The 71,261-nt window shown below is 35.9% G+C and overlaps 7 protein-coding genes, 2 long non-coding RNA genes and 2 pseudogenes across 25 annotated transcripts in view; 6 read left to right on the top strand and 5 right to left on the bottom strand.

Annotated features, from left to right (window-relative positions):
- LOC147481268 (neurofilament protein-like protein) overlaps positions 1 to 2,394 on the top strand; it is a 4,213-nt gene extending 1,819 nt beyond the window's left edge. Inside the window, exon 2 of the mRNA XM_086581204.1 lies at positions 19 to 2,394. Coding sequence (XP_086437330.1) covers positions 19 to 1,911 — 1,893 coding nt within the window. The 3' untranslated portion in view covers positions 1,912 to 2,394. The remainder of the gene's footprint in view (positions 1 to 18) is intronic.
- LOC147481267 (uncharacterized) lies at positions 1,501 to 12,096 on the bottom strand. Of its 15 annotated transcripts, none has more exons than XM_086581206.1 (6): positions 8,137 to 12,096; positions 6,815 to 6,936; positions 6,185 to 6,325; positions 5,422 to 5,592; positions 5,005 to 5,125; positions 1,501 to 4,487 (listed from the first exon to the last, which is right to left on the bottom strand). In XM_086581206.1, the coding sequence occupies exons 4-6, from the start codon at positions 5,491 to 5,493 to the stop codon at positions 4,159 to 4,161; spliced, it is 522 nt and encodes a 173-aa protein (XP_086437332.1). In that variant the 5' UTR covers positions 5,494 to 5,592; positions 6,185 to 6,325; positions 6,815 to 6,936; positions 8,137 to 12,096; the 3' UTR covers positions 1,501 to 4,158. The 15 variants fall into 15 exon arrangements, 4 of the variants coding, with proteins under 4 accessions (XP_086437332.1, XP_086437331.1, XP_086437333.1 ...); XM_086581205.1 differs by having other exon boundaries at positions 6,815 to 6,929; XM_086581207.1 differs by having other exon boundaries at positions 6,185 to 6,315; positions 6,815 to 6,929.
- Positions 12,097 to 14,458: 2,362 nt separating this feature from the next.
- On the top strand, positions 14,459 to 15,430 carry LOC147481266 (protein FAR1-RELATED SEQUENCE 5 pseudogene; annotated as a pseudogene).
- A 3,901-nt stretch (positions 15,431 to 19,331) lies between these two features.
- On the bottom strand, positions 19,332 to 21,184 carry LOC147481265 (inorganic pyrophosphatase 1-like). The gene is made up of 2 exons (XM_086578885.1): positions 21,002 to 21,184; positions 19,332 to 19,709 (listed from the first exon to the last, which is right to left on the bottom strand). Exons 1-2 carry the CDS (start codon positions 21,182 to 21,184, stop codon positions 19,332 to 19,334), a joined length of 561 nt encoding a protein of 186 aa, XP_086435011.1.
- Positions 21,185 to 24,105: 2,921 nt separating this feature from the next.
- Positions 24,106 to 26,460, top strand: LOC147481264 (putative H/ACA ribonucleoprotein complex subunit 1-like protein 1; annotated as a pseudogene). Its single transcript, XR_015205458.1, has 5 exons — positions 24,106 to 24,153; positions 24,768 to 24,822; positions 25,089 to 25,237; positions 25,325 to 25,440; positions 26,166 to 26,460. The product of XR_015205458.1 is annotated as a putative H/ACA ribonucleoprotein complex subunit 1-like protein 1 (transcript).
- A 12,582-nt stretch (positions 26,461 to 39,042) lies between these two features.
- LOC147481263 (uncharacterized) lies at positions 39,043 to 40,047 on the top strand. Its single transcript, XM_086578884.1, has one exon. The coding sequence runs from the start codon at positions 39,043 to 39,045 to the stop codon at positions 40,045 to 40,047; it is 1,005 nt and encodes a 334-aa protein (XP_086435010.1).
- Positions 40,048 to 40,112: 65 nt separating this feature from the next.
- On the top strand, positions 40,113 to 40,804 carry LOC147481262 (uncharacterized). Its single transcript, XM_086578883.1, has 3 exons — positions 40,113 to 40,223; positions 40,322 to 40,376; positions 40,494 to 40,804. The coding sequence occupies exons 1-3, from the start codon at positions 40,113 to 40,115 to the stop codon at positions 40,802 to 40,804; spliced, it is 477 nt and encodes a 158-aa protein (XP_086435009.1).
- A 4,642-nt stretch (positions 40,805 to 45,446) lies between these two features.
- Positions 45,447 to 48,533, top strand: LOC147481261 (uncharacterized). 2 transcript variants are annotated; one of them, XR_015205888.1, is made up of 7 exons: positions 45,447 to 45,670; positions 46,309 to 46,427; positions 46,552 to 46,633; positions 47,232 to 47,507; positions 47,594 to 47,949; positions 48,035 to 48,151; positions 48,259 to 48,533. It is a non-coding gene; the product is annotated as an uncharacterized LOC147481261 (long non-coding RNA). The 2 variants fall into 2 exon arrangements; XR_015205887.1 differs by having other exon boundaries at positions 47,232 to 47,949.
- Positions 48,534 to 62,370: 13,837 nt separating this feature from the next.
- LOC147481260 (uncharacterized) lies at positions 62,371 to 63,037 on the bottom strand. Its single transcript, XR_015203850.1, has 2 exons — positions 62,916 to 63,037; positions 62,371 to 62,750 (listed from the first exon to the last, which is right to left on the bottom strand). It is a non-coding gene; the product is annotated as an uncharacterized LOC147481260 (long non-coding RNA).
- Positions 63,038 to 69,013: 5,976 nt separating this feature from the next.
- LOC147481259 (protein FAR1-RELATED SEQUENCE 6-like) lies at positions 69,014 to 70,247 on the bottom strand. Its single transcript, XM_086578882.1, has 2 exons — positions 69,770 to 70,247; positions 69,014 to 69,537 (listed from the first exon to the last, which is right to left on the bottom strand). Exons 1-2 carry the CDS (start codon positions 70,245 to 70,247, stop codon positions 69,014 to 69,016), a joined length of 1,002 nt encoding a protein of 333 aa, XP_086435008.1.
- The window catches only part of LOC147481258 (uncharacterized), a 1,858-nt gene continuing 400 nt past the window's right edge, over positions 69,804 to 71,261 (bottom strand). Inside the window, exons 1-2 of the mRNA XM_086578881.1 lie at positions 71,181 to 71,261; positions 69,804 to 71,101 (exon numbers count right to left, since the gene is read on the bottom strand). The exon at positions 71,181 to 71,261 is cut by the window's right edge and continues 400 nt beyond it. Coding sequence (XP_086435007.1) covers positions 70,794 to 71,101; positions 71,181 to 71,261 — 389 coding nt within the window. The 3' untranslated portion in view covers positions 69,804 to 70,793. The remainder of the gene's footprint in view (positions 71,102 to 71,180) is intronic.

The following is a 71,261-nucleotide window of genomic DNA, read 5'->3' as shown; positions in this document are numbered from 1 at the left end:
AGGCTCTAATTTTTGCAGCATGTAGAGGCAAAAGAAAATAAAGAATTAGATCCTATTAAACAGGACATTGTTTCTCCATCCAATCCTGAGGAAGTGGCAAGTCCTGGACCTGGAGCTCTCGTAACTGAATCAGAGGATAAGATTCATCAACCTGCAGTTTTGGAGGTTCAGAAGGTCGATGATCCCCCTGCAGTGGATGTTCCAGCTGAAGATGGTGCAGAACTTAAAAAAGATACTGATCAAGAACCAATTGTTTCTGCTGTTTCTGAACCAGCAGTTAAAGACGTTGAAAAAGAAACAGAAGTACAAGCTGAGGTATCTGATGAACCTGTTGTTAAAGATGCTGAAGAAGAAACAGAAGAACAAGCTAAGATATCTGATGCTCCTGAATCAGCAGTTGAATCAGTTGAAAAGCCGTCAAATCCAGTTCCTACTCAAGAACCTGCTCCTGAAATTGAACCCAAACCTGAAGAAGTTTCAGAGCAAGAATCTAAACTAGTAGAGAAACCAGAACCAGTCGCTGAAGAACCTGAAGTTGGAAAAGAACCAGAGGTCTTACAATCAGATTTTGAAAAAGTTGAAAACTCAATTGTGAAAGAACCTGTAAAATTCACGGAACCAGAGGTTAAAGTAGTGGAAAAATCCGAATCAGTTGTGGACGTGGCGGACAGAGCAGTAAACGAACTTGAAACTGTTGAAGATGTTGATAAAAAATCTGAGGATATTGAGCCTAAGGAAAGTGCTGAGAGTGAAGTTGTGAAAGATGGAGTATATGTCAATAAAGCAGCGGAGGTTACTGAGTCCTCAACTGATACGTTTGCATTCAAAACTCCATTAGTTCTCGAAGACAAAGAAGTAGTTGCTATTCCTGATGTTTTGGATAAGGCTAATGTGGACAGTGCACAGAAAGGTGAAACTCCGCTTGATGTGGTTGAGAATTCTTCAGAAGAGTTGGCGCTTGAAGTCGGAAAAGCTGAAGAAGAGAAGTTAGAAAAAATTAAAGATGGGGAATCAGCTGAACCTAAGACTACAAAGCAAGAAGTTGGGGTTGATGCCAATCCCGCTACAGAAGTTATCAAAGAGTCTTTTGAAGAACCGGTACTATCCAGGGAGGCGGAAGTGATCCCTGAAGAAAAGAAAGAAGAAATTGTTAGGGATGGTATAGTGCCTTCAGTTGACACTGCCAATGGTACAGAGCCCGTGACTATCAAAAATGAAGAGGGGGCTGATTCCAGTTCTGCTATACTTGCTGGGAAATCTTTTGAAGGGGAAAAAACCTCTGAGCCTGTTCAAGTGATTGAAGAGAAAATACAGGAAGATATTAAAAGCGAATTTGCATCTGTTGAGATTAAAAAAGATACAGAGCCCCACTCTACTGATACTGAAGATGGAAATGACTCAAATTCTGCTGCAGAAGTTGCTGAGAAGTCTTTTGATGGAGAAAAAGCATTTAAAGATGTTGATGTGGTCCCTGATGAGAAGAAAGAGGAAAATGTTAAAGATGACACATTTTCTTTAATCGAGATCGCAAAAGATACAATCCTGGAAGGGCAAGTTAATGTTCCCTCTATTGTTGATACTCCAAATGAGTCAGTTGAAGAACAGGTAAACTCAGAGTCTATTGTGGAGAAGAATGTAGATGAGTTGGCTAAGGCAGCTGAAGTATCTGAGGACACTCCTAAACCTGAAGCTTCAAAAGTTGAGGAGTTATCGAAATCTGTTGATGTCTTGAAAACAAATGAAGATCCACCTAAAGACAAAGTTCTGACCAAGCCAGTTCATAAGCAATCAAATAACATTTTATCGAAGGTGAAACATACAATTGTTAAGGTAAAGAAAGCAATCACTGGGAAATCTCCCAGCTCAAAAACAATCACTTCAGATGCCAAGGGTGATATACAAGTTAAATGAGGCACTAGTTGGAGAACGTTGGTTTAGGTTACATTTGCCAAATGTAACTTGTCACAGTGACAGTTGTGTTATATATGCTGCTCATTTTGGGTCCTCAGCTGTTTTCTGGAGTCTAGTGTGGATTGATTTTGGAATAGCAAATGGTGGGTGTACATAGAAAGTTTGGATCATACAAAGTCTTCTATATCTGCGTGGATTTAGAAGGTATCTTACATCTATTCGTTTTAGTTGTAAGTATTGTTTGTTAGTTGGTGCTTTCTTCTAGTCGGTTGTCATCAATTTGTGAGGTTTATTGCTTCATTTTCTTGGTCGTGTCGTTTTTTGTATTACAGTTGTGAGGTTATACCCTTTTAAGTGGAAATGACTTGTGATATCCACATTGGATCTTGTGTAGGATTTTTTCCGAAAAGGTACTTATAGCAGTTTGATTGCAGTTTAGCTGTAACATTTTATATTGTGAAATGTGAATATATGCTCCAGTAATATATGTTCTTGCATTCTGCGTGTGGGATTTGCAGATATCCTACACAAAGAATGTTTCTAATATCCGCATTAGAGTGAGTGATTGCCAATTTCTGTTTCTCATTTTATTTTTATGAAAATGATTTCTGGTAGCAAAAGACCACACATTAACCTCATTAAACATACCAAATTTGAGGTTATTAACTTAATCTCTCTTTATGGCTGTCTGATTGCCTCTTAAAGACATGTCGTTGTCTTGTTCTGCATTTTGCTAATACTTATAACCTTCTAGTTATCTGGAAATGCGGAGTAAAGAATTTGTATGAATCAAAATAAATAGTGATGTGTTACAAAGATTGAAGATATGGTACATCATGTATCATGTAAGAATGTGTATCATGGTGTCGTGACGAGCTTCCACTGCACTAAATGAATCTTCTATTGGTTTAGTGCAAAAGGTTGCCTGTCTTTAAATATGAAAATATGTAAAATGAGTTTCTGACAATTGACATCAGGTGGTAAACGTGGTTTGTAGTGGTGATCCAAATTCTTACTGTCAAAGTGGTTAGTTTGGCCACTGTGTTTCCATGGCTCGCATTTGCAGATTTGCTGTTTTTTTTGCCGGAGTCAGATTTGCTGGTCAGTTTGATGATAACATTGCAGCACTGGGTAAACTCCCATATAGATCATTTAGTACATTGTGCTCGGCTGTTCTCTCTGGCAAGTTTACCAGATTGGGTGTGTAAGTTATCTTCATCTCCTGTTTATTCGATGCTCGGTGGCATTATTGACTTTGCCTTGGACTACGGTTAAATTGGTGATGCAAACTAATATACAAAAATCCAGATGACAGAGCAATCTGTGAGTTCAAATTTCCACTTGAAACGCATGATGTGATAGTTGGAGAATGGCTGTTGAGGATACAGGTGTCGAAAACATGAAGGGATGTTTGGAGATGAATAGAAAGGGGTACTCTACATGTTACTAATTGCTATGACCTCGGCATTGCTTACGGGTGGAGTATAAGGCACAGTTGTGTGGATGCAGGGAAAGAACATGCGTACTCTTGTGATGTTATTACTTGTACACAGAATTAGATGCTTCGATCTCAAACTGAATCAGAGAGAATGCACTAGCAATAATCAGAGAATTCCCAGTCCTTTGCAATCGTCAGAGAATGGTCCAGTCATATACTGTGGATGTTGTACACTTGCGCCATGAAGAACTTCCCTTCGTAGTCTAATAAATCTTTTCCAACTTCCATGCAAGGTTACTTCTTGACGTGTTGCATATATTGTTCATCAACTTTCCGAGGTTATAATCACACTGCTGAAAGCCCAGGTGAAGTATATGAAGAAAACGCAGGCTTCATTTGCAATTTGGTTGCAAATCAGAACTGTTAACTGCTCATTTCATATGGACATTTCCTTGATAAACACTCGTGTTTCTAGTCCAGAAATATGCATTACACGTCAAATATTCACAGCAAGCATAGGGACGTCCTCGAGCCTGTCTCCGTGATTTGTTTGCCTCATTCTCTCTGCTTTCTTCGCTCGTTTCAGCAAGTAATAAGTCTAGAATCTCTCATTCTTGACAACAACTCCATCTTTAGGCTAACATCACAACACACTAATCGTCTAATCCTTTAAAAGTAAAATACTACGAAAAAGAAAAATGTAAAAAAATAATAATATTAGCAATATCAATTTGTTAGTTACAGATGATTACAGAGACATTTGTGTTTATATCATGAAACAGGAAACCCAGCTATGACGGTTGTTGGGCTCAAGCAGCCTCAAGCTTGAGACTAGACAATTTATTGGTCAGTGAATCGACAGAATTTCCAGTATCTAGCTTCCAAGACGCACTATCTGCCATCTTCATATTTGATAGAATCTTGTCTGCTGAACTAGCAGATACCATCTTCATATTTGATAGAATCTTGTCTGCTGAACTAGCAGATACCAAACTTCCTTGTACAACTGCTGAACTATCTGCAACAGTTTCAAAGATTTGTTTTATTAAGATTTCATCTCCTAGTTCCATCTCAAGTTTCTTGAACTCTTCTTCAACATCTTCATCTTCAATACCCGTATATGCAAGTGCACCTGATCCTGTAAGAGATGCAAATTCATATCGTGGTTGAAGGGACATTATTCATACAGAATGTGCAGCAACCTCATTAACTCTTGAAGCCTCTGTTGTTGTACCCTCAGCACACCGGGCAGGTGTCAGACTATACATCGTGTTACCACTTAGCAGACTCCTGTGTTTTTAATAAACATTTCCGCCTACTTCTTTCATTTCATACGTGGAGCCTTCACTTTATCCCTCGCCAAAGGGCAAAAAAGAACTCGAATTACTAAGTTCACAATAATGTACTAATTGGAGACATCAAACAATACGTTGATACAGCAACTTATTCAAATCGTGTGATATCCATAAAAGTTTCAACTTTCCCTGCAGTGAGAAGAAGTCACGGTCGATGGGAATGTGAAAGGACAGAAGAGAAGGAGTTTCTCTTGTTTGGGACAGACAATTTCTGACAGTAATTTGTTTTTCAACCCCCCTAATCCCAAAGAGTACTGATCGAGAAGTAATAGACTTCTTGGATTCAAATAAAATAATTACCTAAAGCATCCTCGACTTCTTTTTCTGAAGATACTCTCATCATGCTCTGGACTTCTTCCGCATGAGAAAAATCACGATCAATATTTACAAGGAAAAATGATAAGGAAACACATGACTTCACCTGGTAAAACCAAAAATTAGGTCCAGCATAACTGGGATTAGCACAAGCGTACAGCACCTCAATAATATCCCTTTTAACAGCTTATGTCAACTCTACAAGATTTAGCACAAGCGTACAGCACCTCAATAATATCCCTTTTAACAGCTTATGTCAACTCTACAAGATTCTAACTAGGCACGGTCTAAACTTCTTCGTGGATTCAGCATACAACAGCTCAACCAAGTAATATAACTATAAAGTCTCCAGTTTAAGAGCCTCTATTAGTTCTACAAGATTCTAAATAAGCGCAGTCTGACCTTTTTCGTGGATTTAGCATATTCAATGTCACTGAGAACTTCCTCATCTCGGTTCAACAGAGACACGTGCATCTTTCTCTGCTTTCAGAACTCAATTTTAATTGTCTCACATGCTGGAGTGCAACTTGTTTGTTTCCAGACTTTACGGAAGCTAAACCTGAACGTCTTGACCTGATAGAAAATAAAACAAGGATTCAATGAGTAGGTGGTGAAAAAGAGAGTAGGAAAATGGAAAACTATTCAGCTCATAATCCTCTCTATGAAATCAGATTAACAGAACCTACAAATGTAGAGGCCTTATTGATGACAAAGAGTGGTGAAGTGCATTCCATTAGATCATTTAGATGTATCGTACTATATTGTTTCTCGTAAGGCTCCTTGGGAATGTATGTCACTGGGGTCCCAGGGACTTGTATCTATCCTAACCTTAAAGCAGGATGAATGTCTTACAGACTTGGTTGCATTTTGGGATTAGAGATTCAAAACATCAAAAGGAAAGAAAGAAGAAACACGACAAGGAAAAGTACGTAACAGGTGAGAATGTAAGGGATACCGAACACTTAATTATAATCAATAGGGAAGAAATATACAAGGGAACAGAGGAATTTGAAGTCTCCGAACCAATTACTGCATATATCTCCACACATACTGACCTACTTATCTAGGACAGAGCGACAGGAGAGAAGAACTACTGTTTGCATTCCAGGTCACCTCAAAATATAGATTTCGATAAGGAACAGTAACTAAAGGGTGAAAAAAATACATCTCATATTGCCGATCAATCACATCAAGTTGTTGCTGAAGCATTTCTGAGGTCTAAATCAGATGCAAAATATTGCAATAAAAAATTGAGGCAGTAGTGGCAGCTGCCAGGACAAGTGAAACTTTCACACCCTGCAAATCACTGGTCAATGTACATATCATGGTTACTGCAACAAAACATAAGATAAAAAAGCATTATTCCTATAGAGATCCTACGGGATTGAATCTGAATTCTGATGAGACGTTACTCTTTTAGCTGGCACCAAGCAGGATATCTAAAATGTCAATCGCGCAATTGTAATTAAAAGGTGAAAAAAGTAAATAATAACAAACAAATTATGTAGCGCTAGTTTCCAATGAGAAACCTAGTCTACTGAATGAAGGACCAACTAAGTTATGCAACATTAAGGACGTTAAGCTATTTTGAAGTGCTTTTCTCGACAACTTTTATGAGCAAAGCATTTGATTTACTGAACCCAAAAGAGTATTTCATTGACTTGAAATCATTACTCTCAATACAACAACTCTACTTCACCAACCTTGGAATGTCTAATATATCAGTTAATTAGATAGACTACGGAAATTTTGAATAAGATGGAAAATTTAGGGGAGGGGGAGCCACATGCAGTACCTCAATTAAATCCCTTTTACTGATTGACAACTACCGAGCCTTTCCATTAGCTGACAAGTAACTCAGGATTGCAGAACCTTCATTGGACCCATTGCATATGCTCTTGAACACTTTCCTGTGAACTAGAACACAAAATGTTGAAGGTACAAACCCTAAATGTGTGTGAAGACAATGAAAAGCTGAAAATAGAAAAATAAAGATCTGGTCATTTCTCCTTTTAGCTATATGCATATAGTACAAAGCTAAGTAACATGGACACTTCATATTCTTATAAAAAATCCGTGTCGGACACACGGACACTTTGTGCATAGGTTTTAAAACTAGGGTTTCTTCTATACCCTAAACAACTAAGAACATAATCTGTTAAGATAGTTACAACTCCATGATATGCCATTTTCGCAGATATTTATTTTGTAACAAGGCACTTTGTAAATTCTTGAGCCCAGGAATTAGTTGTGTAACTAAAGAATAGTAATAATTATCTTCTCACTTAGATGTGTCCCCATGTCCTTCATAAAGGTCACTTCTCGGACATCCACTCCGTATCCATGTCGGACACCATCACGCGAACCCGTGTCAATGTGACTTAGGTACAAAGGAAAAAAATGAAGTATTACTTTTTTCTTGAAAGTACCTATGTCTAAGCAGACACAGACTAACACTAGCCATGACTACATCACTCATCGTATGATTTTTTCACTTGAACATTTCCGATGGTGGAATATATTACCATTTTCTCTAGAATTAATATGAAAAGCTAGTTAGCATATCTCAATAGATAATTGGAATTAGACAATTAATGCAATCTTTCGCTTTATATCAATATATTGTCTTTAACCGATTAAAAAAAAGAGTTTTTGGAGAGAGTAAAAGTTGCAACACCAAAGTTTATATTTATTGTTGTTAATTTTCATGCTTAATATCATTAACATATAAATTAGGATATATGTTGTGTAACAACTTTTTATGCTCCACTACATGATATACGTTTAGCAAGTGCCCGCCCTCAACCCTTTTGGGCTTTGGCTTCGCCACTAGCAAGCCTTTGGCCAGTCTGGTAACAGGCTTCATGCAGACAAAAAAATAAAGTTTTCTCTAGACTTGTGCATAATAGTTGAGACATATTTATGTTTCTTTCTTTTGGTCCTTTTGCTTCCTTCATACTTCATATTCTTTGTATCTACACACCAACATGTTGTGGGAGGTGAACTCCAACCACAACACTTCTGACACACAAATTCATTAAGTTCATTACTAAGAAAGTGAAATCTTATTAGGCTAGGAAATGAGGAAGAATGATAATGAAGTTCATACAATCATACCGCCAGTGGAGTTCTCAAGATGAAACGATCTTCAGAAAATTTTGGAGCTGATGACATGGAAATTCCCATCAAATGTACTACTCGCTTAGACAACTGGGATAAGTGCCCAGAATTTGGATCCACAAGATCTTCGTTCCGTAAAGCTTCACCAGTATTATACATTTCCAGCTGAAAAGGATTTTGAAATATGAGACCTAAACTAAAACTGAACCTCATCAGAACGCGATCAATTGACAAAGGTGTGAGACCTCCTCGATTGAACCAATCGTTTACTCTTTGATTAGCAAGCAAATTTAGAAATTTGATAATCAGTTGCAACTCTCCTTCAAATAAATTTCTTCTGAACTTAAAATCCCATGACGGGACCCCATTCTCCCAGACAGCATGTTGCTCAGCATTCCCATGCTTGCTACCTGAGATGACATACAACTCTTTAAAGCAGACTTTTAATGGGATTTTAGAACACCACCTGTCCTCCCAAACAAGAATTGTCTCCCTTTCCTAGCTTGAAACATACTTCACCCTCCACAAAATCTTTATATTCCATGATCCCTTTCCACGGACTGCACCCATATGTACTACTAAGTACTAACCCATACGGTCCCTTCTTAGTGAACCAGCCCATTCCGTCTAACCCATACTTGTCTCTAATCACATCCTTCCACTGACCAAATCCACTTGGATAACAAAGAAGAATTGACATCTCTAATGCCCCGGAATCCAAAACCACCATACTCTTTCCCAGGCTATCAAATGATATCGCTGGGCATCATTATAAGAAGTCTCTCATCATTTTCTCAAGAACCTCTGCCACTGAAATTGGTATTATCAGCAAGGAGAGGAAGTAAATACGCATACTTGCAAGGGTGGACTTGATGAGGGTAACCTACCACCTTTTGATAGATACTTGCTCTTCCATATGGCTAGTTGTTTTGTACATCTCTCAATAACAAGATTCCACACTGTTGACCTTAAAACCAGAAGCTAGTGGTAAACCGAGATAAGAAGATGGAAGAGAACCAGTTCGACAGCCCAAAGTCATAGCCAATGAGACTAAGTTAGGGATATCATTCACAGAAAACAATTGAGTTAAACCTGAAATCGCTTCAAACCACGTAAGAATCACCTTCAAATTGATCACTTGATCTACCTTAGCATCAATGAAAAACATGGTATTATGTAAAATGGGGATAGTTGAACTTGTAGCTGCTGCACTGAAACCAGAAATCAACTCATTATCTTGAGCTTTGAATATTATTCTCGTGAAGGACTCGAATAGGAATGGGGATAATGGTCTCCCTGACACAAGCCTTTCGTACTAGTAAAGAAAACTTCTGGACACCCATTAACCATGGCCGAGAAATGTGCCGTAGATAACCATGATTTTATCCAACGCCTCCACTTGAACCCAAACCAGAATCTTCCCAACAGATAATCAATGGACCAACTAACACTGTCAAATGCCTTGGCAAAATCAATCTTACAAGGGAGCACCATTTCTTTTTCGAGTAACAATAAGTTCATAAAGAGGATGACTTCCTCTTATACTACAAATTACAAAATGCGAATATGTATCGCTTACTTTTCATCAGCCAAAGGCTCTTCAATTAACTTGTGAGGTATCAACCGAAGGCTCTTCAGCTGGAGGCTCATTTACTGGAAGTTTAATTCAACATTGAAATTCCAATAGCCATTTCACCCATCTTTTCTATAAAATATCAATAAGCCTGAACAATATTCTCTGCATCGTAAGTCACTTGAGAAGCAACCTTGATACAATGAACCACTCTCAAAGGTTCATGGTTTTCATGGCCAGCCACTAATCCAATATCAAACTCCGCTCTATACGTGTTTGCCTTTTGCATCTACCGCTTCAACAGAAAATGCCTTAGAATCTCTTCGATGTCGTAACGTTGAAAAAGCTTTAACATGTGACTACAAAGTAACTCCATAAACTGAAAATACTTATATTCACAGTCTCCCTCTAAGGTTCTTCTATTGAAAATCACTTTCCAAACGAACTTTTTCTGCGGGTCTCTGAATTTCACCATGTAGCTTCCAGTTCCATAGTTATCAATCTCTTCCTCATCAATTTTGTACTTCATCTTTGCCTTCTCGAATTGCTCCTTAAATTTATTAAATGCATTAATTGTATAGACCTTCGCAGTATGCATAAGGAGGAAAATATTTTTAGTCACAATTCGTGAACTATACTCAGTGCGGTAATCAGAATCTCTTTCATTCTTAGCAATCAAAACCAAAGACTTCTCATTACCATGTACAAACTCCATCAGTCTAGTTGTCGAATTTACGAATTGGTCATAATGAGAATTCATTGATTCACTTCTCCCAATTATATGCATACCAGCAAAAAATGTGTCACTGAGATAACAAAGGAACCCATTTCTCCCGCATATTATATATTTCTGTCAACTAAGGATTTTCAGACAATTCATTGTTCTCTATTATTGTACACCATCTTCTTTCAAAATCAGCAATCCTATACGAAAAAGAAATAGTATTCTTTAGGTCAGTTACCGATGTCTTAATTTTAGTAAAGGACAACTTTTCTTGAAATTTTGCATAACATGCCAAAGACAGTATCGATGACGAGTATCAGGGAACACTTTTGCAATGGCTGCAATTATTGCTCTATCCTGTCAGTGATGATTGCAGTTGGCGCATGACCACCCATGGTTGCAAGCCAGACCTTAAACAAACATATGAATGTATCTTCTGTCTCATCAAGTAATAGCGCACAACCAAACTGAATCGACTGCATATGATGATTGACTCCAGTAAAAGGGGCAAAAGGCATAGAGTATGCATTGGTACGATATGTAGTATCGAAAGAGACAACATCCCCGAAATACTCATACTGCACTCGAGACCTCCCATTAATCCAGAAAAAGTTTATTGCAGTCCCATTTTGATCTAGATCAATGGCGTAGTAGAACTGGGGATTCTCGACACTCTTCTGCATAAAATAGTTAAACATGGCAGTTGCATCACCTTCTTTAGGCATCTTTCTGGTTAAATCGTAATGACGGTTCCAGCAATCTCTCTTTGCAAACCCAAGTTCTTCTCTACTAAAAACAACTGCAACTTTACCGATAGGTAAACCATTTTCACCAAAAATTTTAGTCAACTTTGTTGCTGCATCAGGCATATTTTTGTTCAATCTCATGCAATTTCTCTTTGCTGAACTAACCAAACAGTGGCTATGGTCATTTTCAACGCAGCTTACATAGTATACATCTTCATATTTTCTTTTCGTAACATGCATTCTAGCATGGCAACTACACCTGACAGTGCTAGTATTTCTAGAAACACCCACTTCTCTCTTGTTATGGACCTCTTCACGTGCGCAAACCATTAAACAACCCGTAGCCAAATCCACACCGTTTTTTTCCTATCCGTTGACCAAACACGAGTCTCAAATCCCTCTTGTAGACCATACTCTTTGTAGTAAGCATTTGCGTCGTCAACACTACTAAAAACTATTCCGCTGATAAGAGACCAAGGATATCAGCGGGCAGATGCGCCCAGGTTAGCATAAGGTACATAGCTGCGGTGCACAAGATCGGAGTAAGGACAGGGGGTCGTGGTACGGAAACCCTACACGTGGAAAGAAGACAGCCGCAAGATGAAGGGACAGATGGAAGGCTAGGATGGAGAGAGGGGACTGATATAAAGGAAAAAAGGGAGAGAGAAGGGGGCTAGGATTCATTAACCCAGAGAGGGAGGACCTAAAGAGAAGGAGAGCCGACCAAAAGAGAAAAAGGGGGAGAGATTAGGGCGGGAAGTTGGAATAGTGCTTAGGGAGGAGTGAACAGTGTTTGTAAAAGAGCAAACGGAGCAACTAGTTTATGCATTTCTCTATCCGGAGATTTATTGGAAAAACACCCAACAACTACATCTTCTTCCATACTAATTGCTACATTTTCTGCCGTTGACTCCATTTCTACATTTAAAAAAAAATCTAAATTAAACATGTTGCAAGGCAAAAAAAAAAAAAAAAAAAAAAAAAAAATAGGGGTTTTGGGTTCTACAAATCGAATTTTAAGATGGGTTCTTCAAATTTGGGTGCTAAAAATCGAAAATAGGGGTTTTGGGTTCTTTTGATTTCAAATTTTTGTATGTGAAATAGAATAGTTGGTTGGAGGAGAGGCATTTGCTTTGGGAGGGAAAAAATAGTTGGTTGCCTTGCTTTGGAGGAGGCGAATTGGAGAGGGAGAAAAACCTGACGTTTATTTTGGGAGACTGCAAATTACGTTAATGCCCCCTCTCTCTATCTAGTTAAGTGGAGATTTGTGCCTTTGAGTAAAGATCTCGATTTGGTGATCCAACGGTCTCAAGTGGGTGTACGATGGCTGTTTTGATTTTGGCTGTCAATGGAACCAACTATCTTGACCATACCCAGCTAACCCTCAGATCTTGTAAAATTTGACGTCCAGATATGTTTCTAACATATCAAACAAATAAAGAGGGGGAAAAAACGGCAATTTCTTTTCACAAAAAAAAACATTTTTTAGTTTTCACCGCTGCTTTTTTGGTTTCTTCCTAAAAAAAACCCCCACCCATCTACATCTATGTTCCTTTGCTTTTTGCCTAAGAAAGAACTATGTCATTTATATATATATATATATATATATATATATACGGTTAGGCTATAGTGCCATCCTTATAGTGCCACTCTTATCTCACATCTCTCCTAGTCCCTCAGATCTCTTCTCAAGATCATCAGATCTAATTCACTCAAAAATCGCAAAATTTTAAAATTTTAAAATATTTCAAAAACAAAAAAACGAAAAAAAGGAAAAAACGCAAAATTGGGTTCTTCTTCTCCCAAAATTCATAACCCAAAATCAACAACAATAGCTATAATTCATAACCCAAAATTTCGAAACCCACGAATTGATTTTGAGTTTGCTTCACATTTTGATTTCGAGTTTGATTCAAAAACTGATAAAGTGACTGCGCACACCAAGGAGTTCATCAGGAAACAAGCTGAAAAGGAACTGTAAGTACATAATTTCGTGATGGTTTTTAACTGGTTTGGTAAAAATTGGTTTTTCAGTTGTCCACAGATCATTGATAATATACAAAAGTAGAAGCTATAAATATTGGCAAAATCAATTTGTTTAAAAACATAAGCTTGTTTTGAGTAATCAGTTTTTCTACATGAACAAACGCTTTTGAACAAACTCTCTTTAACAAACTGACGTGGCAAGCATCACGTGCCACTTCTCAAACCAGCACTCCTCTTATTCCAAAGCAACCAAAAAAAAAAAAAACACTGTTCGTCTTCTTTGTTGGCGCGTACACTCCAATTTTCATCTCTCTCACGCTAAAACTTCAATCTCTTCATTCACTAAAAACTCCATCTTGAAAATGGTTTTGATTCTTAGATAAATAACACTTTCTTTTCGTGATTGTCAATCTCTGTCTTAAACTACACTACTATATTGATTTCAATATTAAATAAGGGATGGACGTTGAAGTTTCTATTGAATCTCCAAGCATTGATCTGAATAAATACCATGAAGACTATGAGGGAATTGAGATAGAAGGTAGTGAGGAAATTGAAGAAGTTGTAAAGGAAAAGGAAAACTTGAATGAACCTAAGGTGGGAATGAAGTTTGATAGTTTTGATGACATGCGGTACTACCGAAAATACGGCAATGAAAAAGGTTTTCCGGTGAAGATTAGGATTTCAAGAAAAGGGGATGATGGTGATATGAGATGGGTTACTCTTGCGTGCTGTCGAGAGGGAAAATCAAGGAGTACAGGTAAGAATTTGTTCATAAAACAACCAATCTGTAATACGAAGTGTAATGCAAAGATTAGTGGTGTTTTATGTGTGGATAGAAAGTGGAAGCTTAACTCTGTTTATCTTAGCCACAACCACGACGTGAGTCCAAGTAAAGCACGGTATTTTAAGAATAACCGAAAAATACCTCCAGCGGCTAAAAGAACACTTCTACAACATGCTAAATCCGGTATAAAAGCAAATAAGTCTTATAATACTTTTGTGATTAAAGCCGGTGGGAATGAGAATGTGCCATTTTTTATGAAAGATAGTTATAATTTTTTGAATACTGAAAGACGCATGAGACTTGGGAATGGAGATGCTTTAGCAGTTCAAAATTATTTCGTTAAAATGCATGCTAATAATGCTAATTTCTTCTCTTTGATGGATTTTGATGATGATGGTAGGTTGAGAAATTTATTTTGGGCAGATGCGAGGTGTAGGGCGGCGTATGAAGAGTTTGGTGATGCTATCACATTTGACACAACATACTTGACGAACAAGTACGCCATGCCTTTTGCTCCTTTTGTTGGGGTGAATCACCATGGCCAATCAACATTGCTCGGATGTAGGTTGATATCAAATGAGGATACACAAACATTTGCTTGGCTTTTTTCCACTTGGTTTACATGCATGAAAAACCGAGCTCCTAGTGCTATTATAACTGATCAAGATGGGGCCATGAAAAATGCTATTGAAATTGTCTTTCCAAATGCAAGACATAGGTGGTGCTTGTGGCACATTATGAAAAAAATACCTGAGAAGTTGAAGGGGTATACCGAATATGAGTCAATGAAGAGTTCTATAAAATATGCCGTCTATGATTCTTTAACTATGGCTGATTTTGAAGCAAGTTGGAAAGGATTAATTAAGGAGTTTAACCTTGAAGAAAATGAATGGTTGAATAGCCTATACAAGGAGCGACATCGTTGGGTTCCTACTTTTGTGAAAGATACATTTTGGGCAGGGATGTCAACTACTCAAAGAAGTGAGAGCATGAATGCTTTTTTTGATGGATATGTTAATTCAAAGACCACTTTGAAGCAGTTTGTTGAGCAGTATGAGAATGTTTTGCGAACGAAAGCAGAGAAGGAGAAGAAAGCAGATTCGGATACCTTTAGAGCTTCAATTCCTTGTATAACCAAGTACAAATTTGAGCAACAATTCCATGAATGTTACACCAATGAGAAATTTTTGGAGGTTCAAAATGAGCTGAAAGGTTTGCTTTATTGTGGTCTATCACGCACCGGAGGTAATAGCAACATTGAGAAGTATGAAGTTCAAGAAGTTTTGGTTGGACTAAAACAGCAAGACGTCACTTTTATGGTATTGTTTAACCCTGTTGATTGTGATGTTAGGTGTATTTGTCGCTTATTTGAGTTCCGAGGGATATTATGCAGACATTGCCTTACAGTTTTGATTCACAAAAAGTTTGAAAATGTACCTGAAAAGTATATTTTTGGCGATGGAGAAAAGATATGAAGAGGTGTCACACGAAGATTAAAATCCTTTATTCCGATTGGGCTATGAATCCTGAGAATGAGCGTCGTGATAAGTTATGTAATGCATTTTATGAGGGGGTAGAATTGGTCGTAGAAAGTGAAGAGAAGACTAAAATGGCAATGGGTTGGATTGAACGTTTCATTAATGATTTTAAGAATGGTGCATGCATCAATGAAACTACTCAACGAACTCCAACTGTTGATCAACCAAGTGGAAGTAGTACCATTCTTGACCCGTTGGTTGCTCGACGAAAAGGTCGACCAACTATTAAGAGGAAACAAGGAAAGATAGAGATATTTATTCAAAAGGCCAAACAGAAAAAGAAAAAAGTAAGTTTGTACTATTTATCTTCTTTAGTAGAACTACTTAATTATTTTCTGATAATGACATTCATTTCATTACACATATATAGGAGAAAGAAGGTGCATCTAACATCCCACATGATACCCAAGGAAAGACGAAGAAACTTGTTCAAAAGAACAAACGGAAAAAGGAAATTGTGAGTTTGTCATATTATTTATTTTCTTAATTATATTACTATTACTTTTCTGGTTCTTTTATTCCTTTCATTAATCATATAGGAAAAAAAAGGGCACAAGAAAAGAAGGAGAAACTTGTTCCAAAGAACAAATGGAAAAAGAAAAAGGCAAGTTTTTAATTTCTATTTTTTTGTACTACAAATTCATTTTCAATAATGTTATTTTTTATTAAACACATAGGAATTAGAAGGTGCATCTGACATCCCATATGAGACACTAGGTATATGTACCAACTTCAATGCTTCCAAGGTATGGTGATTTTACACAATGTAGTTCTCTGTATTTTTTTTTTGCCTAATGATTTTTTTTGTTTAGTTTCTTTATGTTTTATTAAATTGTAGGAGAAACAATGTGCATCTCACATTCCGCATGGTTCACAAGACATATCTAGTCAATTAAATGTTAATGATGGATTATCCTTCCAATTCGATGCTTCCCAAGCGATATCTAGCCAGTTGAATATTCCAAAATATAATCTTCCCATGGCAAATGTTAATCAGAAATATGCTCAGGTATCATTTACTAGTGATATACTGATATATTTGTAATTAACTTATTTATTAGCTTGGTACTAATTAAGAAATTTTTTATATGGACTATATGGATATATAGCCAATGGATCTCATGTTCCTTGTTTTCAAGACTCTCATTCTGATCAACTTCATAGAACAAACAACTATCCTCCAATGTAGGTATAGCTTTAATTTTACTTTTGGTATACTTCAACTAACTGATGAACTTATTATCTTTACAATATATATATATTTTTTACAATGTTGTAGGCTTATGATGATGATACATTTTGGAAGACATTCTTAGATGAGATGGACAATGGGAAGAATGGAGGACCAAACAATTCAAAGAAATAAGCAAGTGAGGATAAGAAACGATGGCCGGTAGAATAGTTTAGCAAAGTAGTTGTTGGATTTAGTTGGAAATTCAGCAGTGTTTTTGTAGCTTAAATTTGAACAACCTCTGTTACTCTGTTAGAATGAAAATTCTAGTTAATGGCTTACAAGTAATATTTTGTTTTATGGAGTAGTATTTGTTATACTAGCTGCAGGTTGGAGTGAGAAAGAGAGAGTTACGCGCCACAAAAAAATGGATCCAATCTTTTTTTTTTTTTGGGAACTGTTTTGCAACTTGAGGAGTGTTGTATTGTAACATGAGGAGTGTTATACTAAGTAAGGCACGTGATACTTGCCACCTCAGTTTGTTCAAGAGAGTTTGTTCATATAGAATTTTTCTTGAGTAATTACCTTGAATATGATATGCTCAAATATTGTTTAAACATTACTTAATATTATTTGAATATATGACATACACAAATATTGTCTATAATATTTTTTTAACTAGCATTTTCGGTGAACTCTGTCATAGTTTTGAACTCTGTCAGAGTTTTAACTAACATTTTCGGTGAACTTAGTCAGAATTAGTTGGGATTTTCTTATGTTTAACTTTTGTTTGTTCATTTGTTTTTTAATGTTATTGTTTTAAGGTTCCATAGTTATTACATATTCAGGTGATTTTACATTTGCATATTTTGATATTTTTTTCCTTATATAGTGAAATTCTATCTATAAATGAGGTGCCCTATATGTGGAAGTTCAGTATTTAATAGTCTCAAGAACCAAAATGAATCCTGGACGAGCTTTCTGTGTTTGCGAAAAAAATTGTGAACGATGATAAGAAATGTAGGTATTTTAAGTGGGCGGATGAAAAAAATAATTGTGAAAGCTCGTCGTCATTGAATATAACTGATGAATTGAAATATAAAAATTCTTTTGTTCTAGCTCCAACATTTTCCCCAACTGAGAGTCGAGCTTCTATTTGCACAAGGAGGATAACGACTAATTCAGAAACTCACTCAATCGGAATGTTAATATTTAAGTTGTTGTTGGTCTGTCTTCTCTTAGCGGTTTTGTGTATTATCAAGTGGCTGGTTAAGGTGTTATTGTCTTAGACTGGACATTGGATTTGAAGGTGTCAGATGTGTTATTACTTGATCGTAGATGGAATGAAACTATGTAATGATTATGGTGTATTGGGTGTGAAAGGGAGGAGATTTTCACTATGTCGTGTGGCATTGTCAATGATAATTTATCCTAAGTTGAGGTTTTTGGTGGAAATTGTGGAGGAGTGCTTCGACTTCAGTTGCTTTGGATGTAGCTTCTGCTTTGAATGATATTGCTATGGAGGTAACCATCAATTAGACTCGGGGATTTGGAACTGTATCTTCGGGAAATTCAGGTGTCTTTGGTTAGTAGTTTGAATTTAGTATGTGTAAATCTTGGAAGAAGTATTATTTTGAGTAAAAGTTAGTATAATCTCTATTTTATTTGGTATTTCATTTGTGTTATGTTCTATGATTATTTATGTTTATTTTTACTTGTATGTGTTTGTTGCGTTTCGTCGCACTTTTGAATGGACATAGCTTTTTAGAGCTACGTGAGCTTCTTTCACAGGTTTCTGCACTCAGTTAAATCCAGTTTAGTAATTGGTTTGATTTAATGGCTGCCGCAAAGAATTTTGCTTCAGTAGAGAGGATGGCATCACTGGTTCAACAACTTATTGCCCATTAAATCCTGTCCATTACTTCTACAGAGTTCCAAGAATTCAAATGTAGCAGACATATTGGAGTCACTAAAAACAAGAGTAGAGTAGACAAAAGAATGGTTGTAGATCTTGAGAAGATGGGCAACTTGTCAAATTTTGGCAACAACATATAACAAGAAGCAAAAAACTAGAGATCCATTGATCTTCCTGGTAGAAAAATTGCTCAAAGTAAGACTGACAACATATATATTCTATTGCTTATTCGCATGCCAAAAAGCAAATGACATGAGTTGTTTACTCTATCCTTTTTTCAAAAAAATGAAAATATTTTATTGCCTTGCCTTTAGGCAGAGTCTAAGATATGAAATCCAGGTGGGCAGGGGAATTCAAAGGTTCATAGCCATAAAGAAACCTATAAAAAAAAAAACAAACAAACGATGGGAGTACATTTCTCTGTATTGTTGCTAGCCTGTTTCATAGTTTCAAAACTCTAACAAGCAAAACGCAAAGCAAAGGCTCTTTCATGTGTCAAAGCAAAGGCAAACGCAAAGCAAAGCAAAGCCTATACAACTATTTAAATACTTGATTATTAGAGTATGCAATCCATGTGTCAGATGTCATGAGCTAACTTCAGAAATAACCATTATAGACCACATCGCCCAATATATCAAGCAAAATAAAATACAATACCCTAGCAACTTCCGCACGGCAGAGACATCAGCAAAATAAAAAACATATTTGAGTACATGTATTAAACTGAATCGACAATACTGAGTCATTGAATACTAATGAGGAACTTCTATGACTACATGAAACGGTTCCTGTGCAGATAATGCAACAGCATGAGAATTGAAATCAACTGAAGTCAGTGGAGAAAAATTCCCAATATTAGTGTTGTGGTCTTCAGATTTAACTGTAGCAATGAGGTGAAGAAGTATCCTTTCTAGCTCCTCTCCATCACTCCATTCATGAACACCTGCCTTGATAAGTGATGAATTAGTGCGTATCAGATCCCCTAATGGGTAATCCTTTATTGGCATAATATGGTCATCTTCTTTCAGCTTCAAACATGAATAGTAGTCTCCCTTTCCATCACCAATGTAGGTAATTCGATTATTTCCTTTTGTGAAAGCAGAAGCTCTTATCCTCTCTATTACCAGACCCTAAAGAAAACCAAAATAACTCAGAAGAGTGATTTGATAGAAATTAATGATACAAGAATTCTCTGGAAGAAAATTACACATCAATCATATAACTAAGGGCCTCACCTAATGTCCCATGCTAATTTTGCAGGTATAATCTCCAACCCCTACAAATCCAAGAAAAGACTGGAATCAATATACCATGTCTGACATAAGTTAATCAAGACAGCACTAAACGAAAGTATTCAACAATCACAGAGGGAAAATCAAGGGACACAGAATAACACTTGACCGAGCATGAACACCTTTAACATGGGACATCTTTATAGTTATAACTAGTATACAAACTCAATATTGCATTGTTCACAAATATGTTACTTTCTCCACTCAAGTTTCTTAAATTGTAACCATGTACAACTTTTCCAAATTTAAGAGCTCTTAAGTTAGAACAAGCTGATAAAACTGTAACAAGTGTTACCAAACTAGGCCTAACATCCATAGACATGAAAGTTACCAAGGCTGCCATATCTAAACCACTTTTAACAAGTCCAGACATCAATGAAGTCTATGACATAACATTTGGGACCAATATATAATCAAATATTCAACGCGTAGATAAAATATCATTAGAACTAGTGAACAAATGAATCAAAGAGTTTTGAATAAAGCTATACTTACATTTCACAGATTACGTATTATTTTTCTCTGGACAATTTCTCGAGTCATGATTAGCAATCTGTCCACATCTGTGACACTTTCTTCCTGAATTGTTTAGGGCTATCCCTATGGAGGATTTCCATCTATCCGCTTTCTTCTTCCCCCTCCTTTTTGTTTGAGAAATGTTGGGATTCAAAATCAATAGCTGAAATAAAGATTTGAAAGTCAAAATAAACCGCAAATTAAAATAAATATTTATATCAAATTAAACACCGAATTAAACACTAAATTCATATCAAATTAAACAATTCAAATAAAAAAAAAAATGTGATGTATTAACCGAAGGTATCGAAGGCTCTGCAACTGGAGGCTCTTCATCATCTGCGTCTCCTTCATAGGAAGTTTCATTAAACTTTGAAATTCCAATAGCCATTTCACCAATCTTTTCAATAAAATATGAATAACCCTAAAAAGTATGCGACGTATTGTAAGCCACTTGAGAAACAATCTTGATACAATGAGCCACTCTCAAAGGTTCATTTGAGACATTCCCGACACAAATCCAGTATCAAACTCCGCTCTATAAGTGTTAGCATTTTCCACCGCGTCAATCTAAAATGGCTTGGAATCTCTTCAATGTCGTAACGAATAAAAACCTTCAAGATGTGACTACAAAGTATCCCCATAAACTGAAAATACTTGCATTTGCAGTCTGCCTCTAAGGTTCCGCTATCAAAATTCACTTTCCAAACGGACTTCTTCTGCGGGTCTTTGAACTTCAGCATGTAGCTTCCGGTTCCATTGGTGTCCATATGTTGCCCATTAATTTTGTACTCCATCTTTGCCTTTTCTAGTTGATCCTTAAATTTATTGAATATTGAGATCGTATAGACCTTCACGGCATGCATAAGGAGGAAAGCATCGTTAGGCACAATCCGTGAACTATGCTCGGTGTGGTAATCAGAATCTCTTTCTTTCCTAGCAAGCAAAGCCAAAGACTTCTCATTACCATGTACAAACTGCATAAGCGTAGTCATCGGATTGACAAATTGGTCATAATGAGCATTCATTGATTCACTTCGACCAGTCGTGTGCATACCAGCAAAAAAAGTGTCACCGAGATAACAAGGAACCCATTTCTCTCGTATTGAATATATCTCTGTCAACCAAGGATTTTCAGACAACTCATACTTCTCAATGATTGTACACCATCTTCTCTCAAAATCAACAATCCTAAATGAAAAAGAAATATTGTTCTTCAACTCAGTTACCAATGTCTCAAATTTGGTAAATGACATCTTCTCTTGGAATTTCTGCATAATATGCCAAAGATAGTAACGATGACGAGTATTAGGGAACACTTTGGCAATGGCTGCAGTTATCACTCTATCCTGGTCAGTGATGATTGCAGTTGGTGCACGACCACCCACGGCTGCAAGCCAGGCCTTAAATAGCCATATGAATGTATCTTCTGTCTCATCAAGCAACAATACGCAACCAAACTGAATCGACTGATAATGATGGTTGACTCCAGTAAAAAGGGCAAAAGACATGGAATATACATTGGTATGATATGTGGTATCAAAAGACACAACATCCCTGAAATAGTCATACTGGCATCGAGACCTCCCATCAACTCCAGAAAAAGTTCACCGCAGTCCCATTTTAATCTAAATTAATAGCGTAGTAGAACTGGGGATCCTTGGCACTCTTCTGCATAAAATATTTTAGCACGGCAGTTGCATCACCTTCTTTAGGCATCCTTCTGGTCAAACCATAATGATGGTTCCAACAATCCTTCTGTGTAAACCCAACTTCCTCTCTATGGAAAACATATGTCACTTTCCCAACAGGTAAACTGTTGTCACTAAACATCTCGGTCAAGCACTTCGCTGCTTCAGGCATATGTTTGTTAGTTTTCATACAAATTCTCTTCGATGGGGTCACCAGACTGTGACTATGGTCATTCTGAGCAACGCTGACCTCGTATATATCTTCATGTATTCTTTTCCTAATATGAATTCTAGCTTGGCAACCACACCGAATAGTTTATATATTTCTTAATCGGACTTGATCTCTCTTGTTAGAAACCCCTTCACGTGAGCAAACCAGTAAACAACCACTAACCAAATCCACATGATTTTGTTTCTTAATCGTTGTCCAAACACGAGTCTCAAATCCCTCTTGTTGACCATACTCTTTGTAGTAAGTCTTTGCTTCGTCAACACTTGTAAAAGTCATTCCTATATAAGGAGCGTGCCTTGAATAGGGGATTTAGTAGACGAAGATCCAACTACGTCTTCTTCGATATTGATTGATGTCTCTGTCTCCATTTCTATAAATTGAAAAAATTAAAAATATAAATAACTTAAACAGACAAAAATCCCAATGTACATAAACAATGTAAATAACTTAAACAAAAAAACTCTGACAGAGTTCACCGAATATGCTAGTTCAAAATTCTGACAGAGTTCACCGAAAATGCTAGTTAAAACTCTGACAGAGTTCACCGAAAATGCTAGTTAAAACAATGTTATAGACAATATTTGTGTATGTTATATATTTAAACAATATTAAGTAATGTTTAAGCAATATTTGAGCATATCATATTCAAGGTAATTACTCAAAACAAGCTTATGTTTTTAAACAAATTGATTTTGCCAATATTTATGGCTTTTGCTTTTGTATATTATCAATGATCTGTGGACAACTGAAAAACCAATTTTTGCCAAATCAGTTAAAAACCATCGCAAAATTATGTACTTATAGTTCCTTTTCCAGTTGTTTCCTGATGAACTCCTTGGTGTGCGTAGTCACTTTATCAGTTTTTAAATCAAACTCGAAATCAAAATGTGAATCAAACTCAAAATCAATTCGTGGGTTTCGAAATTTTGGGTTATGAATTATAGCTATTGTTGTTGATTTTGGGTTATGAATTTTGGGATAAGAAGAACTCAATTTCGCGTTTTTTCCTTTTTTTGTTTTTGAAATACTTTGAAATTTTGAAATTTCGCGATTTTTGAGTGAATTAGATCTAATGATCTTGAGAAGAGATCTAATGGACCAGGAGGGTGGCACTATAGCCTAACCGATATATATATATACCCCCCATGGATGTACCCCCTTTTGTGATAACCCCCCATTTTGTGAGTACCGTCTGTTTTGTGAGTACTATCAATTGATATTTTCCATATTGGCCATTTTACCCCTATTATAAAGCGGGAATATTTTGGGTTAATTTTGAGAAAGAGAGAGAAAAAGCCCACAATACAAACTTTAATTTTGAGAGGTAGCCTCAAATTGTAAAATGTCAACAACACCATCACCCGCACCAGCTCCAACAACACCACCATCACCACCAGCCCCATCTCCCAATGCAACCTCCTCACCACCAGCTACAACACCACCCTCCGCCTCTCCATCGCCACCTATGGAAGCACCACCGCCCACACCTCCTGCCACCTCCCCACCACCTCCTACAATGCCTGCAGGCTCTCCGCCGCCTTCGGCGACACCGACCACGCCTTTGCAATCTCTACATACCGCCACCTCCTAGAAATACAAGCATTCCACCATTACCTCCCACGCCGGTTTCTAGAAGACCACCACCCTTTCTGCCATCGCCATTGTCGGGGCTATCACCACCATCTCCGTCTTCAAATGGGATATCGATTGGAACGGTGGTTGGGATTGCTATTGGTGGAGTAGTAGTGCTTGTTGTATTGAGTTTGTTGTTTGTTTGTTGTAAAAAGAAGAGATAATGGACCATTGGATTATTATGGTGGTGCTCCTCCTCCTCGACCTAAATGTTGGATATTTTTTTTTTTGATAGTTTGGGTCTTGATTACTTTTGATTTTACTTCTTTTGATTTTACTTCTTTTGATATGTTAAGTTAATAGTGAATTCACAAACTTTAACATAAATTTGTGTTTCAAGTTTCATTAACTTCTGATTTTTTTCCTAATTTTCTGATTTTTTGAGTAGGGGCAAAATTGTCAATTTGAAAAATACCAACGTATGTTACATACAAAACAAACATAGTCAATCAGTAATGATTCTCAAAATGGGGGGTTATTGCAAAAGGGGTACATCTATGGGGGGTTAAGTAAAAAAACCCCATATATAGCTATATAGTGCCACCCTTATGTCACACCCCTCCTGGTCCGTCAGATCTGTTATGATATCATCAGATCTAATTCATTTAAAAATTGTGAAATTTTAAAATTTTGAACTATTTCAAAAACTAAAAAACGAAAAAACGCGAAATTGGTTTGGAAAGCTCATCTCGGTCTTCTTCTTCTCCACTCCAGAAACTCTCAATTTTGTCAAACGCGGAATTAAGGTATGCTCATTTTGATTATCAAGCAATAATGAAGCATCCTGCTGATCCAGAGGTTGATCAAACCATCCTGTTGATCTAGAGAGGTCGTGGTGGTGGTGGGTTTCATGACGAAGGCCCTCCTTCTAAAGTAGTTGGTACAATTTTTTCCCAACTCTCTCTATTTACTTCTCTATTTGATTGCTTGCTTCACTGTGAAAACCATATAAAACTCTAAAAAAATGTATCTTTTAAGTGGTAAAGCAATCTGAATATAAGATAGGTCTGTTTACTTGTTGGTTAACAATCATGAGAAAGAAATGGGTTGTTTCTATACTTTAATGAGCTCAATGCGAACCCTTTGTTGTTTATTTAGCTGGACTGGAATTTGTATGCTTATATGAAGTTTGATTGTAAAATGCAGAGGTTGCTTCGTTCCTTCATGCTTGCGAAGGAGATGCTGTAATTAAACTCACACATGAAAAGATACCCTATTTCAATGCTCCAATCTATCTACAGAACAAGACACATATTGGAAAGGTGGACGAAATTTTTGGTCCTATTAATGAATCTGTAAGTAGTCCCTTTTGTTGATGTATGGTAGTTTTACTAATGGTTGGAATTTATGTTATTGATACATGCATTTTTTTTTGGATGCAGTTGTTTTCAGTTAAAATGATGGAAGGAATTGTTGCAACTTCTTATGCGTCTGGGGATAAATTTTACATTGACCCGGTGAAGCTTTTGCCTTTGGCAAGATTTCTCCCACAGCCAAAGTATGCCTAATCCCACCAGCTCCTAGTTCCTATTATGATTGAGTGACTATTCGACTTTATATTGGATGTTTTTCCTTTTTTCATATCTATATTGTGATCAAAGTTCCAGTGCCTGCCATTGTCAAAGTCCAAGCATGGACAGACATGTATTTTGTCAAGGGTGGTCAACCTAAATCTATGCTACATTGACAGACATGTGTGTCCGTATCCAACACGGATACAATGTCTGACTTGGCGAAATATAAAAATTGAGGTATAGCACATACTATGTGTCCGTGTTCGTGTGACATAAACCTAAATGGGCCCGAAATCCTATTTTGAATGCTTTTTTTGTTTAATCACTTGACTATTTCTCCTTCTCATTTTCTTTTTCTACTGGTTCTGGACACTTTTCATGAACCAGACTAAAAATGCTTGTGTATGTTCATGTAGTCCTTTTTCCTTTTATGGCATTCTATGAGTTTCCTTCACCATTTACCGCCCGTCTTGGGTTTTCTCAACTTTTAGTAAACTCTGTTGACTTCGCCTGACCTTAGCATCTAGAACAAGGATACAAGTTGCATTTTCTTCTTTTCATTCCTCTTTTCTCAATATTTAAATGGTTCTAATGTGCTCGAAGCCTCTAACAAATTATATGCCTATCCTTGGCAGTTGTGAAGCTTGAATTGCTTTTCTTTTTTCTTTTATATTAATTATAGTCTTTCTTTTTTCAATTTTTTTTGCAGGGGGCAATCACAAAGTGGAGGTAAAGGAGGTGGTTGTGGAGGAAGCATAGGGTTCAGTAGTGGAGGAAGTAGAGGGTTCATTCGTGGAGGAAGGGGTCCCCCGCGTGGTGGCAGAGGTCCTCCTAGAGGGGCCGCAGTGGTGCTACTGGGTTCAGGGGTAGGGGAGACATTGGAATGGTTTTTGCCCTTTTTCCCAACATGACATTGTTTGAGCACAGATATTTGTTTTGTATGAGTTCTGTTGCGTTTTGAACACATTATTACTATTGGAATGTCAAGTTGAACCACCTCAACATGGCAACTTCTTTATCTTTGTCAAATGGGGTTTTTTTACTTAACCCCCTACGGATGTACCCCCCTTTTGTGATAACCCTTCATTTTGAAAATCATTATTGATTACCCCCCACTCCATCTGTTTTGTGAGTATCGTTAGTTGATATTTTCCATATTGACAATTTTACCCTTACTTCAAATTTGTAAAAACCCCCCCATTTTTAGCATACGTCTTTGACCATTAACCAACCTTCTCAAAAAATCAGAAAATTAGGAAAAAAATCAAAAGTTAATGAAGCTTGAAACACAAATTTATGTTAAAGTTTGTGAATTCATTATTAACTTAACATATCAAAAGGAGTAAAATCAAAAGCAATCAAGACCCAAACTATCAAAAAAAAAATCCAACATTTAGGTCGAGGAGGAGGAGCACCACCATAATAATCCAATGGTCCATTATCTCTTCTTCTTATAACAAACAAACAACAAACTAAATACAACAAGCACTACTACTCCACCAATAGCAATCCCAACCACCGTTCCAATTGATATCCCATTCGAAGACGGAGATGGTGGTGATAGCCCCGACAATGGCGATGGCGGCGAGGGTGGTGGTCTTCCAGAAACCGGCGTGGGAAGTGATGGTGGACTGCTTGTATTTCTAGGAGGTGGCGGTATATGAATTTAGTTATCATTTGACAGTTATTAATTATGTTAAATCCAGGTACAAGGGATTGTACGTTGAATTGAAACCAACATTTTGAGAATGTGACACATGAAGACTACATCACACTAAGATCGAAACAAGTAGATAAAGGTAGGCAAGAAAGCACCCTCACTCTTCATCAGATACAATTGAGTTGCATATTTGGGTCAGAAGTTTGGAAACTAATGGCTTATATCCTTAGATTGTCTAATGAACGTAGCCGGATTGACAAGATATTATATTTTCATCATTGCATTGTGAAAGGTTGGCTATGGCTTTGTGATTAAGATTTAGTTGCAAGAAGTGGCTACAAAAGTTCAGATTTCATTGTCAATTGGGCTCACTTCTTAATAGCTAGCTACTAAACTTCCCCATGTTGTCTTGAGCATTGGTTGTGGGTTGTCTTTAGCTTCTTATGTAGTAGTATTAGTTGCATGTATGCTGGATTTAGCAATGATCCATTTTGTTTTACTTATTAATGGATCTATGACTTTCACTATTATTATATTTATGCAGGAACTATCCAACGAAGGAAATAAAGACGACAATATTTAGGCAACTGACTGATTCCATACCCCGCCCATTGAAGTTTGCAAATTGGGTATTAGAGGCATTAAGAGCAAATATTGGAAGTTCATTTGAGTAGCAAACCTATTCCCAGTGGTATCTTTGAGTGGCAGATCGAACTATTCCCAAGTACAGTAGTAACTTTGAGTAGCAGACTTATAAATTTGTGTACAAGAGCCATGTTTTAATTGGGCTTATTTGAAGCTCCATGGGCTCTATATTGGTGATTTGAAATATCTTTGTTTGTTCAATGTAATGGCATAATTTGTAGTGCATCTTACATATGATCTCTTATGCATTTTTGTAGTAATTGTGTAATGGACGTGATTAATTAGATGCATTGAATTCATTTAGTTGTTGTCTTCGAACTTTTGATGTTGGCAAAATCAAGAAAACTTTAGAACTTTTTGTTACTTCAGCAGTTCATATTAGTTATTGATTTTGTTGTTGGGTGTTGACACTTCGTTTGGCAGTCCATTGGATTGTAGACTTGTAGACATGTCCTTTAGCAGGAAACATTTAATATTTATTTGGGATCTTAGTTGTTTGATCCAAGCATGTTCTGCCGCAAGACTATCTGCGGAACTATTGATGGTAATAATTATGTGCTCATGAATAAGCTAATCTCGCTATGTATTTAACAAGATTAAAAGTAAGTAAGCCAAAAGACCCATAAAATTTCTCTCAAGAAGATTGTCATTGGCGAAAATTGCATTTGCTTGCTTTCACTAAGAGCCTAATAGTGCTCCAACAGTGTTTGTATAACCCTTGAGCTTTAGGTTCTTATTGATAGCAATATATACCTTGGATTGTAGGAGTTTGCTATTGACTTTTTATTTATTTTCTAATTCTTATAAAGGGACTTAACAACTATTCAGGTTTTGTTGGCGTAAGACATATTTACTCATGGGATTTGAAGCACTTGTGGGTGCATCACTTTTATGGGCATATTGCCGTGTGAAATTGAGTATGTATGACGCACAAAAGTTCAATTTAAATGTAAAAAAATAGTGGAAATGCTCTTGATTTTTTCCAATAAAATTAGGGTTAAAATAAAAAATTAACACGATTTTATTTTGCTAAATTCACCCATAATGACTCGAGCTACGGGTTAAGTTTTGGTGAGATCTAACGGTGATGAAATGCTTTTCCAAATATGCATGCATGAGCAGAATCTTCAATTTCTATCCTTTAAGAGTTTTGTTTCTTGTAAACTATATATTATACTAGAAAAAAGAAGAGAAGGGTAAGAAACGTAAAAGGGTTTTCTCAGGTTTATGTTCTCAAAAACTAGATTCCATCTCAGCTCTCTCGTCATGAATCACGACTCCATAGTTCTCTTTTTAAGAACATACATGGAACTTCATCAAATAAAGAAGGTATGCATATTCTCTCTCTTTTAAATGGTCTCCAAAACACTAATATAAATATATGTTTGTACTACTTTTTGTCTTGCACGAATTTCTCTCTTTAACCTCTAAAAGCCATACATAGAACTCCATCAAATAAAGAAGGTATGCAAATATCCCAATATCATGTTTGAGTATCATAATTAAAAAAGGGTGTATGAAGTTCAACTGGGGGAATACATAAGAGTATGTAGTTTTACCTTTGGGTCAACATGTTATTCAACTAGATATTCACTAATGCAACAAGTGTGTTATTCAAGGGAATCGTGGTAATGGGCATTGCTTTGCTTTGTATAATTGCATTACTTACTTAAATTATTCACATTAAGAAGTTCATTTCACATGGTTTTTTAGATGGCAAGGACCCAATCTAAATCATTAGTGCCCAAGCTAAATCATTAGTCGGGTAAGTATGGGCTAAGTATGCGGCAGAACAGCAGAATTATGTTGCGTGTTCATTATACCAAGAGGGGCATCGGTAGGGGTGGCTAATGATGTTGGTTTTGTTCCTTGAATTTCTAAACATGGTCATGGTCCAAAATATTAATAAAGTTATCCAGGAATACTATACATTAACAATTTTGGTGTGATCCTACAGTGGTGAGGTGGGTAATAGTTATTAATTTATTACTTAGTAACTTATTTAGAAAATACTTTCTTAGAAATCTTTATTACGAGAGTACCTATTCCTTAGAAGCATTCCTTTTTCATGTAAGAATTGGAATAGTTTTCTTCCCACGTGATGAACCCTCAAATAGGTGGAAGAATCATGACCAACAAAATTTTGCAATCATCTCTTTGGTTTCTTTTTAAGGTGAGAATGTGAAATAGATAGTAAGCTTTTTGGTTTAGCAATACCTTTAAATTAACAATCAATGGTTGTTGATTAATAGGGATTATAGAGGTATAGATTTTGTGTTTACGACCTGATGTTGAGTTTGATAGGGAATGACTGCACTCTTTCTTGGGACAAGAGTTGCCTACGTATCAAGTTTCTTGGGTAAACTTGAATCAAGTCTTACGTAGTTCATCTATCTCTACTTATAGATGTTTGAGATAACTTTCCTTATTTGCTCCAGGCTGTTGTCAAGTGTAGATCCATATTTTGTGCTATCTTGATGATTCATCATTACTTCTTATGTTACAAAGTAAATGTCTCCTTGATTGGTGCGTTGACTGAGCTCCAAGATCGCGGTAGATCATTTGCTTCCATATATGGTTGTATCTGATATTTGGGATGATCTGAGTCTAGGTCGTTGTTACGTCCTGATGGCTTGGTATGAGCTGGTGATGTACGAGTTGTGCAGATACGACCTGGAGTGTGGACACGTATGCTGTAGTGATATGTTTGAGAACAGAGGGTACTTACACAACCCCTTTTATTTTATTTACTTTTTGGACAGCTGTGGTGTGAAAAGAAAAATAAAATAAAGCATTCAACACGTATCACACAGCTAGTTTTGTTTGAACAAGTTTGGAAAATGTGCGAGAACTGTTGGATCTGATCCATGGGCCCAAAATCGTGGCGGTTTATGGGAGAGGTTAATTATGATTGTGTTTTCTAGGAAAGGCAAAACGTTTTGGCTTTCTCGAGGTTTGTGCAACTGAAGGGTTTTTGCGTGTGAAGGTTTTTCATTTCTTCATTCTATCAACAAAGGAAAAAAAAGCAGAGCGAAAGTAAAAAACAAAAACCTTTCCAACCTTTCGTCTTCAGGTGCGTCTCTTTTGAACTTCAAAATTTTGATCTTTTGTTTCTTTTGCTTTCGTAATGTATCCATCTGGAAAAGAAAAAAATACTAAACCAAGAGTGAGGGGGGTTGGGGTGGGGAGTGTGTAGCCGGACAAGCAACCAAAACCATTATCTATAACTCTGTCTCATAGGGCTGATGAGGTGGTAGACAAAATCCTCAGCAATCCCAGAGCGAAAACCAAAACCAAAGAAGGGAACTTCCAAACAAGCTGTGAGAAAAGTTGTGCGAGAGAGAAAACCAAGCAACTAAACTTGTAGTCTTATCACAATTCGAAATTTGAAAAAGAAATTGAAGGGAAAGAGGGGGGAGAGTTCTGCTTTCAGCCGTAGGAGAGCTTAATTTCATCCCAAAACTAAAAGTGATTTGTTTATTGGTAACTAAAAGCGATTTGAATGAAAAAGAGAGATTGGCCTGATGAAATATTCTTATTCTTATTTTCTAATTTTGTGGGTATTATTAGTAAGTGTTATAATTACCCTTAGAATTTAGATAACTTTAGATAAATTTAGATAAGTTAGATAAGTTATTTAGATAAGTTTCATAAATTTTAAATAAGTTAGTAGTAATTTCTCTGAGTACGATTTCATAAAGATTGTTTCCTAATTGGAATCAACTTACTCTTTAATCGTGTCGGTGTACCGTCAGATGTACTGACTGGATTAACTGTTAGCAATCCGATGTGGGTATTACCTACATACCATAAAGATCATCTCCACAAAATTTGAACTCATTTGGAAACCTCTAACCTAGCTAAAAATTGTTGTCATCTTGGAAAAGAAATCTAACGGTCTAGAAAATAGTATTTTTGCAATCATCTTTTGCCTAAGTTAGAGATTTCCAAATGAGTTGAAATTTTGTAGAGATGATTTTTATAGTGAGTAGATGATATCCACAAAAAATTAGGTTTGAATCCATTTTCTAGGTGAAATTTTACTTACATACTTATTTTACTTACGTACTTAAAATAAGTATGTACTTTTAAGATCCACACACACACACACACACACACACATATATATATATATACTTATTTTACGTTTAGTGGAAGAATATTTTTGGTTCCACTAAACTATTTGTTGTGCTATAAAATATTTTGATCCAAGAACTGGTAAGTGATCTTCACGAGCATAGTTTTTGAGTGCATGTACTCTCAATTACATCAGCAACAAGTTCATTCTCATTCCCAAAGAACCTAATAGGTCCAGTGCTGCCTAGAACATTAACCGTGATCAAGTATCGACTGCTTTCGCACGCTATTGATTTTTCTTGTGCCTTTTTAGCCACATTATTCAGGGATTATTAGCTTAAGAGACTAATTTATATGAAAACACATGTCAGAAAAGAATGGGAAAAGAGTAAGTATAGCAAAATGGTTCAAAATATATCACCATAATCACATACAAGAACAAGTATTAATTTGATTATATTGGAAAGATTGAAATTGGTGATTCCATCAGTGGAGAAATGAGCATTTGTTTAGCCAATTTTGGTTGCATTATAAATGTTGAGTTTTTTATGTTAATAACTTAATACGTAACCAAAAATGAATGGTATGAAAAAGTGAGATGCATATATATGAGTGCCTAAACATTAGCTTAAGAAAAAGTGAGACACATTGTTGAAAAGAGATGTATCGGTATGAAGTGGTAAGTTCTTTTGTTTATGAAGTTTAATATAAGTGGTTGAATTGAGATAATGTAGTTTATTTAATTCAAGTTTGTCTTCTACTCGTATTATTCAATTTTGTGTGTTTAAATCAAAGTTTCGATTCTATATCTGCACTTCTACAATTATGACATGTGAATATAATAAATAATTTTTTGCAAATATAATCAATAAAATTTTCCATACAACAAGTAGTAATTAATCCACAATATATCATTTATTCATGTTTTTATTACAAACCAACCAAAATACTAAAATAATTCTCTATAATTCTAACATATAATTGTTCAAATCACAAAGGAAATGCATGCCCATTTTTCTTCTCATATATTTTATATATCATTAATAATAATAATGTAGTGCTAATAAATTTCATGCCAATTAAATTAATAACAATATTGATATGTGCTACATCTCATAATTTATTATACGTACACCAAACATTAACATTAACTTCCCTTTCTCTTAAACACGACACGGTTCCGGTTGGGTAGCTAATTAAACACGTGTAATTACTCCCACAACTAGCCCATGGAGAGTGTACTTGTGAGCCTAAAGAGACTGATAACGGGAACAAAAACAAGGAGATTCGATTCAAGATCAGTGCAATTGCTTCAATTTTATGGTGTTATAGGAGTATGTATGCCAATACTATCAAAAAAATATTATGATTTTAAATCTAGAAGCAATTTCTTTTTCATGATGAAGGCATTTGTTGCTGGTGTAATTTTAGTGATCGGGTTCATTCACGTTTTGCCAGACACATTTGATAAGTTAACATCCCTGTGTCTAAAAGAGAATCCATGGGGTAACTTCCCTTTTACTTGATTTATTGCCATGATGGCTACCATATCAATTCTCATGTCGGAGAATGTAGCAACAAGTTACTTTCAAAGGTTAAGTTCAAATAAGTCTAAATTAGTGAATGTAGATGAAGAAAATAATGGAGAACTTGGTAGCCATGTTCATGTTCATACCAATACCCCATGGACATGTTAGTGAATCAAATGAATCTGGTGGAGCTAATCACTACTACTATAAAGAACCTGGCACCTTAAAAGTAATCAGCCTTTTCAGTACCACGTGATGCCCTTCCCAAGTGTTGAGAAAAAAATAGATGAGTGGGCAAACAAATGGACAACATAGTAATTTTATTTTTTCCTTTCCATTTATAGCATGTAGTTTAATAAGAGTAAAGTGCATATACAGAGGTCTTTTATGTATTTTTGAAAATGTTATTAAATGTACGCCCCTTTTCTTTCTGGCGCCTCCGTACAGTGTTTAACGCATCTACACAGTCCAAATTAAACATGATAATGCATCCTACCTACTTTACCTTTTTAGTCGGCGCACAGTGTTTAACGTATCTGCACAGTTCAAATTAAGCATGATTATGCATCCTACCTACTTGACCTTTTTAGTCTATTTTTTTGTTCCCATAAGTTGCTGATAACTTTTCGAAAGAGTTGTGTGGGACCCTGTTAGAACGCATCGGTGTTACCAACACTTCTGTAGAGGAAAGAGAGAGTTTTACTACCAGCCATATTTTCTCATCACATTGTTTGGCCCTTTCTATACATATAGAGCCAGCATATTGCCCATTACCTCCCCAAATTTGACGCCCGTGAGTCATTATAATGTGTTCAACCCCACCATAACAAATTTTTTTAAATATCCCCAACATTATTTTTTTCCTCTTCAAATACTTGACTCAGGCTCACTTCAACACAGCATGCATAGCCAGAGTTTAATTGGAAAGGCGTTAAACTGCTTTATGCAGAGAAAAAAAAAGGAATGATGCTATACAATGTTTATTTGTCATCGTCAGACACTCCAGGTATCCACTAATTTGCATTTATTTTTTTTCCCTCTTTTGTTACTTAAATTCTAATGAATTCATTTCTACAGGTTTGTTCCCTTTTTCCCTCCATTTTGATATAGTTGGACATCTTTTTGAACTATCCAAATTTAAGTCAGCAACTTTGAAGCCCATTTAGATAGGTAAACTAAAATGGAGAATTACTTAGCTCAATCCATTGCATTTGTTGTTTTAAAATTTTTTAAACTGTTTTTTTTAACTGACTACTAACTATTGTTGTATGAAGGTTATTTTAGGTTCCTTTGATGGAATTGAGTCAACGGAATTTTCGTACCGAGCAATACAAAGGTGCCATAAAAAACGTTATAGTATATTGTAAAAAAAAAAAAAAAAAAAAAAAATAGTAGGATATGATCATAGTGCATTAGTCAGTTAAAATAAAATGTTTAGTATGTTACAATGGACTATGTAACATGTTATAGAACCATAGTGTTTTTTTGGTCTGAGTCAAAATTAGAGTGGCCTCGTTGATAAATTGTATTTTGCGCCTTTTAAGTGATGAACTAACATATCGACCTTAGCTGCTTTGAAACTTGGCTTATGTTTTAAGATTTTTTTTTTAACTTGCCAGTAACAATATTTGAGTCAATAGTTTACAAGGATTTTTCAATAATAGTTTTGTTGACAATATTGTTTAAATTTTTTGCTTTGTTGACTATGTTGCACCTTAAAATTGCCATGTTATTAAATTGTGTAACTACATCAGATACAGAATGCACGCAAAAAAAAGATGAATAGCTAAAGATTACATGTTTAGCATAATGACTCTACATATTGGTTATAGTATGACTTTTTTTTTTAATCAAATGCATTATGACACATTAATAATTTAGACTCTTATTTATTAGTTGGATATGCTTTATTAGTTTGATATGACTATTTTACGTTAACAAGTGGGAAATTTGATTTAAGATCGTACTTAATGGTATTTTTTTTATGCCCTTTAACTGTGGAATTATTGTTAACAGAGTTAGTATCCTACCCTGTCTTCTGGATGATCAGAGCAAGGTTGTTTTAAGCGAGAAACAACTAAACTCATACACTTGGGTGACAAATCTTTGATGTTTCTTTCCAACGCAACTTTAGATATACAAGTATCTCTCATTTTAATGCACTTTTAAACATTAGAAAATTAAATACAAGCCGAAATTTGAATCATTCTACTTTGTGTTTCCGTTTGTTTAACATTAACATATGGAGTTGCATAGAAGTGCTTCGAATTTAGATCTCGGAAGTTATGGTAATGCTCAACGACAACAACAACAAAATTGGCAAATTAGGGAATGAGAGAGGCGAGCCAATATGGATTCAACACAGGTAGCCCAGAGAAGAGAGCTTTTACAAAGAAATTATTGCCAACGAATCCGACGGCAAAGAAATGAAGCAATAACTGCTCAAAGAGCCCGCATGCGTACAATGTGAGAAGCTCCTCGATTGATTCCCACTGATGAATCATTACACTCCAACAATTTAATGCTTCAGAGGGTTACTCAGGTACCACACCAACAAAGAAATATTTCAAACTAGTTGGTATGGGATGGTCGTCCTACGCAAAAAAGGCATTTAACTCATATAAGGCGTTATGCTTGCAACTTGGTAAACAAATATTCAGAATTTATTGAAGTAACAACAACTACATCAGTTAGTGCAAACAATAATTATAATGCATCATTACCTTCCAACAATTGCATTACTCAGACAGTAACTCAAATGCCACATCAACCTAGCTACCAATATTTCAAACCAATTATTTTGTGTGGATCGTACAACACAACGAAGACAGTTGACTCATATAAGACAATATGCTCGGAACTTGGGAAACGAAGATTCCAGCTTGATCGATGCAACGTCTACTGCATCAGCAAGTGCAAGCAATGACGGTAATGTTAAACCCCCTTCTACCAACTACTCCGCTGATATTTCAATTCAATCATGTCTTGATAAAATATTTATTCGATGTATACCATGATACTGACAAAATAAAATTGAACTTTGTTAAGTTCTAGGAATCCGTGCTGATGAAATTCCTGACGAATATGATATCAATACCATCAGTCCAGATGGGAATATTATTAATAATAGTAGTGACAGTGAAGGCGAGCCTTTCATAGGTATACATCTAAACTTATGCTTGCGTTGATAATTAGTAAATATTTTTTGCTTCGCTTATCACATATAACTTTTATTTAATTTATAGAAACAGATGCTGACCACGAAGATGTCAACATGCGTACAACTGATTCATTAAGAAGTACTGATTCTGTGATAGATGTTGATGGAATTGGAAGAGACACCGAATGTTAAAGAGAAAATTTTGTCTTTGTGCAAGGTTAGATTGACTTCTTAAATTAAGAATATCTATATAAGCCATTTAATTGCATTAAATAACTAGGTTTATGTAATACGTATATTAACTATCCAAAGTATGTTGCCTTAGGTGGCATTAAGAATAGTCGACAAACATGCTTTGTGACTAGAAGAAGATGTAATCATAATTGCGCTCGAGGCTATGATGACTCTTCGCATGTAGAACCACATCGTTTGCCACCACCTCGGAATTGTCCTAAATGTCAAGCAAAATTATTCAATTGTGAACCACCCAGTTTATATTGCTCAAATGGGACAATTAGTTTACCTCCTATGGTAGCGCCTACTGATTTGATTAATTTATATGCATGTCAATCAACAGTTGGTGTTGAATTTAGGAAAAACATACATGCGTACAACCATATTTTTTCCTTCACTTCTATGGGGGTGGACATTGATGATGCTCTCGCTGATGGTAGGGAAGGAATTTACACATATAAAGCTCAGGGTGCTATTTATCATCATATTGGTGGCCTACTACCAAGTCCAGGACACAGGCCCAGATTTCTACAAATGTATATATACGACACAGATCATGAACTTGAATATCGGATGGCTGAAAATGGAGTACTAGACCGACGGGTATTGGCTATCATCCATAACGTTTTAAAGGAGAATCCATACATCCAAATTTTTCGACAAGTGTTGCAACGATTAACATCACCAAATGTTCGGCTGGTTATTAAAGATAACCCAACAGGAAGTCATCAATATAACATTCCTACGTCTTCTTGAGTAGCTGCGATTTTAGTTGGTAGTGAAGATCCAAGTAACCTTAATGAACGCGACATCATAGCCCAAAGGATTTCTGGCAAATTCGAAAATGTTCTAGACACTGCAGGCTATTATGATCCACTTCAGTACCCTCTTCTACTCCCTCATGGTAGTCCAGGATGGAATTTACATATGCTTCATTCCAATAGGGCACGACTTACATGTCAACAATTTTATTGTTACTTGCTACAAGTAAGCTTCCGACTAAAATTTTATAATATTTTGTTATATATACATATTTTTTAATCCAATTGAAAACCACTAATTTCTAATTCCCTTATTAGATTCGCCCAGATGATCCATCCCTTCTGCTCCGTAGTGGTCGTCTTTTACAACAATACATAGTCGACAACTATGTTAAAATATCAACTTTAAGATTGAGGTGGATACGTGATCACCAGCAAGAAATAAGGGCTAAACTTTATCAAGGATTGCAAGACTCTATAAGTTCGGGGGAAGTTCATTCAGGTACGCATTGAGTTTAAAAACTTATTAAAATTTAGTCAAATGGAAAACCTTACATTAAATTTTTATTTTAAATTGAAGGCAATGTGGGACGCAAAACAATTTTGCCTGCAACTTTTGTGGGCTGTCCCCGTGACATGCATCGTCGATATCATGATGCTATGGCGTTGGTTCAAAAGTATGGGAGAGCAGATTTGTTTATCATAATGACGTGCAATCCATCGTGGTCAGAGATCGAAGATAAGTTATTAGAAGGCCAGGTTCCAAATCATCGACCCGATTTGATAGTCAGGATTTTCCGTTCCAAGCTCGAAGAGTTGAAAAATGATATATTCGTTAAAGGAATCCTAGGAAAAGTGGCTGCACATGTTCATGTAATCGAATTCCAAAAAAGAGGGTTGCCTCATGCACACATCCTTCTAATCCTTGATGAGGCCAACAAGTTAGCAACTGCAGATGCTTACGACAAGATTGTTAGAGTAGAAATTCTAGATCCGCTATTGAGCCAAAACTATATGAGATTGTAGTTAAACACATGATTCATGGTCTGTGCGGTAATGTTAATCCTAACTGTGTCTGCATGCGAGATCAAAAGTGTACAAAAAATTTCCCAAAACAATTCATTCCAGCAACTAATCAAGGAAGCGATTCTTATGCTACATATATGAGGCGAGACAACAAAGCTTTTGCTACTGTTAAGAATCATGGTCGGCATTATCGTGTTGATAATCGTTGGGTTGTTCCTTATAATCTATGCTTATTGAAAAAGTACAACTGCCATATCAATGTCAAAATATGCTCGAGAATTAAAAGTGTCAAGTATTTGTACAAGTATATTTACAAGGGGTCAGATCGAGTAGCGATGGAAGTGACGTTGACAAATAAAGATGAACAAGATGAAATAAAGCAGTATGTAGATGGCCGTTGGATTTGCCCACAAGAAGCCTTTTGGAGAATATTTGAATTTCCACTAAGTTAAATATACTTGTCATTTTATTCTTTGCAAGTCCACATGAAAAATATGCATGAAATAACCTATCAAGGTAACCAGCTGCATGAGGATGTTTTGGCTGATGATAAGAACTCTCGCATGATGTTAACAGAATTTTTCCGTCTGAATAGCGTTGACGTTGCTGCTAGACTGTATCTTTATCATGAAATTCCTGAGCATTATGTGTGGGATAAGTTGACTAAGCATTGGCAACCAAGAACTAGACAAAATTGGGTCATTGGAAGACTATTTGCAGTTTCCCCTATGGAAGGTGAGAGATTTTACTTGAGGCTGCTGCTGAACCATGTTAGAGACCCAATATCATATGAACATATGCGAACTATTGGATTTAATATATACCCTACATTCAAAGAAGCTGATGAGGAGTTGGGGTTGCTCGAAAGAAACAATAATGTTCGCCAATGTTTGCTTGAAGCATCAAGAATGCAGATGCCATGTTCTCTACGGAAATTATTTGTTACAATTCTGGTTTATTGTAATCCTATCGGAGTACGTGATTTGTGGAATGAATTTAATAGCTGTATGGCCGAAGATTATGCCTTAGGGAGTTTTAACACAACCTATGTGACAAATCGTTTACTAAGTGAACTTAAGTTGTTGTTAGAACAATATGGACAAACAATTTCAGATTATGATTTGCCTCAGATTAGTGCTGACCAAGTTGACGAAGATGATATATCAAGTTTGGTCACAAAGGAACTTTCTATTCCCTTTACTTTAGAAGATCTTTCTTCTATCAGCCAGCTTAACCATGAACAGAAGATTGCTTTTGACCAGATTCTTAGTTCTGTTCAGCAGAGGAATGGTGGTGTATACTTCATTGATGGGCCTAGTGGGACAGGTAAACCATACTTATATAAGTCCATTTTAGCAAAACTCTGTAGCAACGGACAGATTGCTATTGCAACAGCTACATCGGGAATCGCTGCTATCATGATGCCTGGAGGTCGCATACAGCCCACTCTAGATTCAAGATTCCAATTCCAATTACATCCACTTCCACTTGCAAAATAAGCAAAGCTAGCAGTTTAGGCAGTTTGTTACGGCAGGCGAGCATACTGATATGGGATGAGGCTACGATGGCACATCGTTATGCGTTTGAAGCATTTGAAAAAACTTTAAGAGACATTACAAACAGTGATTTACCATTTGGAGGGAAAGTTTTTGTAATGGGTGGAGATTTTCGTCAGGTGTTGCCAGTTGTTCCTCGTGGACAAGAGAGCAAACTATTGATGCATACATAACAAGTTCTCCACTTTGGGAGAAAGTTTATGTGTTACGTCTACAGGAAAATATGCAATCTAAAAATGACCGCGCCTTTGCAGAGTTACTCATGGCCATCGGTGATGGGATTTAACCAATTATTTGTGAGGATGACATCATTGAACTGCCCAAAGATATTGTCATTCCGTGGGAGAATGAGCATTCACGTCTTAAGCTTATAAATAAAATCTTTCCAGGATTAGATAGAAATGCTGGTAACAAAGACTACATGATCAGTAGGGCGATAGTAACTCCTAAGAATGATACTGTACAACTGTTGAATGATGAAATAATTGCCCGATTTCCCGGTGAAGAAGTCACATATTACTCTTTTGATTCAGTTCAAAATGACTCTCGTGGTCTATACCAGCAAGAATACTTGAATTCAATCTGTCCCAGTGGTATACATCCTCACAAATTGAAGCTAAAGTTGGGGGCTCCTGTTATACTGACGAGAAATCTGAATCCTAAAAATGGCCTATGTAAATGGAACAAGACTAATATGTAGAGGATTTGACACGCACGTAATTGATGCAGAAATTGTGACTGGAAATTCCGTAGGTGATTGAGTTTTCTTGCCATGCATTCCATTGTGCCCCTATTAGGATGCAAAGTTGCCATTCGAAATGACTAGGAAACAATTTCCTATCAAGTTAAGTTTTGCTCTTACAATAAACAAATCACAAGGTCAAACCATTCCACATGTTGGGGTCTATTTGTCCGATCATGTTTTTTCGCACAGGCAACTCTATGTTGCTTTATCAAGAGGAGTATCACTGACGACAACGAAAGTTTTAGTGACAAAAGGAACAATCAAGGGTCTTCATGGAACTTACACTAGAAATGTCATCTACAACGACATTCTAGCTTCTTGCAGTGTTTAGTTACAAGTGGTTGGTTTTACTATTGCCCACTTAAATATTAATTTTAATACGTATATATTATTTTGTGTATAATGCTTAATTTATATGACGACCAAGTCTCATTATTATACAATGTAAACCCAAAATTCATTTCCAAACACCCCTTCAATTTTTCATGTGTACGTTGAGCAGTCTTTAACCCAACAAACAAGGTTAACGATGTGTACTCATTGTTGTGTACAATTTAAACATTTTTTTTCCTGGTCTTCATATGATTTAAATCATTTTTATTTAACTCAACGCTTTTATCCTTACAGTTTATTATGAAAGCGATTCAAAAAAAAAAAGTTAAGAGACTTTTCAGCACTTATCAGCAATTGGAAATGGCCTAGAAGGATACTTTGTATAATGCATATGATCTGCTTGATGTCTGAACAGCTTAGCATAATTAACCAGCTACAAGCTAAAAGAAGATTGTAAAAGCTTTATCTCATAAGGTATGTAGCTATTTTTTAACTTTGACAATTTTTAAACTTTTCAAGTTTAGCTCTCGAAGACCCATCATTCATAAACAACACAAGCCTTAATAAATTAAATTAAGTTGATTGAGGGATGAGGTTGTTAAAATGATTACCCATACTTGATGGGTAGACTCGCTTATACTTAAAATAAAGTTATAAAATAATATACATTGGCAGTGCGTTTAAATTTTAAAAAAAGTATATTTGTCTTATTCAATATAATTTACAAGCATACTAGAGCATGTAAATGTCGACAAGTAGATGTATTTAACTTAACTAAAGCCTATGTGGGCAAGTAAATGTCAGCATGTAAAATGTCAATTATTGTGACATACAATCATCTTAGCCCAAACCTACTCCACACTTCTATTATGCCACACTGTAATTGTGGGATGGTTTTTTTTTTTTAAAATATAAAATCGGTCGGTCACGTAGTGGCTGTTGAATTATAATTCTTACGTGTACCTTATTATTGTTAATGGGACACAAATCTGGGTTTCTTTCATACATATTCAAATTTTGTTATCACCAAATGAGCATTGAGTAATAGTTATAACCGGTACAGAAATACATAGATCCGTTATACATTTAAATGTTTTTTTTTTTGTGTAAGGTTAAATTTTTAATGAGGTATTTCATCTACGCTTGATAGGTATACTAGATTAGACTTAAATTTTAAAAAAAATTCAATAATATATATTGACTATATATTTATTTTAAAAATATTATGGGCTTTGTCTTATTTAAAATACCAGTTGAGTATATTATACCTCTTAGGTGGATCTTATTATTGTGAACGTGATTCAAATGTAGGTTTCTTTCGTACTTGTGCACATCTTACCATCACCAAATTTGAATTTACTAATAGTGAAAACGCCATGAAGAGATACGAAGCTCCATTAGTTATTAAAATGTTTTTTGTGTCGGTTAAAATTATTAGTTAGACAATCCGTCTGTGCTTTATTGGTTGACTAAATTAGACTTAAATTAAATAAATACAATAATATATATTACGTACATATTTATGCAAAAAATAGTATGGGCTTTGTCTTATTTAAGATAATAATTGACTAGGTCGTCAATTGACGTATGTATTAGTATGGCTAACCTTTAAAATAGTATATATGGTCTTTTTTAATTCAAGTTAATAGTTTACTATTGGTAAGATAATTCGTCTGTGCTTCATAGGTAGACTAGAGTAGACTTAAATTACAGAGATACAATAATGTATATTATCTACATATTTATTCAAAAAACAGTATGGACTTTGTCTTATTTAAGATAATAGTTGACTAGGTTGTCTATTAACGTATGTATTAGTTTACGTAACTTTAAAATAGTATATATGATCTATTTTATCCAAGTTAATAATTTACTAGGTTGTATAGCATAGACATATGGACTAAATTATATTATCTCAAAATATATGGTATGTACTCTGTCTTATTGAAGGTAATCAGTAGTTAGATTTTCCAAACTAGATACAAAGACTACACAAACTAATCTAAAACAAAACTCTTTTCTCTCTTTCTCAAGGTTATAATTAACTAGGTTCTCTAAAATAGACATAAAGACTAGATGACCTAATGTTGTTAATTCACAACTTTATATAATATTTTCATTCTTTCTTAAAAAATCTTTGCCTATTCAAAAATTTCATTAGCTTAAACAAAACATGTTCAATTAACTTAACAACGCTTATTCCTCAAAGTACCTTTGATATTTAAAACATTCGTTTTACCTTCTACCTCACATTTAAAATTCATTACAGGGGAGTTTTACTCAACCATTCTAAAAGGCATTCAGAATATCGTAGATGAATTTTTTTTAGTATGGAAAAAAAAAAAAAAAAAAAAAAAAAAAAAAAAAAAAAAAAAACAACAACAACAACAAAGGTTGCATAGTGATGTTCGGTTTGGCTAACGCGGAAACGAACATAATTACTACCTAAATAGTAAGAATTTTGTCATAGTCAATATAATAATTACCAACATTTTCTAAAATAGACATATAGACTAGATAACCTAATCTCAAGATAGTATCGACTATGTCTTTTTTAAAGGTATAATTAACGAAGTCATCCAGAATAGATATATAGAGTAGATTACCTATCGCTGGTAATGCACAAACTTATATAACCTGTTTACTCATTCTTTTAAATTCTTTATAAAATTTAAAAATTAAAAAGCTAAAAAAAGAACATGTTCAATTGATAACCCAAATCTTATTCCTTAAACAACCTTTCATATTAAAAATATTCATTTTACCTTCTTTTTCACAGTGAAATATCATTTTCGTCACTAACCCACTCAATTATGCTATGCGGCAATAATAACATTGTAGGGGAACGAAGAAAAGTTTAAAATATTAAATTAATAAGTTGCATAGTTAGGTTGAGATTGAACAACTCTGACCTGCCCATTGTTATCATAGGCGGGACTTAAGATTACATATATGCAGGGCCGTCCCTGAGTTTTCAATGGCCCTGTGCAAACAGTGAAATGTGGCCCTCTTCCAATACTCTTCCATCGACACAAAGGATCATCGAAATATTTCCTTCCTCGCATTTTTGGCTGCAAAATGAGGGTTTTTTTTTTTTTTTACTCATTTTTTTTGTATTTGAGTAATTGACTAATTTAGGCAAATAATTAATAAGGTATCTAGTCGTTGAGAGAGATATCTAGTCGTTGAGAAGAGATATGTTTTTCTTTTTTCGATCATCGATCATTTATTATATATCTTATTTCCTATTTTTACTAAAAATAATTAATGAGGAAAGAGAATATGAGGGATATTTCCGTTGTTTATTGTGATTTGTGAAATTTCCAATTTTTGGGCTTTTGATTGGTTTGGGCTTGTGATTTGCCAAATAGGCATTTTCTACAAATATTAAAATTGGGGGCCCTGCGGTCGCCCACATTGCTTTCGCCAGGCCAGCCCCCATATTGCAGATATAATCTAAACCTTGACGTTGACAAAAAAACGTTTTTAAATAGTTAACACGTCGTAAAGAGACATCAGTGTCCGTGTCACATGAAACTATTGTTCTCTTTGTCAAACGAATTTATCGTCATTCATATTTATTATAAACACTTGATAGATCACACCCCCCCTCTCGATCATGGTTATAGGCAATGATAAGGGGAACAAAACAAAGTTAAAAATATAAAATTAGTTGATTGCATCGTTAGGACATGACTGAGCATGTATGAGCCACACATTCTTAGCACGGGCAGGACTCAACTTTACATATCTACAGTACATGTCTATATTTTGCGGTCGGTAACAAAAAAGGTGTTGAAAAGTTGCCACCATGTGAAGAGCCCAGTGTCCATCCCACATTAAATAATGTTTCCATGTACCACACAAAATTATTGTTTATCAAATATACCATGTACAATTGACACAACAGAACCCCACTCATTCAAGGTAAAAGACAAAAATAATACTGTAAAGGAACAAAACAAAAGCTGAAAAAAACAAATTGGTTGGCTGCATATTAAGGTTGGTATCGATTAGCTCTGGACCGCACATTATTATCACGGGCGGGACTTAAATTTACATATCTGCAACACATATTTAAATCTTAACGTAACTAACCAACAAATTCATTATTAAAAAAAACATTTGCTTTGTCTTTTTAGAATTAATAATCAGCTAAGTTGTATTACGTTGACATCCAGACTATATTACCTTACTTTGTTGCGGCAGAAAACTTATATAATCTCTCAACTCTCTCTTTAAAGTTCTTATGAGTTCATTAAAGTGATACCTTCTCTTAGAGGGAAACAAAACTTCCATTCCACTTCAGAAAACTTATTCAACAGCCTACCATTATCAAATGGCATCACAAGCATGTCAATTCCTTGCTAATCTCGTACATGTACATACAAGTGGAAAGTTAAAGTTCGTGTAACAAGAATGTGGGATTCACGTCATTGGAATAACAACGACGTTATAAGCCGAGACTTTTTACTAATAGATTCCCAGGTAATCGGTCACATTAGTTTTTAGATAATTTTTTTAAAATATTTTTTTTTTCTTTATACACAGGAAACTCACATACATGCAAAATTGGCATCGGAAAACTTTAGAGAATTTGATAAATTTGCCAAAAGAAATGTGATAGAAGAAGGCAAAATCTACCTCATCGAAAGATTTGATGTGATGTTAGCAACAACCTATCATCCAGTAGTTCATCCATTTGTGATTCATTTGAAGCCAGAAACATTAATAGAATCAGTGGATGAAGACGAGATTGAAATAACAAGGCACAAGTTCAATTTCATTGACTTCAAAAACCTTCAAGAAAGGTCTAAACGGAAAACTCTTTTATCAAGTTATATATTACAACTTTAAACTTAAATATTTCTTCTAATTTATAATTTCACATTAGATTAATCATTCTTTTCACTTGAAAAGCTAAATGACAGAAGTTCTAATGTTTCGTTTACATCAACACGTAGATGTTATTGGTGTCTTGAAAAGAGTTGGCAACCCAAAAGAAAAATCAGGATTAAATTTACAAGAGATCGTAATCATGGATAAAAAGTGAGTTAAACAGTGATATCTTTAGTTAACAAATCAAACATATTGTTGTAACTTAATGAAGTCTACCCAACTTTTAGCGGCGCCGAAATAACAATTGCTTTGTGGGGTGATATCGGCAAATCAATTCCAGAAGACATTATGATAAAGCATAATGTGATCATTATAGCCACTTCACTAAATGCAAAAGATTATCAAGGTACATATACATTTATATCGTTGACAATTTATGTTGGTATCAAATATCAATTAATATCAAATTTATATTACACCTGGAATTCCATTCATTAAAAAAGGGTTTTAATACAGTTTTTTTATTGTAGGCAAAATTGCACTTTCATCTCTTAGTGGGACAAAAATCTATATCAACCTGGAAATTGACGTTGTTGCTGAATACAAACACAGGTGAATTATATATATACCCATATTGTTGTAACTTAATGAAGTCTACCCAACTTTTAGCGGTGCCGAAATAACAATTGCTTTGTGGGGTGATATCGGCAAATCAATTCCAGAAGACATTATGATAAAGCATAATGTGATCATTATAGCCACTTCACTGAATACAAAAGATTATCAAGGTACATATACATTTATATCGTTGACAATTTATGTTGGTATCAAATATCAATTAATATCAAATTTATATTACACCTGGAATTCCATTCATTAAAAAAGGGTTTTAATACAGTTTTTTTTTATTGTAGGCAAAATTGCACTTTCATCTCTTAGCGGGACAAAAATCTATATCAACCTGGAAATTGACGTTGTTGTTTGAATACTAGGTGAATATATATATATATATATATATATATATATATATATATATATATAGACTATATATATAGACTATATTCGTTAGCACTATAAATATATTTGTTACATTGGGGTTCAATTTTCTTTTACTAAATTGCTATGCATATTTATGCAACTGCAATTCATTTACTTTTTTTTTTCCTATTCCCATTATGATCCATATTTTTATTTCTTGGGTACATACTAGCTTCCGAGGTACATACATTTCCGTAGAGGTTGAGGGTCCCCCTGAAAATCTATCTGAAGAAGAACTACTTAGAAATATAAGAATTACCATAGCTAAATTAAAGGAGCTCGGAAGAGATAAAGCACAAAACGGATCAAGCTATACTTGCTCTGCCATAGTAGACAAGGTATACAATGTTAATTGGTTCTATAATTGCTGTAGATGTTGTAAGATAACTATCCCATAAATTGACTATGATAAACCCTGTACCAAGTGTAAGGTGGACATAGAAAAAAGGTTGGTAAAATTAAACTAACGTATTTTACCTATTTTTCCTTTAAGTATTCAACTACATCCTTTACCACATTCTAATTTCAAAGTAGGTATAAACTTCGAATGTGTGTGAATGATTTCTCCGATATCACCACTTTTGTCGCTTTCAACAAGCATGCCGAATCCTTGCTTATGAAGTCGGTCGAAGAGTTGCACATAATCCAAAAGGCAAGTTAATTCACAATTCATTAATACATCTTTTGAATATAAGTTGAAACATTTCTTATACAAAATACAGAAAAATGGTTCAAATGTAGTTTCCAAAGAACTCCAGAAAATTGAAGGAAGATCTTTCATCTTCCAAGTTCAAATCAACAGCTTCAGTGCCAAGGAAACTTTTGAATCATTTACCATCAACAAAGTTTACCCTGAAGAAACTGACTTAGATAGTCAAATGGTTGACAAGGTGAAGTTATGCTTTTATTTATTTTTTCCCTTCCAAAAAAATTTATGTAAATGGTTTAACAATTATATATTTTTAACTAACATAGGGTAATCAGCTCGCAACTGGTGAAATGGTTCGAAAAGATGCTTCAGCCAACGAGAACAACACTGAAATACAACCAAAAAAAAAAAAAAAAAAAAAAATCAAAAGAACATAATACTAGGTAAATGAACAACACACACATTTGTGTGGCATTATTTAAATATTCATTTCCTTTATTTGCTACCTAGGAAATATAACAACGTTAACTGTTTTTGGTCTACAATGCAGGAGACATCTATGTAATGAAGAGTTAACTGTGTTACATCTCTATCTTTAATTCCTCAAAAGTCAACTGCAAAATGGAGAACGAGATGCTACTATGCCTACCTCCATCCCATGCTAGGTCCATCTAATAAATGCTGCTGATTTGACTCTGGTCAAGTCAAGTGGCTCGAAGTGTTATAATAATATTTATGTACATATGTTTATTTTTAAATAACTTTCTACTGTAAGCAAATCTAGCAACCTTTCTACTTGAGCTTCCTATCAATAAAATATACTTATCTAAATATTATAAAAAATATAGATTATCTATATTATGCCTCCATCTGATCATTTTTTTGTTCCAATTCAAATTCTTACTTACAACCATATTCCAATATATCAAAATCTTCGTGATTCTATGAATTTTAAAAAACAAAATTACGAAACTTATTCCATTATATTACAGGAACATTCTGAAATTTAGATTTATTCGACACACCATCTGTAATTACGAATTTCGCAAAGATTGAAATATTAAGTGGCATTTCAAACAGTTTCTCAAAATAACCAACTACGCTTACGCCTACCAAAATGCATAGTAACTATCCTGTAATAGTATTACACTTTGTGGGTGTACAGATCATGCGATATCATCTTCATGTCTGCTTACTTCTCCTGATTATAACACTATACACTATTTTATTTTCTCAACATGAACATATAAATAGTTATAATGTGCTGATAAACCTGTTTAAAAGTTGGATTATGACAAATCATGTTTTGAGAATGCACATGTATTTTTTTTTTTTTTCAATATTTTTTAATAGAGACGTTTATAAATTCTTCGCAAGCATCCCTTCGACTTCCTCGCAATCATCCCTTCGACTTTAAAAGTTGACTTTCCCGCTTGATTAAGTTAAAGAAAACTACTTGGACGGTAATTCCTATCTCATTATTGCAAACTTTTTTTTTTAAATTTAAAAGGATGCAAAATTTTAACCAATAAAAATAAATAAATTATAGTTTAGGCTTGACTTAGCATACGATGAGGTCCATTTGTTGGTGAGAAAAAACCACGCATTAAAAAAATTGGTTTTGATTATTTAACAAGTGGACTTCATAATATAGAAAATATCAATTGAAAAAATAATGTCCATTTATCAACAACTTGAAAAAAAACATAATTGGTAACTTATCAATTAAGTAATATAAAAAAAAAAAAAAAAAAAACAACTGACATTATGTCTACCATACTTCAATATTATAAAATAACACAATATATATATATATAAAGAAAAAAAACATATATATCAATATATGTATACCAACTATGAACATAATTTTAAACAATATTTTCCATCTGCAATCAGTGGGGCAAAACCTTAAAGAGCCTTCCCCATATCCTTCCCGTTCAACTGCAGCCGTACTATTTTCTCTTCTAAACCACATATCGTTGTCTCCCTCATGTCAATCTGTTCTTCACTTCGCTGGCGATTTCCATCGGACCATCGGAGATCAAACTCTTGGGCCTCTATCAGATCTTTTAGAGTCATCTGATCTTCCTCTAGCTCCTTAACACGCAAATGGTACTGAGTTAGAGCTCTCTCTATCTGAACTATATGACGCTTTGTCTCTTCCAAACCGGTGACTGCACCCTTCTGTGTTGCTGCTCCCTCAGTTTCTTTCTTAACACTGCTGACAACATGGGTTCCAATATCCAGCCTTTCATCGTCAGCTACTAAACTAACAATCCGACCACTCTGTACGTCTAAATATTCTTGATACTGACGTGCCACATTATCAAAAAGCAATTGAACCTATATAAAACATTTGACTTTATAAATCTAACAAAAAAGTAACTAAATAAAAAAGCAAAGAAAACCTTACAGAAGTTAATCCATTTTGAACATTTGTAATTTGCAAAATGACATCATCATTGCTCCCTTCCCAAATAGCCCCATCTTTAGAACTAAGTGACGACCGTTCCTGACTTATGTTTGGTTCTGAGACACTTGTACTGCTTAGACAATCCCGGCCGGTAGCATGGACACGTTTAACGCGTGTTAAAGACTCTTCCATAGCCTTGCGCTTCATATGCTCCTCGGCAGCTTCACCCTTGCCTTTTCCCATAAAAAAAAAAAGCAAAGCCATCAAACAATTATATAGTTGTTTTACGTCTCTTTCTCCCTTTGTCTCTTCCTACTTTTTTTTAAACGTTTTTTCCTACTGAGGATTATTTTAAACATATTTTAAAAATCTTATGTATAAAAGTCCTGGCATAACTCTTAAACTTGACAATTAACATGCCTAACATAAAATAGCCCAACATAGCCTATTTAAAGAAGAAGCAATAAAAAAAATACGCTTTGAACTATAGTTTTTTCCATATCTCCTGCTCCTAACCTCTTAAACATCCTTCAACTCAAGCCCTTTCTCTCTTTCTCATATTATGATTGCTAAAGAACTCTTTAACAGTTTATTTTTCATATATACCCTTCCATTACCTTAACGTAACCATCTGGCCCATTATATGTTTTTCTTTTGCCCTTCTTATTTGGCCCCTTCTTAGTCATCATTGTGAAATAATATTTCATCATATATAGTTATAAGATATGTTTAAACAAAAAAATTATATATATTAGGAAAAAAAAATGAAAACAATCACCAGTTGTTAAAGACCAAGAAGAGAATATATATATGTCTAAGGAAACTCGCAAGTTTCTTAAAGAATCTGTGTGTTTTTAAAATAAAAGCAAAAGGCAAAAAAAAAACATAATTTTTTAAATAAATTAAATGAAAATCTACAAAACAACTATATATACTCCATCACATATGATTAAGTTGAGCAGTTCTCCTTTACAAACCAATTAACCCAATCGAATGGGTTCAACAAAAAGGAACTACAGTTACTTAGAATACTAAATAACACCCAACTCCCAAAACATTCAATGAGATAAGGCCCACCTCTATTACACATAATATTTGTTGACACATTTTCAAACCCGAGTTCCAATGTTGTCTGCCACATTAAAAATAAAAAAAAAACATACAGAAGTCATTGCGATGGGCTCGAGGATTACATCATTGTCAAAGTGAACCCTATTCGCAGAATAGTCAAAAATGATCCTACATTAATTATAAATGAAAACATTACGCATGGGTCCCATCAATTACAATTCCTTTTAACATACATACTACTATACTGTAATTTAAAAAAATATAAAACATGTATTGAGACATACAAGTATGGACATGTGATTACTTTTAAAAGACTATACAAACTCCACTATAAAATTTACAAACATAATTTCATCATCATAAGAGCTCTTCATTGTACTCAAAAAGGTATTTTTTTTCTTCATAAAAGATGCAGGAAGCATTTGATAACTTTAGAGTTCTTCCATTTATGCAAACAAAAACCAAGTCAAACAAAAATAAATCGTCCATAAATCCAAAGCAAGCTACTGTGAGTTATGTGAGTTATAAAGAGTGTATGAAAATTCATGCTGCTTCAATTGGTAGATATGCTAATGATGTTTGTTGCCAATACATACATATGACTTCACTTAGTACAACTGTTGTAAATGAAGATTTATCACTTAAATGTGCCGCCTGTATGTGGCATCGAAATTTTCATCAGCAGAAGTTTTTTGGTCTAGGTAAAGTTAATCAAGATCGATTGTTAGATTCACCTGATAATCATATGGGCAAAGAAATTTTTATCACTGGTGGTTCTAAGAGTGTCAAGAGTATGAGATTTAGAACAAAATTTATAGAATCTCAACAAAAGCAGATGACCGAGTTTGCTAGCAGATTAGGTTGGAAAACAAAAAAAAGTCATACTATTGCCATTACCCAGTTTTGTTTGAAGAATGGCATTGAGATAAATATTTTTAAAGTATGGATATATAATAACCAAAGCAAAAGGTGGAGCAGAACCGACAACTAACCCTACACCTCTTATTGCAGTTACAAGGATATGCTAAAATTAAATTGTTTAGTTTCACCTATATAACACAAATGTAGAATGGGTCTTCTTCAATTGACGATCAAAATTTGCAAATGGAAAAAATTGTTACATATTATAAGTATTTAAACATCCCGTTAAATGAATCAAACTAAATAAATCTTAAATTATAACAACTATTTTATTTTTATTTTATTTTATTTTTCTTATTATCCCCAGTTGTAATAACTATAACTATTAAGTAGTGTAATAAACATTTTAAAAGAAAAAACTCATAACGACTCCGATGCTTACGTTAAGGTAATGGAAAAGTATATATGAAAAATAAACTGTTTAGTAGTGTTCTTAGTGAACATAATATGAAAAAGAGCGAAAGGGTCTGAGTCGAAGGGTTTGTGGCAGATTAGTAGCAGCAGCTATGTAAAAGACTATAGTTCAAAGAGTAGTTTTTTTTTTGCCCCCCCCCCGGCTTTTTTATATAGGCTATATTGGGTTATTTTATGTTAAGCCTGTTAATTGTAAAGTTTAAGAGTTATGGTAGAAATTTTTTATATAAAGTTTATTAAAATATGTTTGAAATTACCCCCAGTAGAAAAAAATTTTAAAAAAAAAAGTACCAAAAGACAAATGGATAGAGAAACCTAAAACAACTCTATAATTCTTTGATGTTTTTTTTATTTTTTTTATTTTTTATTTTTTTATGGGGAAAGGCAAGGGGGAGCCTATTGAGGAGCAAATGAAGCACAAGGTTAGAGGAAGGGGGAAAAAAACGCTTTGAGCTATACTTTTTTCCATATCTCTTTCTCCTAATCTCTTACACATCCTTCAACTAAGACCCTTTCTTTATTTTTCATATTATGATCGCTTAAAGAACTCCTTAACAGTTAATCTTTCGTGTATACCTTCTAGTACCTTAACACAACCATCGGACCCATTATATGTTTTTCTTTTGCCCTTCTTATTTGACTCCTTAGTCATCATTGTGAAATAGTATATCATCATATATAGTTATGAGCACTGTTAAAACAATATATATATATATATATATATATATATATATATATATATATATATATATAAAAAAAAAAATGAAAACAATCACCAACTGTTAAAGACAAAGAAGGGAATATTTATATGTTTAAGGAAACTTGCAAGGTTCTTAAAGAATCTTTGTGTGTTTTAAAGTAAAAGAAAAGCAAAAAAAAAAAAAAAAACACAATTTTTTAAATAAATAAAATGAAAATCTAGAAAACAACTATATATACTCCATCGTATATGATTAAGTTGAGCAGTTCTCCTTTACAAACCAATTAACCCAATTGAATGTGTTCAATAAAGGATCTACAGTTACTATGACTACTTAGTAAGGCCCAACTTCCAAAACATTGATGAGATAAGGCCCAGTTCTGTTACCCATAATATCTTATGGCACATTTCCAAACCCGAGTTCCAATGTTGTCTGCCACATTAAAAAAAATAAAAAACATACAAAAGTCATTGCGATGGGCTCAAGGATTACATCATTGTTAAAGTTAACCACATTCGCAAAATAGTTGAAAAAATGACTACATTAATCATAAATGAAAACATTATGAATGGGTCCACTCACTAATAACTACTTTTGGCGTACATACTAATGTACTGTTATTTTAAGAAACATACAACATATATTGAGACATACAAGTATGTGCATGTCATTACTTTTAAAATACTATACAAGCTCCACTATAAAATTTGTAAATATCATTTCATCATCATAAGAGCTTTTCGTTGTACTGAAAAAAGTTTTTTTTCTTTAGAAAAGATGCAGGAAGAATTTGAAAACGTAAGAATTCTTTCATTTATGCAAACAAAAACCGAATCAAACAAAAATAAATCTTCCATAAATCCAAAGCAAACTGGTGTGAGTTATAGAAAGTGTATGAAAAATCATGCTGCTTCAATTGGTGGATATGCTAATGATGGTTGTTGCCAATATATGCATATGACTTCACTTAGTGCAACTGTTGTGAATAAAGATTTATCACTTAAATGTGCCGCCTATGGGTGTCATCGGAATTTTCATCAGCAGAAATTTTTTGGTCTGGGTAAAGTTAATCAAGATCGATTGTTAGATGTGTAAGAACCAAAAACCTCTCTTAGAATAAAGCACTAGTGGCTCTCAAATACAACACCCAAGATCCTCTCAACTCTCTCTCACTCTCTATTTTCTTTCCTCTCTTCGGAGCGGCCTCTTTTCCTCTCTCTTCTTCTCTTCTTTTTATACCTCTCCACCCCCTATCTGGGCTATCCAGCTGTCCCTTCATCTGACAGCCTCTTGTTAGTCGTACCTCGACCACGTCTACCCTAGGGTTCCACAGCCCGATTCCACTGCTCCCCAGCCTACCCGGTTATGTTGCCTCCCTTCCTTTTTGACCCAGTCCTCTGTTATAAAATGGGCCACTACAAATGCCCCTTCTCGACTTCGCGGCCATATGATTGGCCCAAGGTCGAGAACTTCCACCGTTCTATCTCCCCTTTAATTAATATCTATCCATTTTGGGAAGCGTGTGATGTGAAAGGTACTCATCACGCGCGTTTTTTCTGGCGGCCCCTGGTTACCCGTGTGACCACATGTCGTCCTTCGGCTGGAGCCTCAGCTGTTGCTTCGTTTTCCTCACCGCCTAAAATTATCCTTTTGCCCTCAAACTATTTAAACCCCTCACACTTCTTCTTCTTCCCACACTTTCTTTTCCATTGTCTAATCTCCTTCTCTCCCTTTGGCCAAACTCCCCATTTTTCTCCTTCCCCAAATCTTCACCGGTGCACGTGTGTTTCTCCGTGGTGGTCTCCCCTATACTTTTCATCCCTCCGGCTATCCCTCATGACTTCACCAACTCCTTTTCACCATTGATCGGTACATTCTCTTGGTCCTTTCTCTCTTTAGTTGAACTATCTTTTCCTTTCTTATTTTGATATAATTCGATTCCTAGAGTTTATTCATCTTCTTTCCGATTTCGGGCCACGAATCTGGTGACTCGTCTTCTTCTCGTTCAGCGGGTGTCTCTTCCCCCTCTCCTCCTGCTTCCCCTGCCGTACCCTCCACCTCCGGTCAACCCACTACTTTATTGCCGACTCCCCCTATATCTAATAGACCTAATTTAGACGCCATTAGAGCAGTCTACGATGTTCCAACCGACGTTGTATTGGAACACGTGCCCTCTGTCACCCACTACCCCCATTTGGTTCCCCGCCGACCGGGCTCTCTTGTCATCACCGTAGGTCAAATAGTTGCCGGTCTGCGGCTTCCCCTTACTCTTCTGGATGTTGAAGTTTGCAATCACTTCAACATTCCCCCTTGTCAAGGTATAGGTAATTTCTGGTAGATAATGTACGCCGCGAAATTCCTACAACAAGACCCGTGTACCCAAGATTACCAGTCGCGATATCTACTCTCATTACTACCTCAAAACCAGCACCAAGGATGTCAGCATTGGATACCAGTCCTTCTGCGTCCGTCCTAAAAAACAATCTTTTCTCTTTAAGCTTACCACCTCCAACAAAGTTTGGCACCATTATCCGTTCTATGTATCAGGCAACTTTCTGTCCGTGGACATTCCCTCTACCCTGACTCTTAACCACCTCGCCTTCCGACTCCGCGGTGAGTATCATAGTTCTTTCTCCGTTTTTTGAAATGTTTTCCCTCTAATCTACTAACTCACCTCTGTTCTTATTTACAGGTTGGCGACCAAATTCCAAATCCAGGATTTATGACAACATTACCTGTCCTATATTTGCCCAGCTCCGCGACCTTGGCTCTGCTCAAGCTGACTTTTTAGGTATTCATCCCTCCACCGCTACTCCCTTATTGCCCATTCCCGCTCTCAACACCTTCCGCGGCTTAACAGGTCCTTTTTTTCATCCTCCCCCTCCCAAGGAATGAAAGCCCCGCACATCTCCCCTTCCAAGAAGAGGTCTCATACCCATAGTTCACACTGCCCCCTTCCTCGAACGTCCTCACATACTTCCGCCTCCCGTGAACCTCAAGATTTCCACCCTTCCTCTACTCCCAGCGACATCCCTTCCTACCGCTCTATCTCCCACTGGGACGACCAATTCACCTCTCACCCTTCACCTACTGTAGACATGGACGTCCACAAGCAGAAATTATTTGATAGCGACTCTGATGACGATGTGATGGAAGTTCCCCCCGCCAACATGCATGCGCTTGTTGATCAACCGCCAGCCAAGAGGCTGCGGTCATCCACCTCTGACGAGCCTGTCTCTACAACCCACCAGGCCCGAAGGCCCAGCCCTCCTTCTTCACCCTCTCATCCAGCTGCCTTCTCTCCCTGCACTCGCAGACTTGGCAAGGAGCCCGCTCAGCCTGCAACCCTGGCCTCCAGTCTTGCACCAGTTGAGGACTTCTGTCCCATTTTCAATGTGCAAAACCAGAAAGTGAACACCGCGGACTCCGCCCTGGACAATGCTGTTGTGGCCTCCTCCTTGTTCTACAATGCCCATCTGCCTAAGGACATTGCCTATGCAGACGGGGGTTCATTTGATTCACATCGCACTTCGTTGTACACCAACTGGGAACGGGTACAACTTCCTCTTTTTTTTTTTTTTATCCCTCTACCTTTTTGACCCAGGTGAGTCTAGACATCTCCTTTATGATCCGCGGCCTTCTCCACGCCAGGAATAAGGTGACCACCCTGGAGCAAGAGCTTAACGGCCCCTCTGGCTTGCGAGCGTCCTATGCCAGTCTTTAGTAAGACCTAGCCGCCACCAATTTGGCCAAAGCCCAAGCTCAAGATGAACTGACTGCAGCCGAATCCTCCCACCAACGGTACATGGACTCAGTCAATGAGCGCTGCGCTGCCAAAGAGAATAACTTCTCCAGCACCACCTGCTTGATTCGAACGCCCTCACCCAACAACATCAAAAGGCTGTGGATGCCCTTAACCAGGCCCACCAAGATGAAACCACCAAGATTCTGGAGCAGCACCAACTGGATATGATGACTCTTCGCGACCGTTTCAAAGCTCTGGCTGAGAAGAGGGTGGCCCGAAAGGTCCAGGAAGAACTCGACCGGCTCACTCAAGAGGGTCGCCTTCTCCCCGACAAACCTACTGTCCCGGTGACTGGACCCCCTGAGGCTATCGGCAACCACACTGAAGCCGCCGACCCCTCTGGCATCCCAGAGAATCTTGTGATGGGCATAGACTCCCTTCCAGCTGCCATCATTAAAGAGTCCCACACTGCTGCCGTTGAAAGTGCTATTGAAGAAACTAACACTGATTCATCCACTTAGGGATTGCCCTAGTTTTTCATGTGTATCACAATACTGTTATTAACTTGCGATCTGACTCTCCCCCTGTTTATGTATTTTGCTATGTGATTGAGTTTTATATGCTTGTTGTCTTCTCCCCTGTAACCTTCTTTCATTTATTAGATTTGCTACATATATCGCTTGCCTCTAGCCTGTTCCTTACCTTCTCATTCATGCCTTCCTACCATTTCCCTCCCTTACGCTTTCTTTATCGAAATTGTGCCCCCTCGGCATATACAACCGCGGGATTAACCTCTTTTGATCCCGGCCCCATGTGCCTTTTCCTCTATGATCCACGGCCCTTCCATGACCCTTTGCAACAACTCATCTTGTTCTAGGTCCTTTCCACAACTAGTGTTAGTGAAGGGCTCATTCCCTCCGCTGCTTCTCTCTCTTTAGGAGACAGATAGGTCACTCTCATTGCCCCATGTGTCTTTTACATCCATGGTCCGCGGAGGGCTCATCCCGTTCCTCGTGCTCGGTGCTTCCGGGACCTGCTGGAGCAACTCATCTTGCTCAGGGCCCTTTCCTAAGTCAATGTCAGCGAAGGGCGCATCCCCTCCGCTGCTTCTCTCTCTCTAGGAGACAGATGGGGTCACTCTCATTGCCCCATGTGTCTTTTACATCCATAGTCCGCGGAGGGCTCATCCCGCTCCATGTGCTCGGTGCTTCCAGGACCTGCTGGAGCAACTCATCTTGCTCAGGGCCCTTTCCTAAGTCACTGTCAACGAAGGGCTCATCCCCTCCGCTGCTTCTCTCTCTCTAGGAGACAGATGGGGTCACTCTCATTACCTCATGTGTCTTTTACATCCATGGTCCGCGGAGGGCTCATCCCACTCCGCGTGCTTGGTGCTTCGAGACCTGCTGGAGCAACTCATTTTTCTCAGGGCCTTTTCCTAAGTTAATGTCAGCGAAGGGCTCATCCCCTCTGCTGATTCTCTCTCTCTAGGGGACAAATGGGGTCACTCCCCTTGTAAACTCCCTCATCCTTTCTTTTTCCACCAAATGCTGAACCATCCACTTTAGTGCGTAGCAGTCGTCGATCTCATGATTGTGTATCTGATGATAAGCGCAGAAAGGTTTACCAGGTATTTCTCCGGGTGTGTTCCGCGGCCCTACATACCCCTGCATGTTCTTTATCATCGGTAGTATTTCGCTCAAGGATCTATTCAGTGGTGTAACTTCCACCTCGCGGTATGGCTTTCTTTCTCTGTTCTCCTTCTAATCCCTTCTCGGCTTCTTTTGGCCCGTGCTATGTATCCACGGTATCCACCCCTTTCCTTCTCGGTCGCATCCTCCTTCCTTGTTTCCCTGTCTTTCTCCAAGGATAGCACCGCTTTCCCGGATCTCTTGGACTCCTTCTACATACTATCCTCGTATTGGATATACTTCTCTACCCACGGATACAGATCATGCAATGTTGCAATCTCATTCTTCGCCACCGACTGGTGTACTCCTGTCCCTGGCCGCAGCCCCCTTTCAAATGCAATCACGCGGTCCTTTCATCCATGTTTTCGACCTTCAATGTCTCAGCTTTGAACCGACACAGGTATTCCCTTACTGACTCTGTGGATTTTTGTTGAACGTTGAATAATGTCGCGATATCTACCACCCACTTTTTCTGATGAATGAAATGATCTATAAATGCCCGTTCCAATTCTTGAAAGCTTCTTATACTCCCGGCTGGTAGTCGATAATACCAATCCGATGCTCCCCCTTTAAGGCTAGCGGGGAACATCATACATCGCAATCCGCCATATCTAGATTCTTGCCAGAGTGGCATTTGCTATAAAAAATGGAGGATGTGGTCTGCCGGATCGCCTTTTCCATTGTACCTTTCAAATCTGGGTTGGTTGAAACACTTTGGGATTTCCAAAGCCCAAATGCCATCCACCAATGGGTTGTGACTCAACCCAGCCATCACCTGATTAGCTGCTCCCCCGTGACTCTTCATCTGCTGCGGTTAGCTTTCCTATCGCTATTTATCATTTCTTGCACTTGCTCCACCGTCAACCCGGTTACCGAATTTTCCACGAGATTCGGCTCATTATTCTCTTCCTCTTCCATATCCTCGCTCGCCTCGTTATCCATCTCTTCTTCTTCCCTTTCCATTTCCCTTCATAATTCATCATTCTCCTCTCTTAGCCTCCCTATCTCTTCTCTCATGAGCCGCGTCTCTTTCGCTTCCTGTTCCTCTCTTCTATCTCCTTCTTCCCCAACCACTACCTCGGGCATCGGTTCCTGTGCAGCCACCTTCTTCGGTCTCCCTACCTGTTTCTTAGGTGTCATCTCTTTCTTGCTTCTGTCCCCACAGATGGCGCCAAATGTAAGAACCAAAAACCTATCTTAGAATAAAGCACTAGTGGCTCTCAAATACAACACCCAAGATCCTCTCAACTCTCTCGATCTCACTCTTTATTTTCTTTCCTCTCTTCGGAGCAACCTCTTTTCCTCTTTCTTCTTCTCTTCTTTTTATACCTCTCCACCCTCTATCTGGGCCATCCAGCTGTCCCTTCATCTGACGGCCTCCTGTTAGTCGTACCTCGGCCACATCTTCCCTAGGGTTCCGTGGCCCGATTCCACTGCTCCCCAGCCTACCCGGTTATGTTGCCTCCCTTCCTCTTTGACCCAGTCCTCTGTTATAAAATGGGCCACTACAAGATGCATTTGGTAATCATATGGGAAAATAAATTTGTATCAGTGGTGGTTCTAAGAGTGTCAAGATTAAGAGATTTAGAACAAAATTTATAGAAGCTCAGCAGAAGCAGATGACAGAGTTTGCTAACAAATTAGGTTGGAAAACAAAAAAAAGTGATGTTGTTGCCATTAGACAGTTTTGTTTGAAGAATGCAATTGAGATAAATGTTTTTAAAGTGTGGATATATAATAACAAAAGCAAAAGGTGAAGCACAACCAACAACTAACCCTAGACCTCTTATTGCAGTTGCAACAAGGATATTAAACCTACTATGTTGATCTCTTCTAAAAAAAAAAAAACTAAAATTGTTTGATTTTTCCAATTGGTTTTATATTTTTTTTTGTGAACTTTTTCATATTAAATATTGCAACTCCAACTGAAAGTTATTTGATATATAATTTAACAGCAGGGAAAAATCCCAACCATAACCGTTGACTCCACAAGTTTCTATTTTTTAAGTTTACCGATTAAGAAAACATTTACGATTAAGTGATTGGATAATCATATATGATTGGATTTTAAAAGCCGTATTAATTTTAATTACTGTGATGTAAGCACTTAATACCTAATTGTTTTTTTAGTATTGTCAAACTTATCATGATTTAATTCCTTTTTTCTATGTTTTGTTGTTATATTTTTTTAAATCTATCTTCTTGCTTATTCAATCACAGTTAACAACTTCACTTTTGTTTCAGTTGTATTTTGAATTTTTAGCAATTTTTAAAATTTTATATCGTGTCATATACTATAGTTAAGTTAGTTTATACTCATGATGTATTGTATACTACTTAAAACTAATCTAATCTTTGTAAAACGTATCAATAACTTTTAATGCGTTATGCTTGTTTTAATGCAAAAATGATAACAAAGAAATCAACCTCAATAAGCGAAAAAGGTTGTCGATACTATGTGTTTTTTTATGACTTGAACATGTAACTCATTGGCTTAAATTGATTGATACATATTAGATGCATAATATTTTCATAGCAAGAAGAATACACTTACAGTTAGTTATGAAAGTTCTTTTTGTTGTTTAACTTTTTGCCGGGGAACTGCTCCACAATATATAAGTGCTCAAACGTTACTCTTTGTGATGGGCGTTGATGTTTTCCAAATATCATTACCATTTAGTTTTGGATTTGCATTGATGACCAATTTTGTAATTTAAGAAAAATAGTTGAACTCATTGTCTTAGGTTTTTAAAGTTTTCTATAAATTTATTTCTAATCTATGCAGAAATGTACATGTTATTTCCTCAAACTGGTACATGCAAATACGTACATTAGAATGAATTAATAAAGAATTTGCAAATTGCTTGATTAAGATAAAGAATTTGCAAATTAGCGTGTGTTACGCGCATATCACGTGGCTTAAAACTAGATTATGGAAGTAACCTTCTCTATCTACTTCACAAGCCAAATTTTCCTTTAGACCCACCTATGATTCTAACTATCCATTAAAAATAATTACAAATCCCCACCATTTTTATTATGTTTTCATATTTTAATATTTCTTTGCCACTATAAAAAAACGCACCCTTTTATTTTTCTACATACAATAATTATATTCCTCATCCAGTCTCATTAGTCTTCCTCATAACAAACCTTACTTCTCAATGGCTCCAAACAGCCAGATAATCCCTATCTCACCACCCGTCCAAATAGATTACTTCACTGAAGATATCCTGCAAAACACAGTTGATCCCATGGAAGGGATCCATATTCTTCACGGGTGTATCAAAGCAATGTATGCCCGGCAAGGATTTATGCATGAACAGTTAACAAATTTACAACAACGTATCATAGTGTTTGATGAAGAACAAGAACACTTTTTGGAGAACTACTCGCAGTTCTTAGAGAACCACTCACAAATTTTGGAGAGCCAAAGACAAATTTTCGAGCACCAAGGAGCCCTTCAGCAACAAATTATCCAACATATAGAACAACTTCACACTATTGTTACAACTTTTCTTCCACATCCTCCCCATTATAATCGTCCGCCTAGCCCTTCATAATCTAATTATACCTCAGAGTAAAAGTCCCTAGTTGTTTTCTCTAAGATTCTTATTGTATGTGTAATATTGAAGTTATGCCACATTTTCGTAGTGTGCATTTATGTCTTTGAATATTGTGTGTAATATATATAAATATGTCAGAACCAAATAAAAACTTTTATTTAACACTTACATAGTCCTTAAAAAAATACATATAGCACTGACATTACATCTTACACGAAAAAAACCTCACATAGGATAATCAATATGACAACAGCACTCATTACCACAAACATAACAACTGACAACATGGGTGATCTTCTTTTCATTTGGCAACATTGGTTGGTTACAAGCAGTAAATTGCATCTCCTTACTAAAACATCCAACCCAGTCACATTTAAGCCACATTTCAACAACTTTACCTGACCGATCCCAACATTTAACCAAATACATATATAACACCTCTGCAGTTTTCCTCCCTGCATCTTCGATTAACATAAAGACAAATTTGAGCTGTGTGGCCTTCTTGCTCACACAGTTGGCAAATCTAGATAAAAAATAACCAAAAAACAAAGATCAGAATTTAATACATATCATGATGTCGTCTTTAATGATTTACTCCATCCAATTGATAGCTAAATTAAGATTTGTGCCTAATTTAATAACAAAAGAGTTGTAAAAATGAAGTTTTAAATGAAGTTGTCTAAAATACCTTCGGTGCTACAAATATTCGAATAGGAGCTCCACCCATTTCTGTTAAACTTATCAACCTAAGAGAAAGCGTCTGCCACACAAAAAAAATATATAAAGAAATAACTGCTAAGAAAAGTTTTGGTTAGCCTTTTATAATACATTTAAAAGAAAAGAAAAGTTCTTTATTTTTGCCCCTTGGATGAATATGTAGCTTTTTGACATGTCTCATGAAATATAGTTGAATCTGAACCGTCCAATTATATTATTATACTATGTGGATATATAACATACATTAGGTTGACCACCCTTAATATCCAACATCCCATCAGATTTACGTAAGTAGAGTTAATCTAAAGCGTTTCCTTTGAAAATTTTAAATTAAGTTTTCGTACAATATATTAAAAAGTCCGCATGCACTTAGACAAAAAAAAAAAAAAACGGGTCCCTTTATCTCCAACTCACGGACTAACTTTTACATATTCATCTTATCTCTTTCTTTTCTGATTTCTTAAGAAAACGACTAGACAACAGTATTCATCTCTCTTGCATCTCGTGGACTCCAACCACCAACCCCCGTTAGGTAATTCTTCTCTTAAAACTTTTATGCTTATTTTAATCCTTTTTTTTTCCTTAAATATATTATCCTTCTGTTCCATTCTCTTCTTCATACATTTTCCATTTCAGATCATCATGACCTTTGATTTTTTTTTTTTTGACTTAATAGTGACCTGATTTAAAGGATAAAGCTTTGCCATTTGTTGAGGTGACTTATTTGCCTTTTATTTCAAATCACGTAATTAATATACGATGTAACCAATATAGATATCTCGTGGTATATCTTTGCCATGTTGAGCCATTTTAACAACACAATATATATTATTTTTAAATATATATTTAAATAAATTTGATTTTCTATACATTCTTTCCAATACTATTTGGTTTTTTTTTTAAAAGATAACCATATATAGTTGAAATATGTACAACTTTTTCTAATATATATCATGACAAAGTTATATATATTTGTACTGGTCAAGAAAAAAAAATAGTAAATCTTCGATTAAAAAAACAATTTTAAAGTTTTTTTTTTTTTAATAAAAAAAAACCTTCAATATATCTACCAATTTATTATCACACACAGGGCTCAAATTTACGTACCATTGGGAAATATGTTAAATTTGTTCTAACCACTTAATGTAATTTATTTTCTTACAATTCAAACTGCTTATTATACAATGTTATTTACTAATTCTTTTATTTGCTATACTTCATAATTGTTCGTATTGTCATCAGACTGACATATGATTAATTTATGGGTTATTTAGGGATTGGTCCTACTTATTTAGGGGTATTTAGGGATAAGTCCTAAAATTATCGATTATTAGGCTTTAGTCCTACTTTTATCGATTGACCTTGAGTCAACTCAGTTGACCGTGGTCAACCCATTTTATAATAATATAATTTTTGTTTTTATAAAAATAGCCAAACTACCCTTTCTTTCATCTCAAACTTTTCTTCTTCTTCTCAATTGACCCATTAATTAATCAATGATTCTTAAACCCACCAGCAAACAAAGCAGCCAAAAGATTTTGTAAACAACCAAATCGTGTCCACATAACCATCTTTAATAATGAATTGAATGAGAATTTTGCTTCACTTTGAGTATCGGTATTGAAAATGTATCCATAAAACCAAAGTCATCTCAGTATCGGTTATCTGTATCAATGCAATTTCACTTGCAACACAATCTTTATATCAACATTCACTCTTAAATGGTCCAGGTATTATTGTAAGGATTCAACTATTTCTTGTTTTGTCTTCAGTTGAATTCCGACATCCAACATCTTATCCACGTCTAAAAACGATGGCTACTACCGAAAAATGAGGTCTTGATGAAGTATCTGGGAGTTCGGTATCGCAATTTGGTTTTTGGTGAATCGATATCAAAATTGGATTATGGTTTTGAGAGTTTGAGGTGAAGATCAGGAGGAATGAAAAATGGGTTGTTGTTGTTTCTAATCGTTATTGATTGATATCGATATCGGTTTTAAGTTATTGACCCCAACAACTTCAAATCCGACACCTCCGTCTGTAATTGAAAAGCTTGGTATCGGTATCGAAATTGAAATTGGATTATTTTCTTCGTCCATTTGGATTATTTGCTTCGTCCATTTTGTATCAAATAATATCAACCGAAGCTCTGTATCGACAATAAATCATAACCCTCCATATCTGTTCTTCATATCGGTTGCAAAAATTGTGATGAAAAAATAATCATCTCCATATCGGTTATCTATATTTGATTCTCCTAAGTTTGGTTTTGGGTGTTGAAGTTGGGTTGCTGTTTTTGTTCTCTTTTGGATTGGATTGCTAAAATTTGATTCTGACTCATCGTATACCACAAGTAGTCTTCTATGTCTTTGTTGTTGTCGCACTTCGATTTGGATTGGATTGGATTGATGTTTTCATTTTCATTTCACTCTTTGAATTTGATGTTTGAAGGTTTATCATTGATTAATTAATGGGTCAATTGAGAAGAAAAAAGAAAGGGTAGTTTGGCCATTTTCATAAAAAACAAAAATTATATTATTATAAAATGGGTTGACTACGGTCAACTGAGTTGACTTAAGGTCAATCGATAGAAGTAGGACTAAAGCCTAATAATCAATAATTTTAGGACCTATCCCTAAATACACCTAAATAAGTAGGACCAATCCCTAAATAACCCTTAATTTATTTAACTTTTGGTATTTTTTATCTTTAACAACAGTTACAACCATGAGCAACACATTTGATATTGATGGAAGCAAGATTGGAGATGTAGTAAAAGTTATAATGTTAATAGTAATTATTTGTGTTTTACTACTACTATGAAAATTAGCTTTAGGGGTCTAGACCTAAACAAATATATGCTAATTGTTTAACGTATAAATGTTTTAAATTCAATAAAGACATTTAACCATGTCATTATATTTTTGTCAATATGTTTTGTTATTTAAATAATTACTTCTTCTGTAAGACCCCTGTTTACAATTTCCATATTAAATGCATTAATGGGACACATGTAAGTAATAATTACTGCTATTAGGGAATCCAAAGCATTTGTTATCACAAAAAAACGATCTTCTTAAGTTTTAAATAATGAACTATAGATGATCACATTTCCTTTAGAAAGTCTTTTTTAACATCCACGTGCAGAACACGTGCACTAATGCTAGTATTATTAAACATCGTGTGATGGCACATGTAATGATTATATTAGGCTTTTCAGTGTTGTGTTTAATTGTTTTCCAAATTTCTTGATATTAATTTTTTTTAGTTGTATTCTATTTTAATTTATAATTTCCTAATGCATTGGTGTTGTTTTAGGTTTTGGAGTTAGAAATTGTGCACATTAAGTGATTATTGGAATATCTCACTTCAAATAACACACCATTCTCTCACTTGTCTATTGCTGAATCACTTGCTCCAATCCCTTCACAACTTATATTTATAATATTATGTATACCAACTTTATACTATGTAGCCGACTTTCAAGCCCCTCCCCACTATCGAGTAAGGTATTTTTTAATTTCCCTATTTGCACAATTTAGAAGTACCTCCATCATTTCACTCAAATTAGAAACAACTCATTCTTTTTATTAATGGGTCTTTTTGTAGTACGTCACACTATAATAGTGCACTTTTGAGTTTAGTCACACGAAGTTCAAATATTTGATTTTAGTCACACTCTGTCAACTTTTCTGTCTCAATCTGTTAGTCAACGTATTTGACTATGTCAAACCGTACGTTGACCGTATATATATACATAACCCTATTTTTTATATATATATATACAATCCATCATCACTCACCACTATACTTGAGGACAATCTCAGTGGTAGAAAACAAATACATGTTGGGAGAAGTATAAGTCGTTGGGTCAACCTCCAAATATATCAACTCTAACAATCTCTCGATCTCTCTGGCTCTCTAACAATCAAGCTCTCTCACAATCTAACAATCTCTCTCAATATCTCAACGAAATGGGAGGAGGGGAAGAAGGTGAATCATCTAAACAGGTAAAGAATTTGACCATCTCAAGGAAATTTGCGTTTTTTGAAGAATGATAAAGGTACTGATATTTACCCTTTTTGTTTTGCATTTTGGGTACAGGGGGGGTTGTTTTCTTTGTGCTGATACATACCACATGAAGAAAGACTGTCGTTGGTTGAACTACTTATGTGTGTTGTGCAAATCAAACACAATGAATCTATTTTTTTGTAAGCAAGGCAAAAACACTGGTAAAAAGTTTCTAAGGTGCAAAAGTCAGCCTAAATGCATTGCGTTCAAATGGATTGATCTCCCAGATGAAGAACTTAATGAAGCAAGGCAATGAAACACTTGTTAAAAGTGACAAGGTGGGAACTGAAGGAGGGAAGGTGAAGGTAACAGTGGAGGGTACCTCTAAATTGACTATAGAAAGGAGTGTGGAAGATGTATGTGCCCTTGTTAAGTCTTTAGGGTTTCCACCCTAAGTTGTAATAGATGTACTGCTATTTGAAATGAAATGAAGAATGTATTTTGGGTTTTTCAGTTTGATAATGCATAATGACTAGTCTAAATTCTGAATGCACAATGACGTTTCTGAATTCTGAATGCACAATGACTTTTCTGAATTTAACTTAAACATGATTACATATGTTCCTAAAAAGAACGTGAGGGTCCAAAACCTAATAACAAATCTATGTTTCCAAAACCTGATAACAACCACCCAAAACATTCAGTATAACCCAAAATACATATAGGGTACTCATACATACATCTGTTCCAAAAAAAAAAAAAAAAACCCAGTAAAAACAAGTTCACTGAGTTCTTGAAGCTAAAGTTGGTGGCTGAGAAGCACTTGCAGCACGACCCTTTCTTGTTGGACCCTTTGTTGTTGGCTGAGAAGCACTTGTAGCACGACCCTTTCTTGTTGGACCCTTTGTTGTTGGTTGAGAAGCACTTGTAGCACGACCCTTTGTTGTTGGCTGAGAACAATTTGCACCAGTAGGACCCTTTTCTTTTGGCTGAGAAACACTTGTAGCATGACCCATTGTTGTTGGCTGAGAAGAACTTGCACCAGTAGGACCCTTTGCTTTTGGCTGAGAAGCACTTGTAGCATGACCCTTTGTTGTTGGCTGAGAAGAACTTGCACCAGTAGGACCCTTTGTTGTTAGCTGAGAAGAACTTAGACCAGTAGGACCCTTTGTTGTTGGCTGAGAAGAACTTGCACCAGTAGGACCCTTTGCACCAGTAGGACCCTTTGTTGTTGGCTGAGATGCACTGACACCATTCTTATGCTTTTTTGTCTGTTGCAAAGCTTGTGTTGATGGGTCTTCAAGTTGTCTCTTTCTTTGTGTTTTACAGGGAGTTTTTGGAAGTCTGACAAACAACTCTGGACACATTGTATCTTGAGATGGAACTGTTAAAGTCTCTTGAGATGCATCCACTTTGTCCCTACCTTTTTCTTTGGATCCTCCACCTTTCTCTGTAGCTAGTCCACCCTTGTTCTTCTTTGCTCCACCTTTCTGTACAACTGGCCCCCCTTGACAACTGACTTTATTATGACCAATCATCCCACATTTACTACATTTTCTTTGGTTTTTTGTGGACTGTGAGGGCCCCTCATCTTCACCTCTCTTCCTGTTCACCCTAGGCCTACCTGGTCTCCTTGAAAGCATGGGTGATAGCACACCATGTGAGTATACAAATGTCACAAACCATGTAAGTATAAAAAAGGCACAAAAAAAAGGATCACAAATGCAACTACTGACCTTGTCCCATGCAGTCTCATGAAGTGGTGGTAAAATGCAGTCTGCATATGTTCTTCTATACATTCTAATAGTTAAAAAAGGGCTACAATACCTACAAATAGACAAATAGACTTGAAATGACAAATATCTTATAAAAATGAAATAAATAAAGGGTATAAATATGAGAGTAAAGACTTAAAATACTTACTGAGTCCAATTTATGCCCCTTTCGATAGTCATATAAGATATAGCACATACAGCATGAATACATGGTATCCCAGAAAGATCCCACTCCTTACAATCACAGCTATGAGCATCTAAGTTCACATTCCACCATTTACTTTCAGTTGACACAACAAATGTAAACAACAAATGTAAACTCAGTTGACCCTGAGACATTATATCCCCTGACAACATCCAAATGCTTTGCAATGATCTCCTTAACTCTAGGCACAAGTTCAAGGTCTGCACCCATACTATCTCCTTGGACCCTTTTCTGATACAATAAACTACTTATCATAAGAGTGAATTGCAAAGCCAGCTGGTATATTGGTTTGTCCCTGATTTCTAGAATCCAAGAATTGAATAACTCTGAGAAGTTATTGGTAACATGTTCAACTTTTGACCTTATATCAAAAGCATGTCTTGCCCACAATTTAGTTTCCTCTTTCATAAGGTACTCCTTGGCTGTCTTCACCTTTGGTCTCTTTGGCTGACCATCTTCACCATTACTTGGTATCCCTTTCTTTCTAATTTCTTCATTCAGTGCTGCAGTTTCAAGGTCTTCCATAAAGGTCTTGAACTCATGTTCTATGTATGCACTAGATGCTCCCCATGCCAATCTTTCCATCAGAGGCCCTGATGTATCTTTGTCGCGAAAGCAAGAACAATAGATACACAATGTATAAAAATACCCAAAACTAGGGTTTAATGAATAAAAACGAATTCTCTTAATTCAATAATAATAATAATCTGAAAATCTTAAGGAAAATCTTAAGGAACTTTAACAAATCCTAATCATAATAGAAGAACTAAAATTAACAAATAATTAATCATTTAAAATAGAAGTAGAATAAAAGATAAACTCTAGCTATAGCACATGATAATCTGATAATTGCGTCCTCAAGATCGTGCCCTCTGTGATACTTTTGCATGTTCTGAAATATATGTCTAAAGCAAAACCTCTGATCAACCCTAGGAAATGTAGTGCTCACTGCTATGTCCAAACCCTTCTGTCTATCAGACATGATAGTTAGATTGAATGAGTGATCCTCGAGGTCATTCTTCATAATCTCCAAGAAATTTGTCCAATTCTCCTTGTTCTCCACCTTGCAAATGTAGATAGCCAAAGGGAACATGCCATTATTACCATCTAAACTTACAATTGGCAACCAAATCCCACCATATTTACCCTTTAAGAAACACCCATCCAATCCAATGATGGGCCTACAGCCTCTTACAAACCTTCTCAAACTAGCCTTAAAGGCCACACATAACCCAGTGAACTTCTTTGTAGCATCATCCCTTGCACACTTGAAACTACTACCAGGGTTAGCTATTAGCAACTGCTTACACATCTCAGGCAGTCTATTGTAAGAGTATTCATAATTGCCATGAATCTTATCCAAAGTTATAGCTCTGGCATGCCAAGCCTGCTAGTACTTGATCTTAACTGTGAAATCCTTCCATATGATCTTAATGATATCCCTAGGTCTGTATGACTTGTGATGCAACCTCATTTGTTCATCAATTTGGCCAGAAATCCAATTAGCATTAGCCATAAGGTTTCTATGATTGCTTTCTGGGTTACAAGTGTGCTCAAAGTTTGCAGTCTTGAGCTTGAAAGTGTGTTGATCATTTAACCTAGTCAGATTGCAAAACCATTTTCATTTCTTCCCTTTCTTCCCTTTCTTTTGTTTCTTTTGTTTCTTTTGCCCTTGTTTCTTCCCTTTCCTTTTCCTCCCTCTATTCTCTTTCTTGCTTTGTGAATGCTCTATGTCACAAGTTAATCTCAACCTCCTATTATCATTGTAATCCCATGATATCACAAACCTATTTTGAATACCATAAGTCCTCATATATTGTCTGGCTTCCTCTTTTGTAGCCCCGACCAAGCACAAGTTTTAACCCCTTACCCACATTAGTTTCCTCAATCCCCTCTCTTCTGGATGACATGTAGAATTATTCCTAACAAAATCCTCGATATTTGAACCTACAACATACTTCTGAATCTCTTCATCTTGTTCATCAACCTCATATGCATCTTCTAACTCATCCTCAACCTCAACATCAGCATCATCCTCCACCTCAACATCAGCCTCATCCTTTTCTTCCATTTCTATGCCTTGTTCTTCATTTAACTCTTTCTCATCATATTCACTATCTGAAAGATTACTGTGATAGCCTTCTTTAGGCTCCACATGATCAATATCTATGCATAAGAAACATATATCAATGAAACAGGTATACCCATAAATTTATAACAAAATCAAATACAAACACAATCATACCTTCAACAGCTTCATGACCATTGGCATTCCCAATAGTCCCAGCAGTCCCAGCAGTCTCTATATCAACACATTCTTCATCAA

Source organism: Coptis chinensis, chromosome 8, assembly GCF_015680905.1.
Source record: "Coptis chinensis isolate HL-2020 chromosome 8, ASM1568090v1, whole genome shotgun sequence".
Taxonomy (NCBI): Eukaryota; Viridiplantae; Streptophyta; class Magnoliopsida; order Ranunculales; family Ranunculaceae; genus Coptis; species Coptis chinensis.
The sequence above is the reverse complement of the archived record's forward strand: the minus strand, read 5'-3'. Positions and strand labels throughout refer to the sequence as shown.

What these genes read in the sequence shown, in the direction of transcription:
- LOC147481267 (XM_086581208.1), bottom strand. Translation starts at nt 5,493, where the DNA reads ATGCACGTGTCTCTGTTGAACCGAGATGAGGAAGTTCTCAGTGACATT. An exon ending in ATGCTAAATCCACGAAAAAG is followed by an intron (nt 5,126 to 5,421) that starts GTCAGACTGCGC and finishes TGGTTTTACCAG; the next exon opens with GTGAAGTCATGTGTTTCCTT. An exon ending in AGAAGTCGAGGATGCTTTAG is followed by an intron (nt 4,488 to 5,004) that starts GTAATTATTTTA and finishes CATCTCTTACAG; the next exon opens with GATCAGGTGCACTTGCATAT.
- LOC147481259 (XM_086578882.1), bottom strand. Translation starts at nt 70,247, where the DNA reads ATGTGTAAGCAGTTGCTAATAGCTAACCCTGGTAGTAGTTTCAAGTGT. An exon ending in CGCAATTATCAGATTATCAT is followed by an intron (nt 69,538 to 69,769) that starts GTGCTATAGCTA and finishes TTCGCGACAAAG; the next exon opens with ATACATCAGGGCCTCTGATG.
- LOC147481262 (XM_086578883.1), top strand. Translation starts at nt 40,113, where the DNA reads ATGGCACATCGTTATGCGTTTGAAGCATTTGAAAAAACTTTAAGAGAC. An exon ending in TGGGTGGAGATTTTCGTCAG is followed by an intron (nt 40,224 to 40,321) that starts GTGTTGCCAGTT and finishes TTACGTCTACAG; the next exon opens with GAAAATATGCAATCTAAAAA. An exon ending in AGAGTTACTCATGGCCATCG is followed by an intron (nt 40,377 to 40,493) that starts GTGATGGGATTT and finishes AAATCTTTCCAG; the next exon opens with GATTAGATAGAAATGCTGGT.
- LOC147481263 (XM_086578884.1), top strand. Translation starts at nt 39,043, where the DNA reads ATGCATGAAATAACCTATCAAGGTAACCAGCTGCATGAGGATGTTTTG.
- LOC147481265 (XM_086578885.1), bottom strand. Translation starts at nt 21,184, where the DNA reads ATGGAGTACAAAATTAATGGGCAACATATGGACACCAATGGAACCGGA. An exon ending in TTTGTAGTCACATCTTGAAG is followed by an intron (nt 19,710 to 21,001) that starts GTTTTTATTCGT and finishes GGTTTTCTTTAG; the next exon opens with GGTCTGGTAATAGAGAGGAT.